The sequence below is a fragment of the Nicotiana tabacum genome, chromosome 15 (assembly GCF_000715075.1).
Source record: "Nicotiana tabacum cultivar K326 chromosome 15, ASM71507v2, whole genome shotgun sequence".
In the NCBI taxonomy this organism is placed as follows: domain Eukaryota; kingdom Viridiplantae; phylum Streptophyta; class Magnoliopsida; order Solanales; family Solanaceae; genus Nicotiana; species Nicotiana tabacum.
In genome coordinates, this window is record NC_134094.1 from 128,870,448 (window position 1) to 128,942,536 (window position 72,089).

Genomic DNA, 72,089 nt, shown 5'->3' on the forward strand with positions numbered 1-72,089 from the left:
GTGGTGTAATAACTGCAATGGGGCACGTAGCCTGAGTGATTTAATGAAATAAGTCTCTCCCAAGTTTGGGAAAATTTTCTCATGATGTTCCAGTATCACCGTATTCATAATAACCCCTTTGCGGGTTAGGCTGCTCATATTGAGTCTGTGCCAGATAACTGGAATAACCATTGTAGGGACTCGTGTCGGTGGTACATTAAAAGAACTTACTAGAGCACCCCGAGTAATCCGATGTGTGGACTGGGCAGGACGACTGCCTGAGCCCCCGCCATAATGATTTATACTTGCAGAGTAGAATCCACTGAATCCCACAGAACCTTGAGACGTCTTGGTCTCCTTAGTTTCCTTTTTCTTTTCTTTTTTTTCTTTTTTTTTCTTTTTTTTTTTCCGAACACGTTATAATATCTTGGCAATTTGTACAACTAGCAGAAATGAAGTATCAGCTTGTAGCTCTCGAGTCGTACAAAATTTCACGATCATAATTGAGTCCTTTAATGAGTTTGTGGACTCGCCCTCTGGCTATAGGAAGCAAAGTAGGAGTATGACGGGCTAACTTATTGAACTTGATGGCATATTCTGACACCATCAATGGTGACCTGACGCAACCGTTCAAACCCTATGCGCCACGCATTATGGAGAGTCCGGGAAACAAACTCTTTCAAAAGCATTTCTGAGAACTAAGCCAAGTTGGCGATGTTGCATTGGCTGGTCTGCCCTCTTCATAGGCTTTCCACGAACACCGGTGGAAAATTATCTATCCCAAGGCAAATTTCTTCTTTTGTTATGCTGACCCAACAGTGTTGAGCTGACTCATTTCTTAACATACTCTTTGATTCTTCTTTGGGGTAACCCTTACCCCTATTTATACACAACGATCACAAAAGTAAAGCTCCATACAGACAAATCTTGGCACGAATCACATAGTCCAGAATCTAGTGAACAACTATACTTCCTCCAAAGCACCCCAAAATCCGCAACCGTGACGTCCACGTTGAGTAGACCTTCTACAAATTTAGAGTTGTTTCTATAACTCCTTTGGTACTTAAGTATAGGATTATTAAAAAGGCGTACATACCACAAGTCCCAACCTTATCCTCTACAGAATCTCAGGTCTTAAACATGTGTAAATTTTAGGGAACCTTTCAGTACCACATATATACGTTTCAGGCCAAAACTGATATAATACATGACCCCGCAATAAACCCATTGGTAGTGGACTCCCCCCACTCGGCGCGAAGTCATAGGTCACAACGTCCGATGATCCACAATAATAACCTTCACAGCTTGTATAAATCAACCAGATGCCAACGTCCGTTGCACCCCCACATGATTCACTAGGTGATCTCTCAATACGCCCACATCTTCAGTCGGAACCACACGTTGAGGTAATGTTTGAGCATCTCTGGCTCCCTCATAGTCGATCTGCGGTATAACGAATCATCGACGCATAATTGATACCGAGTGCGCAATGTTATACACGAGTGGATACAAAGGAATATAAGATATATGTTTCAAGCTAAATCAATGCCGCACGATAAGGAATCAAAGAAGTGAATATTTCCTAACAGTTCCATAGCCTCTCAAAGATAAGTACAGACGTCTCCGTACCGATCCACAAGGCTCTACTAAACCTGCTTGTGACTCATGACACCTATGAACCTAGAGCTCTGATACCAACTTGTCACGACCCCAAATTCCCTCCGTAGGATGTCGTGATGGCACCTAGTCTCTAAGACTGGTAAGCCTATCAATGCTGAATAATAATAAATATCTGAAATAAATAAACTACAATTCAAACAATTTCAACTCCCAAAACCCGGTAGAAATAAGTCACAAGCTTCTAAGAATTTATTCTTTAAGTCTCTATACATCAGAGTCTAAAGCAAATAAGGAAGACAACATAGTAAGATAGAAGGAAACTCCGGAGTCTACGGACGGTGGCAGATATACCTCGAAGTCTCCTCGTACAGCTAGTTTACTGATGCGTGGTCTGATAAGATATACCTGGATCTGCACAAAAAGATGTAAAGAAGTGTAGTATGAGTACACCACGCGTACCCAGTAAGTATCAAGCCTAATCTCGAAGTGGTAGAGACGAGATGGATGACTTTAACACTCACTATGGGTCAATAATAATTGAAATAAAATTAGGATATTCAAATCGGCATGATTTACAGAATTTACAAATAATTTATTTAATCAGCGAAAATAATCAAATTCCTTCAAATGTAACAATTCTCAATATATTAATTAAATTCCTTCAATTCCTTCAATTCAAATAAATTCCAATTTATCAATTGAATCTCATTTACAGGAGTAACAATTAATCCCTAAACAAGCAAGAATAATAATTTATTAAATTCCAAGGATTTTTCCAATTTATTACTTAGCTTCACAAGCTGAAATAAATTATTAAAGTATTGTGTAATTATTTTTATTAAGCACGATTTCTGCCGAGGACGTACGGCCCGATCCAGAGTGTCGTGTACACTGCTGAGGGACGTGCGGCGCGATCCATAGATGCATCTATCCTGCCGAGGCGTTCGGCCTGCTCCACAAGAAAGGAGGACATTTTCTTATGTGCCTCCGGAAGGAGAGTATATTCATTATAAGATGAATTTGGGAGGAGAACAAATTCTTTTAACAATTAATTGATTTAAACAGACAATCAAGCCTATGAGATTTCCATCCTTTAATATCTTTATCCAACAATTCACAATATATTCATATAGATGTCAATTAATATAAATAAATCAAAGAATACAATTTACACAAGTAAGGCATGCTTTGAGTCCTAAACTACCCGGACATTTAGCATTAATAGTAGCTACGCATGAACTCTCGTCACCTCGTACGTACGTAGCCCCCACAATTAGCAACAATTATTAAATCTTAATCACCTATGAGGTAATTTCCCCCACACAAGATTAGACAAGAGACTTACCTCGTCTTGCTCCAATTTAATCCAATCTATGGCCTTTTTCACGATTATCCAACTCTGTCTGGCTCGAATCTAGCCAAAATAATTCGATACAATCATTAAAAATTATAGAAAATAAATTCTATAAGGAAATACTACATTTTTAATAAAAATCCCGAAAATAATTAAAAATTCGTTCGTGGGGCCCACATCTCGGAATCCGGCAAAACTTACAAAATCCGATAACCCATTCAATTACGAGTCCACCCATACCAATTTTACCAAAATCCGATAACAACTCGACCTCCAAATCTTAAATTTTCGTTTTTGGAAGATTTTGCAAAAATCTTGATTTTTCCTCCATAAATTCACGGATTCATGATGTAAATGAGTATGGAATCATAAAATATAATCAATATAGGATAAGGATAACTTACCCCAATATTTTCCCGTGAAAATCGTCTAAAAATCGCCCAAGAACCGTGCTCCAAAAATCCAAAACGAAATAAATGAAATGACCATTTTTGGTCCTTAAGTTTCTGCCAATCCGTCACTAAAAGTCCATTTTTCGTCACTAAAAATCCACCAGAAACAGCTCTTCCAACCTTCTTTCAATTGATCATAACTTTATGTATAAATGTCCAAATGATAAATGGTTTAACTTTCTGGAAACTAGAATCAACCGACTACAACTTTCATGTTTTGCAACCTTTCTGATTCCTTATGAATTGCAAGATATAAGCTCCTAAAGTCGGCTCCATGTATCAGAATTTCTGGCAAAATTTTTGGCGAAACTGCTCTACCAGCATTCATTCAATCCGTCATAACTTTCTGTACAAATGTCCAAATAATAAATGGTTTAACTTTGAAACTATAATCAAACGACTACAACTTTTATGTTTTGAAACCTTTCTGATTCCTTATGAATTGCGATATATAAGCTTCCAAAGTTGGCTCCACGCACGAAATTTCTGCAACAAAAATTTCTGCAACAGAAATTTTCAGCACTCTTTGTCCGAAATCCATTCCGTTTACCTTCCGAAATCTACCCGAGACCCTCGGGACCTTAAACAATTATTCCAACATGTCCCAAAATACCATACGAACTTAGTCGAGGCTTCAAACTACATCAAACAATATCAAAACGACGAATCGCACCTCAAATCAAAATCTATGAACTTTGAACTTTCAAATTCTATATCTTGTGACGGATTTCGACCCCGATATCAAAAAGTCAACCTCTCGGTCAAACTTCCCAAAAATTCAACTTTCGCATTTCTAGCCTAATTCCATTACGGACTTCCAAATAAAATTTCGATCACGCTCCTATGTTCAAAATCACCATACGGGGCTGTTGGAATCATCAAAATTCTATTCCGGGGTCATTTGCACAAAATTCGACATCCAGTCACTATTTGAACTTAAACTTTAAATTTTTTATCAAAATTTCACATCTCGGGCTAGGGACCTCGGAATTTGATTCCGGACATACGCCTAAGTCCCAAATAATGATACGGACCTACCGAAACTGTCAAAATACTTATCCGAGTCCGTTTGCTCAAAATATTGACCAAAGTCAACTCAGTTGAGTTTTAAAGCTCTAATTCACATTTTAATTCATTTTTTCACCTCAAAACTTTCTGAAAAATTTTATGGACGGCGCACACAAGTCAAGGAATGATAAATAGTACTTTTTGAGGTCTTAAAATACAGAATTAATTATTTAATTTAAAGATGACATTTTTGGGTCACTACAGTACCGCTGTGGTGTACTCATAATACGCTTCTGCACATCTTTTTGTGCAGATCCAGGTACATCTTATCAGATCACGCATTAGTAAACTAGCTATACGAGGAGATTTCGAGGTATATCTGCCACCGTCCGCAGACTCTGAAGTTTCCTTCTATCTTACTATGTTGTCTTCCTTATTTGCTTTAGACTCTGATGTATAGAGACATAAAGAATAAATTCTTAGAAGCTTGTGACTTATTTCTACCGGGTTTTGGGAGTTGAAATTGTTTGAATTGTAGTTTATTTATTTCAGATATTTATTATTATTCCGCATTGATAGGCTTACCAGTCTTAGAGACTAGGTGCCATCACGACATCCTACGGAGGGAATTTGGGGTCGTGACAATGTCAAAGTTAAATTAAAATTTCAGGAATAATACAAAAATATATTCATCGTATTATACTAAAAGGGGAGCAATAGGTAAGGACACTAAGAAAGTGATAAACTAATAAAAAGTCATATGGCAATATAACAATACTAAGTAATGAATAATACAATAACAATAAGCAAGGAAACAAAAAAAAAAAAAAAAGAACAAAACGTTTAGAAAAAAAATTATATATGTAAGTATTATAATTTGAATCAAGACAAGAAAATTGATATAATATATCACATAACTGAAATCTTAGCAAAATAAAAGTCAAGAAACATATTTTTTAAAAAAAAAAAAAGAATTCCATGCAACAGAGATTAAAATGAAATAATTTATCATATAAAAAATTCAATTATTAAATAGAAGTCATAATTTTATATAGAAAATAAAATAAAGGAATTTATTGAAGATAATCCAAAAATAGATACATTATTAAAACTATCGGTAAATGTTTCAATATGGTAATAGAAAGCTTCTCATTTTACGATTTAATTATAAATATAAATAATAAATTTGAAGAAAAAAATCACCGTAAAAAATGTACGAGAAGAGAGGAGACAAAGATAATGCTAGGGTATTTATAAGTTATATAACACTCAAAAATAATATTGAATTTACAAAATAAAGGAAATTTATTGATTTTATAATACAAAATATATACATTACTAAGAATATCAGTAGATCTTTTAACACGGTAATAAAAAGTTTTAAACTTTAAGATTATTACATTATTTTAATTATAAATAAATAATAAATATGAAAACTAATAAAACATCAGAGTAAAAGTATTTCACTTGATAATTTCATAACGAAAAAACAAGGAACAAATAAGTTATTCGATGACTACGACTCATATTCTTTATTTCATAGAGATTATTTCGCACAGTGCATTAAAACTTAACATAGCAATTCAAATTTGGTTAAACAATACGATCTAATGTAGTGGAGGATGTAGCGTAGTATCAATGGGTTCAACTGAACCCATAACTTTTGACGCGGAGTAAATTTTTATATGTAAAAATTCACTAAAATTACAAAAATAATAGATATGAACCTATAACTTTAAAAATATAATGGGTTCAATGCTAAAAACTTTAAAAGTTGAACCATAGAATTTAAATCCTAGATCCGCCTCTAATCTAATGTGCTCTAAGATCATAATATATTTTTTAATATTATTCGTGCATCGCGCGGGTTCTAATACTAGTATCTATATTAAAAAAATAAAGTTTGTATTGTGGTTAAGCCAAGTGACAAGCTAATATAAAGCCACTTGGCAATTTAGGACAATATTTGTTATAATATTTAATTTAAATTGAAAGAAGATATGTTTTTTAATTTAAATAGAAAGATAGTAAGTACGATTCAAAGAAAGTTAAATTTGAATTGATTGATTAATTAATTAGGGAAGCTAATCAACACATAAATGTTTCAATTCAAATGAGAAGCCCAATGAGTGAAGCGAATTGTTCTAAATAATGAGAAAGACTCTTTTGAAATTTGAGTTCAAAATAAAAAAAACAACTGAAAAAAGAAAAAGTATTTGTAACGAGAAATAAGATTAAAAATTCTAGGTTTGAACTAATATCATAATCACCGAGATATTGGATTTTCGTAACTAACTTAGATGATCAATAGTGTTCACTCCTCCGTGTACCCCTAAAACGTTAATTCAATAGATTTAGGTTTAACAAATATGAAATTAAGATTTATTTTATATTAGTAGTGATAGTAGAAGAGTGAAATATAAATCGAAGCATCAACTTGTATGGTGATTAATAAGTTTATTTTGGTGATAGAGCAGTAAACTCAATGATCAAATCAATATATATCTATATCTATATATATTATATATATTAAAAAAATAAAATTTATATTGTGGCTAATTTGAGTGGGCGGTGACACGCTACTATAAAGTCATTTCGCAATTTATGATAGTATATATAATAATATTTAATTTAATTTAAAAATTAGAAGATAATTTTCTTAAAACCAAATGGAACGATAGTAAATAAAATTCTTTTTAATTTGAATGGAAAGAAAGATAATATTTTATAATGATATAGCCAACTACCCTATCTTAACTAATAAGCTTTCGACAAAAACAATTAATTGAAAAATAAAAACAACACCCCTATATTAGCTAATTATAAAGATAAAGATGGAGTACCACTACTCCATTCAGCTAAAATATAAAATAAAGATAATAAATAAATAGTACTCAAAAATATTATTGATAAATTTAAATATTAATTTGAGCAGTAGAATTAAAAATAGTGAATAATAATTTTTATTATAAGAAAAAGAAAAACTAAAATCATCTATTAATGGGAGTTGTGGACATTAATATGAAAAACTCTAAGTTATGGGTAATGCAATAATTTGAACAAAAACAAATGTACAAAACTAATTTCAAAGATATAGATATATAGAAGGATAAGACTTATTTGATCTTTGAGAAGAGAATTTTTTTAAATAATAATGAGATAAGTCGTATTATGGATAAGATACGCGCATTTAAAACCAAAAGAATATAGACAATTGATGTAATTCCATAAACTAAAAATATAATTTAAAATCTTATATAATTAATTTAGATGGAAATTAAAACTCAAACTTTCATATAAATAAAATAACTATATAAAATTTTATAGTAGAGAAAACAATATAGAAAGAGGGAGGTATAGAGATAGTGTGAGTAAATTGATACTTTGAATAATTTAAAAATAAATCTATATCTTTGGCTTAATTAGCATTTCAGTCTTGAGAATCAAAATGTGTGATGTATGTAGTTTGGATTCGAATAATTTTAAAGGGATTATCAAAAAGAAAATGATCAGAGAAATCCAGTTTGATTCGATCAATTTTAGAGCAACTCCGATAATATTGGAAGGGAGTTAATCAATTATAAATTTACACAATAATATAGGAACTGGCATACATTTTTGAGGGGATAATATTTTAAAATATGAAGTTGCTCAAACATCAACTAAATTAAATGTCAATTATGTTATCTTAAGTAACGACCCAACTTGTCGAATTGAGTTATTACTCTCCTTTCTACTATTTGAAGTCTTGAATAGCTTCATATGATGTATTATGACTTGTGTGCAAAATTTGAGGTCAATCGGACTTGATTTGCTATATTTCGACATCGATTTTTCAAGAATATGCGGTATCACATTAAGAAAATGAGCTCCAAATTCAGTTTTGATTGAAGCATTAGATCCGTATTGAAATTTTTGAGTTATAGCAAAAAGAATCGTTGAATTCGGACATCGTATGAGAAAGTTATGCCCATTTCCTTGTCATGAATAATTTTTCATCGCCGTTAGCGCCCAGGTTAGCGTGGGGCGCTAGCCCTGGTACTGGGATGTTAAAGGTACTGTAAATAGCGCAACAGGCAATGCCCCACGCTACCTGTGGCGCCCGAAACAGGTAAGGCCCTATAAACGGGGGTTTTTTACCATTTTTGACAAAAATAGAGTTGTGGAGCTCGGTTTGGGCGATTTTTGGATAATTTTTATGGGTAAACATTGGGGTAAGTATTCCTTATCCTATAATGATTATATTTCATGATTCCATACTCATTTACATCATGAATCCGTGAATTTATGGAAGAAAACAATTAGATTTTTGTAAAATCTTTCAAAAATATAAAATGAAGATTTGAAGATCAATCCGATATCGGAATTTGATAAAATTGGTATGGGTGAACTCGTAATTGAATGGGTTATCGGATTTTGTAAGTTTCGTCGGATTCTGAGATATGGGTCCCACATACAATTTTTGAGTTAAATTTCGGATTTTTATTGGAAATTTTGTATTTTCATATGGAATTAATTCCTACGATTCGTGTTGAGTATATTGAATTATTTGTGACTAGATTTGGAGCTTTCGGACATGAATTCGCGAGACAAAGGTTTATTGAAATCTTGCATTTGGTTGTGAAACGAGGTAAGTATCTTGCCTAACCTCGAGCGGGGGAATTACCCCTTAGGTATTGAGTCTTATATGGAAATTGTGTAATTGAAAATCATGTACGCGAGGTGATGAGTACGTACTTGATTTATATGTGTAAATTATATCGGTTAAAATTGCTAGACACCCTTATGGATTAAATTGGAAAATTATTGTCACTTATTAGATCCCTTATTTGTTATGCCTCATTCCTTGTTTGCCGAGGTTGTTTTATATGATAATTTGGTATTATTGCCACTCGACTTTTATATGAACTCTGTGTTTGTTTGAGTTGACATTTTTATGAAAAATACTTTCATTATTGATTTTACTTACAGATAATTTAAATGGAAAATTTAGTTAATAAGATGAATAAATTTATTTATTTCCTGAAGTTACGATTTAAAAGAGGTTTTGTTCCTGGATGAATTACTTGTCAGTTCATGTTGTTGAAAATTTGGTATTGAATTATAAAGGCCGTGAATCATATTGAGGCAAAGTGCCAAATTGTGAAATATTATTCGGTTGAGTTGTTCACTCCCGAATATTTTGTTAAGATGTTGTGCATATTATGATCGAGTCGTGGCTCCTTATTGTGGAAAAATAATGTGTTGTAAGAATTGAGCACTTGATGTGCAATTTGTGATATGTTGTAAGAATTGAGCACTTGATGTGCAATTTGTGATATGTTGTAAGATTTGAGCACTTGATGTGCAATTTATGATATGTTGTAAGATTTGAGCACTTGATGTGCAATTTGTGATATGTTGTAAGATTTAAGCACTTGATGTGCAATTTGTGATATGTGGTAAGATTTGAGCACTTGATGTGCAATTTGTGATATGTTGTGATATGTGAGCACTTGAGGTGCAAGTTGTATTATGCTGTGATATTTGGACACTTGAGGTACGATTTGTGAAATATTATGATATTGATACGCATGCGGTGAGATAAGCGTGGCTTGAAATGCTTGGCTAGTAGGGGAACTACTAGAAGTCATGCGGTGATATAAGGTCAGGGTGTTGAAACGCATGCGGTGAAATAAGAGTGGCTTGAAACGCGTGGTTAGTAGGGGAACTACTAGAAGTCATGCGGTGAGATAAGGGTGGCTTGAAATGCGTGGCTCGTAGGGGAACTACTAGAAGTCATGCGGTATGATAAGGGTGGCTAAAACGCGAGATGTTATTTCGGGAAAAATAATTTTTAAAGAATAATATGCGAAGGCTCCCGCGGTGATATAACGAAAGATTATGAATTTATTTATGATTTGGGACTACGAGGCGGTACCTCGGGAGTGCCCTTTTGTTGATATCTCTCTATGGCTGCACTTGCCTTTGGTTATCTTGTTTTTCCGTAATTTATAAATTCTTGTATTTTCCTTGATGTATTGTGCTGACCTTGACTTTTTTGTACGAGACTTTGAGGATTTGTATTTTTGGGTTGTACATGTTTTTTATGATTGAGTTGTTTTAAATAAAAGAAAAAAAATTCTGGTATGTTTAAATTAATAAATTCTATATTCAAATCAGTAGTTTATCTGATACTTTATTTTAATAAAAACATCATTTTTCCTCACTCAAACGATTTCTAAAATAAACTTATCTTTTTGTTGATTTCTTACTTGATTTAAAGATTTTAACCTTACTTTATTGAAAATAAATTGATCATGCGGATCTTATATACATTGATATTTTGGTACGTGAGTTGTCCGTGCGGTTATGAAAATAATATGGGCATGAGGTACCGAGGAAAAATATGATGATTTTATTATTGACACGTGAGTTGTCGGTATGATGGTGAGAGAAATATGGGCATGAGGTGCCGTGGAAAATATGAAAGTGGGCCGAGACCCGTAATTTTTATGATTGTGAAATGAGGTATCACATGGTGAATTTTACTTGAAAATATATTTATTGGAAAGAAGTATATTCGAAATATATTTATCTTAAAGAATAATATGTGAAGAAACTATATTTGAAGGACTTGACTTATTGATTGTACGTGTGTTCCTTATTCGTCTGAGTAATAATTATGATATTCTTGTTGCCTTGTTGTTATATCACTGGTTAATTTTATTGTTATCATTGCTAGTTATTTTCCAGTACTATTGTATACTGCTATATTGCACAGGTTATTTGACTAGTGAGTGTCTTGACTGTACCTCGTCTCTACTCCACTGAGGTTAATCTTGATACTTATTAGGTACCGACCGTGGTATACTCATATTACACTTCTGCATATTTTTGTGCACAGCCAAGTATTGGAGGTATCAGACCCGGACAGAGTTAGAGTATAATCGCAAGGATTCGAGGTAGAGCTGCTTGGTCATCGCAGTCCCTTGGAGTCTGTTCATTTCATTGTACTATTAATTTTTAATCAAACAGTATTGTATGTTTGGTCCTCGTGATCATTCTATATATTCAGTTAGAGTTCATGACTCTGTATTACCAGTCTTGGGAAGGTGTTATAATTATTTTCGATGTTGGTTTCGTTTAAAAATAAATGGCTTGAATTGTAATTAAAATCGACTTACTTAGTCTTAGAGACTAAGTGCCATCATGATGCCTGTGGTGAAATTTTGGGTATGACACCTTACGGTAACACTACTAGAAATTCGGCAAAAATCGACCAAGGTCGACCGACCAACTTTGGTCGGTCAAAAAACGAACCAAAAAACCGACCAAAGTTGGTCGGTTTTTCAAAATATTTTTTTTTTAATTTTTTTTACGAAACCGACCAACTTTGGTCGGTTTTCTTTGGCGCAAAAATGCGGAAAACTATTATTGAGTCCCGCGAAATTTATGTTTCGAGAAATCGACCAACTTTAGTCGGTTTTTTAATTAAAATAAATAAAAATTAATATTTAAAAAACCGACCAAAATTGGTCGGTTAATTCGGCCGGTCATTTAAAAAAACCGACCAACTTTGGTAGGTAATTTTACTTTTTAATAAAACCGACCAACTTTGGTCGGTTATTTTCGTGCGAATATACAATTAAAGAGTATAAATCAAATAAAAGATAGTCTTAAAACAAAATGTACCAATGATCTAGTGGTAGAATAATATCCTGCCACAGTACAGACCCCGATTCGATTCCCAGATAGTGAATCTTTTTATTACACAATTAAAATACCGACCAACTTTGGATCGGTTTTTTTTGCAATATTTTTTTTAATTTAATTGACCGACCAAAGTTGGTCGGTAATTTCCGACCAACTTTGGTCGGTATGCCTTTCCGATCACAAAAAATACCGTCCATACGTAAATGGTCGCGTTTTGGTAAGTTTTTGGCCATTACCGACCAACGTTGGTCGGTTTTTTTGTCGATTTTTACCGAATTTCTAGTAGTGTAAAAATAGTTATCCAACATTTTATAATTTATTTTATATCTCAATTGTTTGAAAGAAATACATGCACTTTTTTACTTTTATTATTTTATTTTTACATTAATGCTAGCAGTTGATATGCTAAAATAAATAGGAAGGGAAGGATGGATTCTCCTCTAATAGCTCAGGTATGGACTATGACTTCTTAGCCTGTTGTTGATACTTATGTTTTCTCAATTTGTATCAAGCAATCGATCGAGCAACCGTTGGGGTCGGTATATATATGTGTCAACTAGAATGAAATAGATTTAAACACGATAAACATATAGAGGAATATAATAGCATTATTTGGGTGACTATTTACACAAAATACAGTATATTACAAAAATCATAAGTTAAGATTCATTTAATTAAGAATTACCTGTAAGAATTCATCTTCTTTTATGTATGTGCATAGTAGAAAAAAAAATATTTAAGTAGGTTAAAATTTATTTAATAATAAAAATATATTTTTTTACAAAGTGAATTGCTAAATATAATTGAAATCCATAATGTCGATTAGTTTTATCATATATTCTTACTCTTACTTACAAACATGATCTTAATAATCCACCATGTCCCAAAAGGTATCATTTAAATTGTTAAAAGTAACATGCTTTAATGGTGTGATTAAAATTAAAGTCACATTAAAATTGTTGAGCAAATTACGATCCAACTATTCTATATATTGGTAAATCCCAAAAATTCAAATATGTTGGTTGTCAATAGATCATCGTGTATGTAACAACCCGACTTGTCGTTTTAAGAATTAACGCCCCGTTCAGTGACTTAAGGTCTCGAGCAGCTTCACAATATGTATTATGACCCGCGGGTGTGGTCGAGTTTGAATTACTGAAGATTTGGAATTAAATTAAAAGAACAATCCTTATTTAGAAGTTTAAATGGAAAAAGTTGACTTTTAAACAAGCGACTCCGGAATGGAATTTCGATGATGTCAATAGCTCCGTATGGTGATTATGGACTTAAGGGCGTGTCCGGAAATTTATATGGAGGTCTGTAGAGGAATTAGGCTTGAAATGGTGAAAGATGAATTTTTAAAAAGTTTGACCGGGGGGTTGACTTTTTGATATCGGGGTCAGAATCCAGTTCTAAAACTTTTCATCGCTCTTTTATGTTATTTATGACTTGTGTGCAAAATTTGAGGTCAATCGGAATTGATTTGATACGTTTCGGCACAAAATATAGAAGTTGGAAGATTTGAAAACTCATAATTCGATTCGATGCGCGATTCGTAATTTCGGCGTTGTTTGGCGTGGTTTGAAGCCTCAACTAAGTTCGTATTATATTTGAGACATGTTGGTATATTTGTTTAAGGTCCCAAGGGCCTCGAGTGGATTTCGGAAGGTAAACGGAATGGATTTCGGACAAAGAGGGTTGCTGGAAATTTCTGTTGAAGAAATTTCGCTAGAAATTTCTGGTGCGTGGAGCCAACTATGGAAGCTTATATCTTACAATTCATAAGGAATTGGAACATTTTCAAATATGAAAGTTGTAGTCGTTTGATTCTAGTTTCCATAAAGTTAAACCATTCATTATTTGGACATTTGTACAAAACATTATGATGGATTGAATGAAGGCTGGTAGAGCAGTTTCGCCAGAAATTTCTGATGCATGGAGCCAATTTTGGAAGCTTATATCTCGCAATTCATAAGGAATCGGAAAACTTTACATGAAAGTTGTAGTCGTTTGATTCTAGTTTTCAGAAAGTTAGACCATTCATCATTTGAACATTTGTACATAAAGTTATGATCGATTAAAGGAAGGCTGGTACAAGCAAGTTCTGGTGGACTTTTAGTGACGGAAAATGGACCTTTAGTGACGGATGAGCAGAAACTTAAGGACCAAAAATGGTCATTTCCTTCATTTCGTTCTGGATTTTTGGAGCACGGTTCTCGGACGATTTTCACGGAAAAATATTGGGGTAAGTGTTCCTTATCCTATATTGATTATATTTCATGATTCCATACTCATTTACATCATGAATTCATGAATTTATGGAAGAAAAATCTTCCGAAAACGAAAATTTAAGATTTGGAGGTCGAGTTGTTATCGGAATTTGATAAAATTGATAGGGGTGGACTCGTAATTGAATGGGTTGTCGGATTTTATAACTTCACCGGATTCCGAGATGTGGGCCCCACGAGCGAATTTTTGAGTTAATTTCGAATTTTTATTGAAAAATATAGTATTTTTTTATGGAATTGATTCTATAATTTTTGTTGGCTGTATCGAATAATTATGACTAGATTCAAGCGGTCCGGAGGTCAATTCAAGCAAGAAAGCAATTTTGGAATATCGATATAACTTTAAAAAGGTAAGTGTCATGCCTAACCTCGAGTGGGGGAATTACCCCTTAGGCATCGAGTCTTATGTGCCATTTGTGAAATGTGAAAAGCCATGTACGCGAGGTGACGAGTACGTACTCGGGCTTATATGTGCAAATTTTATTGGATTAAAGTCTTAGACATTATTGTGTAGTAAATTGGATAATTGCTGACATTTATTAAATCATCTAATTGACATACCTAAATCCTTGTTGTTGAATTTATTTTTATATGACAATTTGATGTGATTGTTACTTGAAAATGTATGTAATTTCGTGAGTATTGCTGGCTTGATATTTCTTGAAATTTAATTTCATTATGAATTTTCCCTATGCAAATATTTAATTAAACAAGTTTAAAAAGAAGTGTTAATATAATTATCTAAATTTGGCCTAATGAAGGTGTTGCCCTATGCTGATTATTTTCTATCTCTGTTGATTATTTTTGAGGTTTTATATACATTGTGTGGAGCCTTGGGCTATTTGTTTTGAAATTAATTGATTTGGTTGTATCTTTGGACTTGTTTGTGGCCATTGGGCAAATTGTGATATGAATTGATTTTGTTATGTTGCCGTGATAATTTCTCGTGTAAATTGTTGTGTTGTGTGAGCTATTATTTTGAGGATATAAGGGTGGCATTTTACCGTTGATATTATGTGGGTAAAAGGGTGGCATTTCACTATTGTTGTGTTTGTTGGAATATTGTCTGGGCAGAGCGATAAGGGTGGTTATAGGAGGGATAAGGGTGGCAATAGGAGCGATAATGGTGGGTATTGATATTGTCAGGGCGAAGGGATAAGGGAGGCTATTATAGGAGTGATAAGGGTGGCTATAGGAGAGATAAGGGTGGCTATTGTCAGGGACGATATGTGATGATGTGTTGTTGTGGTGTTGATAATTTTCATGTGATATTCTTGTGTTTATTTTTATACCTTGTGCAATTTGTCCTGTTGTTGGTAAATTGATAACAATCTGGTTTATGTTGAAATTGGGAGCCTGTGGCTATTGCCAAGCGGATTATAAAATGAAATGTGGGCACGAGGTGCCGTGAGTAAATAATGAGGATATTGGCACGCAAATTGTCCGTACAGTTGTGGTATGAAATGAGGGCACAAGGTGTTGTGATTAAATGATAATGATACTTGGCACGTGAATTGTCCGTGCAGTTGTGATATGAAATGAGGGCACGAGGTGCCGGGGAAATATGATAATTTAATTATGGGCACGAAGTGCCGTGGAGATATGAAAAATGGGCTGAGACCCGTATTTACGAAAAATATGAAAATGGGCTGAGACCCTATTTTTATGATTATGAAATGAGGTGTCACATGGTGACTTTTTAATTGAAGAATTATATTCAAAATATTTATTTGGAAGAATTTTTATTTAAAAAGTATTGTATGAAAGAATTATATTTGAAAGATATTTATTTGAGGAAATTATATTTGAAGAGATTTATTGAAAGAATTATATTTGAAAGATAATTATTTGAGAAAATTATATTTGAAAGAGAGTTATTTGGAAGAATTATATGTGAAAGACATTTACTTGAAGAATTTGATTTAATTGGGTGTACTTGTATTTATTATTTATTGAGCGATATTAATGGTATTTTGTTGTCTTGTTGTGCATATCAATGGTTGTTTTATGTTGCCCTTATTATTATTTATTCCTATTAATGGTATTGGTAAATCCCAAAAATTCAAATATGTTGGTTGTCAATAGATCATCGTGTATGTATATATTTATTTGTCATTGAATAATTTTAGGCTAGTAAAAGTTGATATTGATGTGAGAAGTCATTATGTTGAAATAATAATATAATATATTTTTTATAATTTAAATTAAGATTTTACTAAACTTATTTTTATTAGTTATTACTTTATATAGTATTACTTCACACTGTTTCATTTAGATGTGGTAGTTTGAATTGGCATGGAGTTTAAGAACGAAAAAAAAAAAGACTTTTAAAACTTGTGGTCCTAAAAGTTTTGTGTAGCCATGATATTTATGTGGCTATAAGAGTTTCTCATTATGGATAAAATTGATAAAATAAAAAATTTAAAGTTAATTATTTTCAAATATAGAAATATGTTTTGGAATGTACTAATAAGAAAAACACTTCATGTAAATTGAAAGGGAAGGAGTATTTATTTTTGAATCATATTATACTTTTATTTATTTGTGTTACCGACTATATGTGGGGTTATAATATTTAAATTTATGCCAATATTTATTCATACTATTTTTTTTAATTTGTAACATTTAGCAGGATCATAATAGTACCCGCATATTTTTGAATCATATTATACTTTTATTTATTTGTATTACCGACTATATGTGGGGTTATAATATTTAAATTTATGCCAATATTTATTCATACTATTTATTTTTAATTTGTAACATTTAGCAGGATCATAATATTATCTGCATATCATGCGGGTACTAATATTAGTCTAGCTTTAAGAGAGTGAGTTGGAGTTGAGATCCCATCAAAACATCTATGATTTCTTTCATTCCACAAGCACCAAAAAAAACTGCTTCACCAACATGCTGTGGCAAGACTCAGTAATTCCAACACGCTATCTATCTCCCAATCCTGAACGTACCTTCTGAATAATACATTCCAGTTGTTCGAACCCACATCAGTTTTTGAGCAATAGAGGTATTCTTATCTTGGGCAATATGGAATAAATTGGGTTATACCTCCATGAGTGGAATATTGTTTAATCATTTATCCTTACAGAAGCTAATGTTCAAACCATTTCTGTCACGTCCCATACTACTCTCTAGACGTAACTGACACCCAGCTAACATCATTTGCTAGGCGAACCATACTTTCATACCTTAGCCATTAATGTGCAATATTTGATTAATTAAATGAGCATCCAAATAATCTAATAATTTATTTACTAACAATTAATATCTCAAAGTACTAAATTGAAACTCTAGGCCAAATCACACACTAGACCATGGAGCATCTAAGAGAATTACAAAAGACATCATATGAATAAATGATAAAGAGTCTTTTGGCAGCCTCCACGAACAATGTGGCGGCTCACCTCAATAACTGAATCAACTCTAGCGAACTCGCCTTCGTCTTCACCAACAGTATCTGGATAGACATGCAGGTAAGGAGTGAGTTACGTAATCCAGTAAGATCCTCGACTCGCTACTCTGAATACTTCTGGAATAAGTGTTAGAAAATATAAACATACAACGAGCACAAAAATTCTTTCACCATATAATAACTCTATAAGGTCCAAACAATTATTTAACAACATTATATATTTCAGCACAATCTACACTAAGGACTTGTTATAAACGACAGTGTAGAAAATTAACCAAACACCCCAACAAGTCCACGACAGCATACATAACACCCCAAATCTACAACGGCGACATATACAATGCCCCAAATATATCAAGAAGCATACACAATGCTCGAGTGATGTACAAAGGCATACACAATGCCCCAATATCATGGCTCACAGCCGTATCAAACTATCAAACTCAACACCATGGCTCACAACCGTATCAAACTATCAAACTTAACATCATGGCTCACAGCCGTATTACGCCATTAAACAACTTATAAATTTTTATTTTTTTTGTATTTTTCATAAAATAATATATTTGCGGCTAGTCTAAGACCACCGATTCTACCAAGCGCACGCTTGTCCCAACACATGGACTAGGCAGAGAAAACACATTTTCAAAACGAATTTTAGAAAAGCAAGCACCAAAGCTTAAAGTCTCACTTACCTCGCTAACGGCAAGTCTCTCAATATTGTGATGTCCAAAACACCAACCAAACGGCATTCAATAGCCTCAATCTATAAAAAAAAAAAAATATTAATTAACAATGTCAATGCCTAAGTCCAAACCTCGAAGCAAATTGTAAAATTGGTTTAACTCATTCCTCCATGGGTCAGAGATATATATAATTATTTTCTCATTATAAGTCAACATAGTTATTCAATTAAAACTAGTCTTTAAGACTGAAACTTCTTAATTCTAATGTCCAAGTAAATTCTTCCCGTATCCTTGGCATTCAGAATATCATCTAACTTAAATTGCTTGAGTTAGTTCAATAACTATCCCTCCATTCCATCAATATCACCATTCAAAATCCTAATTTCTCTTTAAAGCTTCAAACTTACTTATGATAGCTTCTCATAATTTCACCACTAAATAACAAAATAAGTTATCAACTCTATCTAAATCATAGTTTAATCTCATCATACCAACCAAAACACTTCATCTTAAATCATAAAGTCGAAACTGATAACTAAACAACATAAGAAATAAATTTAATACCTTATCCTTAATTCCCTCCGGCAATGATTCACTTAGCAAAAAAAAAAAATATATATATATATATATAGCAAAAATCCTTATCACCGACGCTTCAAATTCTATAGCTCCTTTGTAGCCTTTTCTAGTTAGGATTCTAAAACCAAAAGTTCGCCCATTTGATCTCCTTAAGGAACGTAGTAGTAACAGAAGGTGGGCTTGGCCCACTTTTTTTATTTTTTATTTTATAAAATCAACCAAAGTCACTTTCCAATGATCCCATTCCAACATTTGCACACTGCTTCAGCACATCTTCACTTAGTAAAGAGAATTGCAACGATTAAACATCAAACACAGAAAATACAACCATATCATGTAAACCAGCAGCAAGAAAGTACACTAGTATTTCAGAAAAGAAGCGAATTCATTAGTTACCTGAAGTTGTTCAAGCTTTTTTTTTTCTTTTTTAACTTAGATTTGAAGGTTAAAATTCATTTCCAAATTACAATAATAACAACAACTACGCCTCTGTCCCAAACAAGTTGGGTAGGAGGTATAAATCCTGATTTCTTTCTTTAAGCTCAACTCATATCATCATCATTACCAATATAAAATAAACGTGAAAGTAAAAGAATAAGATATATATTAGTAAAAATATTTCAGATGATCAAGTATGCTCAGAGATACGTTGCAGCGACCTAAAGCCAAAAGCATATATTTGTCTAAAATAGTATAGTCTATGTACGAATGGCAGAATTATTTTCAAATCATTTAAATTATTTCCAGTTACGCCTACTACGACAAGAGTGGGTTGCTATGGTTGTGAGCACCCTCCACTTCCAACCAAGAGGTTGTGAGTTCGAGTTACCCCAAGAGTAAGGTGGAGAGTTCTTGGAGGAAGGGAGCCGAGGATCTATCGGAAACAGCCTCTCTACCCCAGGGTAGGGGTAAGGTCTACGTACACACTACCCTCCCCAGACCCTACTAGTGGGATTATACTGGGTTGTTGTTGTTTTACCCCTACAACGATAAAATTTTAGGGAAAAATTAAAAACAAACCTGAGGATGATATCACCAGCTACCTTGCTCTTAGCTTTACTGAGAGAGACATAGAAGCAGAGGCCTAAAGCATCAAAGGAAAGAATAAAGTGGTAGGAGCAATATCCGGTACCTTTCTCGACAAAATGGTAACAAGCAACTACTTGCATAGTTTCAAGCATATGGCGTTGATATTGAGTAATTGCTGCACTATTACACACCTTCTTTGTGTTTAAAATCCAATTGGATAGATGCTTCCTACATCCAAGAAACATGAAATTAAGTGTAAATATACACATGAACACGAGAATTCTCAAGATTTCGAGGCTAACCTTGATTTTCTCCTTTCGGGTACCCAATATTTGCTAAAAATCTAAGAGGATTCTCCTGATCCAATCAAAATCATGCAAGCTAGTTGGGGCTATGAGAGATGCTGGTCTCATTTTCCCATGCCATCTTTCTCTTTTTCTTTCTATTTCTCTTTCTCTTTCTTGAAGCATCGTCCATCTTCTTTGATAGGCTATCACAAACTCTAATCAGCTCAACATTCTGAGATTCATGTTCCTTCTGAACTACCATTGTTACTTGATCCATCTCTAGAGCTTTATTCTCATACCCCAAATGTAGTCCCCTCTCTGTTGTGATGTTATTCTCAACAAATGCCAGCGAACCAGAACTGCATGATGGCTCTAGTTGTTCAATTACCATAGAACAACCAATTTCAGTTGTCACTGCATTATCGTTTTGCGGAACTGGATGGAGTTTGGGACTTTGTCTCACACGTTGCTTCCTTCTCCATTTCCTAACTTTATTCTCATACTCCAGGCGAATTCCCCAACATGCTTCCGCTTCTGAGGATACCTCAAATAGGCAATAATCATTTAGGATCTTCCCTTCTTTATCGTCAGAAGTGCGCCACAATGCTTTAAATGGTATGTAGTACCACAAGACAGAAGGAAAGTTAAGGCAACTTTGGTGGATGTGAAAATTCAAGGAATGTTTTCTTTCAGGCTCAGATTTGCAGACCAATGTAGCTATTAGATCAACTCTACATCTATCAGAATAGAAACATATCGAAAAACCCAGGAATTTATGGGTATACCAGGATGGATTCAGACAAATTGAGATCTTTGATTGATTTATAAACTGATAATCGAACGACTCTGGTATTCTGACTTCAGGGAAAGTAATGCAAAAGTAGCTCCTCTGGTGAAAGTCACACTGCAACAGAAGATCATTATTAGTATAGATCAATTAATTGACATTCATAGGTGAGGGAGAGGCAAAAACCTGGATATATGTCCTGAGAAAATGCTGTAGGAACTTCAACACATTAACTTGGTTAGTTGTGACAATTCCGCATTCGGTTCTTTCATGACCATACCATGATATACAGATGTCATGCAGCCTAACACACTTAAATACTATATCTCTGATGCTCTTCGTGGCTAAATGATAATCTGCATATAACTCCTTTAAATTTGGGGGTAGTTCAAGTTCATTAAGATTCTGACAGAATCGCACATCCAGGGATTTCAGGCTTACGAGTTTGTTGATGCTTTTGGGTAAACAAGAAATACTGCTTCCTCTTAAATTCAACTCTTCCAGAGAGTGCAAAGATCCAAGATCCTCAGGAAGTCCACCCAATATGTTGAAATTACCAAGATGAAGTTGTGTCAAGGAGGAAAAAGCTAATAGTTGATGTGAAACAAAACCTGACGAATGCTGCACTTGTCGTACAGCATTCGAGAATTGTAACATCTCCAGATTGTGAAGCTTGGTGATGGAGGGAGGTGGTTGGGAGATTGCAGTATCACTTGCATCAAGTTCTTTTAACCGTTGAAGATCACCAAATTTTTCTGGAAGCTTCTCTAACTTTTTGCAGCCTTTGAGAACAAGTTCTTCAAGCTTCTTCAAATTACAGAGGCTGTTGGGCAGACTTACAAGATCTTCACATCCTTTCAGATTGAGATATTCGAGGTTGCTCAGATTCCCAATGGATGAAGGCAGTTCTCTTATCCCGGTAGAATCCAGATTGAGAAATTCGAGGTTGCTCAGATCCCCAATGGATGAAGGCAGTTCTCTTGTCCCTGTAATTTTTATGGTCAGTTCTTTCAAGGAATGCATATCTCCATTGATTTCTGGAAATGTATCTAATTTTGGGCAATTAGATATCTTGAGTCGTCTAAGGGACTTCATCTGAATAGAGTTTGGAAGCTTCTTTAAATTCTCACAGTCTTCTAAAACTAACTCAATAAGCTTCTTTTGAACTATAACAGATAGGGAGAGCTCTACCAATCTAGAACAATGGTATATATAAAGTTCCTCCAATTGCTCTGATTCAAAAAGGCTGTTTGGCATTGCTAGTTTCCTGCCATCTGAAATCTTCAGAAATCTAAGAATTTGAATGCTAGTGTCTGGAATACTTTCAAGATCTTCACAATCTCTCAAATGTAATTTGCTTAGACCACTGAGAGAAGGGGGTAAGCTTCTTATCCATGGGGATTCCACATAGAGTTCTGATAAGTGCTGCATATTTCCACAGAATTTTGGAAATTTTCTTAAACTTGTGCATTCACGAAGGTTGAGAGTCTCAAGAGATTCCATGGAAACAAATTTTGGAAGCTTCTTAAGTTTTTTACAACCCCGCAAATCCAATTCTTTAAGCATTCTGCAATGTCCAAGAGATGGATGGACCTCTTCCAAATTCATACACTCACGCAAACTTAGTGTCTCCAAGTTTGGCATATCACCAAAATTAGGGCTCTTTGTTAACCTGAGGCTCTTGGTTAGATCCAAATGCTTCAACTTGTTCAATCTCTGGAATATAAAACATAATGTTTCTGTGAGCTTAAGTAGTAATAATAGAAATATTGCGATTGTATTTTGTGGAGGGAAAACAAAAGGAGAGAGGGAGAAGAGAAGGTTGTTACAGAATTGACCGAAAATGCAAGCTAATTAAAACGGAAAAGTTTCGTTTTCAGAATGGTCATTAAAGTAAGTAGACTGGACGAGAAAAACAAATTAAACAGTAGCTAATGCGGAAAATGGAAATCAGTTTTCAGTTTTGTTTTTGAGATACGTAATTGTCTTAACATCTAAATAAATATTTCTTCTCTTTTAATTTAAGAATGAAAATAAAACCTTTTTTAATATCATAGATCCTTTTTAGATTTTGCTTTTTAAAATATTGAAAATCAAATATTTATAGGGCTTACGTCGTGAAGGAGTACCCCGGCGCTAACACTTCAACCCCGGGGCATACATGTCATCTTTAGAGAAGTGATAAATTAAATTATACAAGGGAAAAACTAAAGTTTTTAAACCATTGGCTCTGATACCAGTTGTTAGATTAAAACGGCCCAAAGATACTCTTAAGTCTCAACATGGCATGATATTGTCCGCTTTGGGTCAAGCCCGTATGATTTTACCAAAAGACCTCACACCATTAAGAGTATCTAACTACTTATAAGTAGCTTATTTTTCTTTTCTACTTTCCATGTAAGACTTTGTTCATACTCCCAACAAGTTTATATTCAAGATGTTGTACAATTATAAAAATTTGTTCATAATTATTTGAAATTGTGAAATCCAAATATTAAAGAAACTTCAAATGAAAATAGTTTTTGTACTATTTTTTGTGATAAAGTACTTCATTTTAAGTTATTTATAACCTCGTTCCCACAGAAAGCAAATATAGCTATATTTGTGCGGTTTTTAACGGTTCCATCCTTTAGTCATATTATGGTGTCTATATTCTTTTTTGCTTTTTTATTTTATGACGCCCAACAATTATTGTTTGATCATATTCAGAAGGAATTCAACATCTGTTCTTCCCGTTGACTTAATATTTCTCTTCAACCATTGAAAGAATGCAATATTCAGTATTATTATAAGAAAGCGAAAGAGGAAGGCGGTAAAGGGTGGGGAGCTCTTCTTAAGAAGATGCACAATTTAGGACGCTGTTATTTTGCCAAAACTCAGTTTTAATCAATATTCAGTTTGATGTTTCACTCACCAGCTTTTGACCTCTCCTTTGGTGTCAATGTTTGTTATGTTATTGGAATGTTTTGTGAGAATACAACTACGGACTACAAGAAAATTTGAGAAAGGAGTACAAATTTGGGATTGGGTTTGCTGGAGTTCAATTGGGGAGCAAAATGGGAGATAAATGGAGAGGGAATTTAAGGATTTGGATTAAAAACCCAAAAGTCCATACATTTAATGTGGTGGCATGTCTTGCCATATGTATTTTGGAGAAGTCAAATGTAGGTATTTTGGAAAAAGATTTACATGCAGTGGCGCCATGTGTACTCAAGGGGAATCAATCGACAATCCTTCGATAGAAAATATCACTTTGTAGCTAAGTAAAGCTTTCATTTTTATGTATATACACTATATATTGACGGCTTATATTATTTTTCTGATTTTTGTTGTTGTCACAGATTCTATTGTCTATTTTCGTCTTCTTGAGCTGAGGGTCTCTCGGAAACAGTGTCTCCATCCCTCCGGGAAAGAGAGAAGGTCTGTGTACATTCTACCCTCCCCAGACCCTACTTGTGTGATTTTACTAGGTTGTTGTTATTGTTACACTATATATTGACAGAAGAGAAGTCTTGGAGCAACAGTAAAGTTGTCTCTGTGTGACCTATAGGTCACTGATTCGAGCTGTGGAAGCAGCCACTAATGCTTGCATTAGAGTATGCTATCTATATCACACCACTTGGAGTGTGACCATTCCCCGGACCCTGCATGAACGCGGAATGTCTTGTGCACCGGGCTGCCCTTTTACACTATATATTGACACCCTTTGGCTTCTTCGCGAGTTTACTTCTTTATATTTTGACCCTCCCCCTCCCCCCCCCCAATTAAAAATCTTGACTCCGCCACTAACTACATGGTTGTAGTAGGTTAGCAAAACTCATATATATATATATATATATATATATATAATATTTCTTCACTTTTGAAGGTTCATAAATATGATTGTTTAGTGAATATGAATTATAGAAACAAGTATATAGCATGTTTAGGTCCTTTTGATTACAACAAACCTAATATAGTCCCACAAGTTGGGTCTGAGGTGGGTATTGTGTACGCAAACCTTACCCCTACCTTGAAAATAGAGAGGTTGTTTCCAACATACTGTCGGCTCAAGGAAAGATGAAAAGAAAGCAGTAGTAACAAGCAGTAACAAGAACAAGATAATAGGAAAATGAAGCAAAAGGAACAACATGTAGTAATAGAAATCTAACAATAATAGAATACAAAACTAATACCACTACTACTGGCATTGGAAAGAAACATTCTCGACTACCTACTAGCGCTCTACCTTAATTCTCGACATCCATATCTTCATGACAAGGGTCATGTACTCGGTAAGCTAAAGCAACGCTATATCCTGCCTAATCACCTCTCCCCAATACTCTTTTGGCATACCTCTAACTCTTCTCAGACCCACCAAGACCAACCTCTCACACTTCCTTAGTGGGGCATCTGTACTTCTCCTTTTCACATGCTTAAACCATCTAAGCCTCACTTCCTGCATCTTGTCCTCCATCGGGACCACTCCAACCTTGGCCTGAATATCTTCATTCCTAATCTTATCAATCCTGATATACACGCACATCCATCTCTGCAACTTTTATCTTTTGCACATGGAAGTTCTTGACTGCATTCTGCCCCATACAACATAGTCGGTCTAACAACCACGTTGTAGAATATATTTTTAAGTTTAGGTGGCACATTCTTATCTACTCACATAAAACACCGGATGCGAGCCTCCATTCACCTATCCCGTTCCAATACGGTGTGTAACATCCTCGTCAATCTCTAAATTTTCTTGGATAATAGACCCAAGGTGCTTGAAACTATCTCTCTTACGGATGACTTGTTTATCAAGCCTCACGACCACGTCCACTTCATTGGTTTTGTTACTAAACTTGCACTCCAAGTATTCTGTCTTGGTCCTACTCAACTTGAAACCTTTAAACTCCAGGGTCTGTCTTCAAACCACCAGCCTCGCATTAATACCGCTTCACGTCTTGCCAATCAGTACAATATCATCCGCAAATAACATACACCATGGCATCTCCCCTTGAATTTGGCGTGTTAGTGTGTCCATCACCAAGGCAAATAAAAATGGGTTAAGAGCTGACCCCTGGTGCAACCCCATCACAACTAGAAAGTGGTCTGAGGCCCGCACGCGTCTTCACCCGGGTTTTAGCTCCCTCATACATGTCCTTAATCACCTTAATATAAGCAACATGCATACATACCTCTAGCCTCCAAACATCTCCGTAAAATCTCCCTCGGAACTTTATCGTATGCTTTCTCTAGGTCAATGCACACCATATGCAATTTCTGCTTCCTCTCCCTATATTGCTCAACCAACCTCCTTACAAGGTGAATAGCTTCCGTGGTCGAACGTCCTAACATGCATGATTCACGGTAGATTTAATTATTATATTTGCTCCTACAAAAAAAGTTTCTTCAACCATCTTTGATATACAATTTATTTAACTCAAAACAGGACATACATCGATTTGTTAAAGTTTAGATTGTGATTCGTGAATGTCACCATAGTTCGATTCCACCTAAATATTTAGAAGATTTAATTGGGGGGAAAAGATGGAAATATGAGTTGTTGGAGTGAAAGGGAAAGATAATAGGTGTGATTTTGGATGAATTTTGTACACTGGACCTGTAAGTTTAAGTTTCCACTTTTCAAGTGAGTGATTACCAAACATATTGATGTTAATTGTGTATATCAAAACATTTATCGCATTTGCATTTAAATCGTGGAGTGATCAATTTATGTGCATTAAACCTAGCAAACAAAAAAATGGAATTTTGTTGTATTGGAGAGAGAGAGAGAGAGGCGCAAGTATACCTTTGATATTGGCCAAAGTTCGACAAGCCGACTGTTATATAATCTAAGCCCCACGAGGTGTGATGGTTCAAACTGCTGCGGCAATGAACTTGAAGGATAGAACGGCCATTGAATCCACCGCAGGCTAGAAGGAAGACAAGTGACAGTGCTTTCCGAGCAAAAAATTTTATTATCAACTATTAATACCTGTAAGCTTTGCATCCTCTTGAATACCTTGTTATGATTTATATTTTCATCTTCAAAATTGTAACCTTTTGGGATCTTTAGGCTTTCCACCTTTTTAGTTTTCTGTAAAGAAAGAAACATATATCTATTTGTCAAGGAATCATTAAAAAAAAAAAGCAGAAAAAACTCAACAGAACAAAGTCACAATATTATCAGATTACAAAACTATCAATTTTGTTCAAATATCCCTTACCAACTTTCCAGCAAAAAGGTCATGAACCTCCTCATGAAGCCATATTCTGCTGTTTGTGTGCTCTTCCTTGAGGACATTTTCACCCATTCCTCTAATCAAACTATGCATATTAAATATGTAGCTGTAGCCATCTCTACTGATGGATAAGAGAGATTTTTCAATGAGACGGCTTATTCCTATCAAGTGATGAATACCACAACTTTTAAGTATTCGTTCCACATAATATCTTTGTTCATGATTGTACAAGCATGCGATATCCAAAAATATTCTCATCTCATCTTTATTTAATCCATCAAGACCAATCTTAAGTTTTCCTAAAATGTCATCATTAGGGATTTTCTTCAGTCTATCAATTATATCTCTCCATTGCTCTTTGTTTCGTCCACAAAAAGAAGGACCCAAAACTTCAAGAGCTAAAGGGAGCCCATCAGCATACTTCACCACTTCCCTTGAAAGCTCTTCAAAATCTCTCTCTGGAGATTTTCTCTTGAAAGCATGCAGGCAAAACAGTTCAAGAGCATCATTCTCAGATAATAGTAGGACTTCATACACTTTATTCTCCCCTACATGAGCGATTATCAGGTGCTTGTCTCTCGTGGTAATCAAAACTCTACTACCCCTGCCAAACCACTCTGTCTCTCCAACTAAAACTTTTAGTTGATTTAGATGGTTTACATCATCAAGAATGACCAAAACTTTCTTCCAGCGAAGCTGATTCCTTATAATTATGGCACCTTCGCGTTCACTAGTTATAGGTATCTTTTTCCCCAATAGCTTACGGATGAGAGCTTGTTGTATCCATGTAAGACCCTTTTTCTGGTACATTTCTCCAACATCACCAAGAAAACAATCAGCATCAAATAGATGACGATATCTCTCATATATGATACTTACAATTTCTGTCTTGCCAATACCGCTCATCCCCCATATTCCAATGGAACGAACATCATTTGATTCCATATCCCATAATGAAATTATTTTCTCAATTTGAGGTTCCACACCCACTAAGCTTCCGGATGACGGTGGGATAGCTTGAAGTGACTTTGGTAATATGTAATCAACTACCTTATTGATGCAATCAACCTCATCCCTACACATTACGATGCAAAGAGACACTACGTAAATTAAACAGAAGTTAACATAGTGTTTTAATAGACTGTTCTCTAAAATAAATGACCACAATAATGCTACAGGATAGCTTATATCAACTACTCTTGTTAATTATAATGTTATATCTCTAAAAATCTACTCTAGAAATAATTGTAAGCCTTATCTAGATAAATCAGAAAAATATCTTCCATCAATTATATATTCCTGATTGCATAATTTTACTGTTTTACCTATCTAAGTCCAATAATCAACTAAACATTTTCAAAATATTGCAGAACAAAATGACGATATTATAAGACAAATCTGGAGAATCTTAAGAAAATCATGACATCTTCCAATGATGCCGATATACCATACCGTCGGTACATTATTAAAAAAGCACATGCTCAACGTCTGTTCATTAAATTTGTTTTTTAATTATAAATACAAGTAAACCGACTACATGTCTCTGCTTCCTGGATCGGATCTTCTTTTCTTTTTAGGCAAAATACACAGATGATACTTGTTTGGAAATGTAACTTAACTTATAGTTTGGTCCTATTTCCTCATGTAAAACAAGAAAGCAGAACAGAAAAAGAAAAAGAAAGCATACTTATAATTTTTTAGATCATGTCCTTATAATTTTCCAGCCTCCGCAAATGCATCCCTCCATCTTTGAACCTTCTCCATATCATCTTTGTATTTTCCCTCATGTTGGGAAAATGACTCAGCAAATGGTGGATTTTGATGGCGTACATCAGACGGACTCACATCATAAAAGATTGGAATCACAGTCTGCTCCAATTCATTTTGACACTTTATGATGTGTGCAAGTTCCTCTAAGCACCATCTTGAGGATGCATAGCTTTTTGAAAATATCACGACCGCAAATCTGGAGTCTTCTATGGCTTTCAAAAGTTCATCAGAAATTGGTTTTCCCGTTTCCAGACGCTCATCATCTTTAAAAACATCAATTCCTCTTTGTTTCAAAGCATTATAGAGATGACTCACAAAGTTTTTACGTGTATCTTCACCTCTAAAGCTCAAAAAGACATCATACTTCCAATCTTTGGAAGGAGAAGCATAAGACATTGTTGAAGAATATTGCTAAAGATCAACTAACAGTAAATTATCAGCTTTTGGTATATGGTGAGAAAACTGACACAATTGGGTTGTTGAGGTGCTTAATAATTAAGGAGAAATAGTTGAAGCCTAAGAGGCAAATCAGTTCTCATCTATGTGAATGCAGAATTTGGTCTTCCAATCTGTCATAAAATTGAACCCTGCCTTTATTTCATTATTGTGAGAAGTTAAAGAGTGAAATATGGAAGACGACCTGACTTGGCCAAAAATGAAAAAAGCCAAAGTACGAAGAAAACATATGAAAAGTCAATCAAGACAAATTCCCTATTAGAATTAATTTTACTTTTAATTGCAATTAAAATATAAAATTTGAGACTGAGATAGTACAAGTTTTACATAAACCACAGTAGTTACAAAGTTGTCGTAAAGAAAATGAATAACATCCGGAGGTTAGGTGGTAATACATGTTAGCACCTAATATGTCTAAGTAGAGAGTATGTGGGCACTAGCTTGTAAATAGAGCGCTGTATAAATATAATATCTAAGTACTACTGTATATTTTAGGCATTGATACATTTTTAAGAATTCATCTTGTTTTAAGCCGTTAGACTTGTCATTAAGCTTCTTGATAGTATTGTTAATGTTAATGATATCTGAGTTGTTGTCACATTTTAAGTCAATTTCTGGTATGAAGTCTTCTTATCATTCCATATTTGTACTTATATACATTTTTTCCACACGTTAATTTACACTGCTTTATAAAATTAGGCCGAGGTAGTATGTTCCATCACTGTCTCTGTGACATTATTGTGAAGGGGTCCAACTCCTAAGAAGGTCCCAGGCAACTATTTGTTGTCCACTTTCTTTTGTTTTTTACTTGATTGAACCTCAAATGGCATGGACCAAACTTACGCGGAATCAGGATTTGAAGTTTATGGTTTCAGTATTCTAGTCTTCTTAAATTACTGGGTTCTAAACTACTACTTTGAATATATTAAATAAATTTTTTAAGACAAATACAGAGTTTGGACGAAAGTTATTGGGTTCAATCGAACTCGTAACTTAATCTCCGGCTCTGCCCCTGGACCAAGGCCGACCTCACAGTTCTTATCTTTGTGCTTTAAACATGGTCTTTCTTTGTTTGTGGCAAATTGAACACATCATTACTACGTAAAAACTATCTTATGAGTGTCAAATTTACATTTATTGATAGCTCACACAATTGGTCACTCGGTGCTTAATAATTGTAATAGGTTTATTTTGAAAATTATTTTTGTCAAAAGTGTTTTTCAAAAAAAAAAAAAAAATTGTGTTTGGCTAATTAATTTGAAAAGTATTTTTGAGCGGTAATTAGTGTTTTGACCAAACTTCTAAAAACTAAAAAATGTTTTAAATGTATTTTTTTCAAAATTACTTTTCGAAGAAGTGCTTTTGCGAGAAGCTACTTTTTTGAAAAAGAAATGTTTCTGCTTCTAACAAAAAAGAATTGTTTTTCCTTTTAAATTTAACTTTACAGTAGAAAAAAAAAACGGCTATAAGACTTTTATACCTTTTTCACTATTCATAATCTTTATGGGAAACTTCTTATGACCTTCCTATTTCATGTCATAAAATAGTAGTCCAACTTTTTCACTGATGTAGTGAGAAATTAAAGAGTGAAACAAAGAAGAACGCCTGCAAAAGGAGCAGTGGTGAAAAGGAGGGAAAAAAAGTAAAGTTGAAAAGAGAAAACAAAAGGCAAAAAATTACTAAAAGGGAAGCAAAAGTAAAGAAAATGATGCTCAAATCTCGCTACCCAGATGTTTACACGCAGAAAACTCAACAAAATTGGTGCTTAGATCAATTAAAGAGTGATAAAAAGTTAAAACTTCACCTTTTTCACCATAGTTAATAGGTGGTAAAAACTGAAAGCAAGTTGTGGGGTTGGAGCTGCATTTGGTCAAGGATCAAGGAGCAAAAGAGGTGGCACCGTCGCCGGCGCCGGCGGAGGAAGCTATCCCAAAATCTTCTCTGATCTCCATTCACTCCTATCATATCGCCGGACTTCACCTTCTCCGATGGAAAATACAACAATTTCTCAGAGGTTAAGAGGTGAGCAAGAGAAAGGGCAAGGGTATAAGTGTTTTGGTTAAATTTTGTTAACGTGGCTATCACTGGTACTAACCAGATTAATTAATTTTTAATAGTATTCCGTTAGTGAATAAAGGCATTTGTCTGCCCCTTTAAGGACGAATGATCTCAATATTAACAGATGACAAAAGTGGAGAATTTTTTTATTTTTTATTTTATTTTATTTTTTTTTATATATGTGATGTTCCGCCGGCTTGCACGTAGCTAAATTATTTATAGACAAATTTGGATATTTTCAATGTGATTTTTAAATTCTTCAAAAAAAATTAATAAAATACGTACTTATAAACTACTAATATAAAAGGTACGTCTTACTATTTTACATTTAAATTTGCTTATGTGATGGAGGGGCATATATGTTTTGATTAGTATTTAGTAGGTTAGCAAACTACTTATTGAGATTTATCGAAAGCTTGAGTTATGATAATATCTAATAATTTCTTGTATTTTGTGAGTGAAGTTTCAAATTCCCAATCTAATTTTAACTGTCTGTTAAATTTTCAGGGCTCAGCAAACGTGATATGCATCAGCGCTCTTTATTATCTTATAATTAATAAATATATAATAATTATATATCATAAATTATTTTAATATGGATTCAGGTTGATCTAAATTTAATATTCATTTTCCACCAACACATGGTGGATCAACTCTCATTCCTACATTGTAATTTTTATGCATTATGACTAGATCGTGTGACCAGTACATAATTCGAGAACTTGTTGCTATATCTCTGCTAGGAAAATATAGCATTTCCATCAATAAAACTTATAGAAGATTACAGTATGTAGTTCTCACGATCATTTTATCACATTCATATCCTTACAATTTGTTTATCTAAATTTTGAGTTTATCATTATGTTCTTGTCTCAAAGGCAAATTACATAATAAATCTATCAGTAAACACAATTTATATAATAATATTTAATGATCTTCCTCATCTCATGCTTCATTTATTATAGTTTAATGGAATTCATAGTATTATCAAGCTTCTTATTCAAATAATCCGTTTCGAAATGACATGAGAAAGTAATTAGAAATAAATAAAAAAGACCATATGATTATACTTACTAATTATTATAGTAAGAAGAGAACAAAGCAAAGAGCTAGTAAATCTTATCGTTGAGTTGCTTTCAAGACAGCTGTTTAAGCACTAAATCTAATTCCAAATATAAAATAATAGCTGCATTCTAAATGTGCTTTTTCCCTTGTTATTTTACTATTGTTGAATAAATTATAGAATTCATCAGTGGAACCCTAATTAGTAACCGCGGAAACGTGTGGGGGCCGATTAATCTTCAGTCCTTCGCTTTTCTCTGTTTTTTCTTCTAAGTGAGAAAGATTATGTTTTGTGTTCACAACAAGCCATTATTTCAAAATACAATATCATTCTATAGTCCTATCATTACCTAATAAAGGCAAATATTCCTCCATACTTAATTATAACACGCGAAAATAAACACACTTAACTCTTAAGTAATATATATATTCTTACTTTAATTTCTAACCGATAAAATTGAATTGATTGATTTGGTCTACTTTCTGTTTTATATATTTGTGATTCACAAGAAATTAATCTCTTCAATCTCCACATGATCTCCTAAAATGTGTATCTGTATATGGTAAAATATGATATGTTAAATGGCTGCATAAGAGAGTGGCACGTGGAGCCGAAGGCAGAGAATATGTTAAAACCAAAGACAATCGTTCCATTTACCACCAGAAGGAATGACGTTCATAAAGACGCAATAGATGTCTGCCACCCGGTAGCATTTAATAGAGAATATTCCATAGCATTTAGTACACATCCCGTTACAAAGGATTTTTCATTTATGTTCATCGTTACACACTCTTCAATGGCATTTTCACTCATAATTGACATTAAAGAAGGTCATGATCCTAGGACCTTATTCCCTATATGCAGCTATAAATAGTGAGCTCAGTTTGGCAAACTTACGCTATAATCTACTCAAAGCTCTATACAATTTTATCTTCTTGTTTTTCGATTTCATTACTATTGTGCCCGGAAACTCTGCTCCCGGATTTACTGTTTCAGCTATTTCATCTTCATATCAAGGCTAAGTATTACATATTGCTTCAATTCTTGTATTATTTCAGAATCGAATTATTTCACTTATCTAAAAATCACGTATAAATTTAATTGTACCTTTTTACGGGTAAAAAATATCGTTTTCCTCATTCACCTTTGTGCGAAAAATCAAATTCTGCATTAACTTTAATTTGGACTATGTATATACTTATCTTCTTATATCAATGTAACGACTCGGCCGATTGTTTTGAGAGTAATAGCCTCGATCCCCTATTTACTGCTTCTCCCATATCTATTTATATTATTGTGACTTGCCGGGAGGTTTTGTTTTGGTTTCGGAGTATTTTGGGACACTTAGTCCCTAAATTGAGGTTTAAGCCTTAGGATTTGGACCATAGTCGGAACTGTGTGAAGACGACTCCAGAATGGAACTCCGTCAGTTTTGTTAGCTCCGTTAGGTGATTTTGGATTTAGGAGCGTATCCGGATTGTATTTTGGAGGTCCGTAGCTCATTTAGGCTTGAAATGGCGAAAGTCGCATTTTTGGAGTTTTGGGCCGGTAGTGGAATTTTTGAGATCGAGGTCGGATTTCGATTCCGGAAGTTGGAGTAGGTCCGTAATATTGAATATGACTTGTGTGCAAAATTTGGGGTCAATCGGACGTGGTTTAGTTGGTTTCGGCATCGGTTGTCGAATTTAGAAGTTTCAAGTTCTTTAAGTTTGAATCAGAGGATGATTTGTGATTTTAGCATTGTTTGATGTGGTTTGAGGGCTCGACTAAGTTCGTATGGTATTTTAGGACTTGTTGGTATGTTTGGTTGAGGTCCCGGGGGCCTAGGGTGTGTTTCGGATGCTCAACGGGTCATTTTTGGACTTAGGGAGTTGGCAGATTTTCTGGTGTTATTGCAGACATTTTTCTTTATCGCGATCGCGTAGGTCATCTGAGAGGTCCGCTAAAATTTCTCTTCGCGTTCGCGAAGATGAAGACGCGATCGCGTAAGGTTATCAGGCAGTGCACCACAAACACGTGGGCCAGGCCGCGTTCGCGAAGAAGAAGTGAGGCAGCAGTGGAGTTTGAGTGTTACTCTTCGCGGTTGCATGAGGATAATTACGATCGGGTAGGTGTGAGCAGCTAGTGCATCGCGTTCGCATGAGGTGTTACGCATTCGCGTGAAGTAAATTTCTGAGGAAGCGAAGTTGTTCTTCGCGATCGTAAGTATTTTTTCGCGATCGCGATTAAGGAATCACTGGGCAGTGCTTAAACATTCCAAAAATTGGGGTTTTGCCATTTTATCAAAAACTTGAGTTGGGAGCTCGGATTTGGACGAGATTTTGAGGGAGTTTCAGAGATATCGATTGGGTAATGATTATACACTCCATTTTGGTTATGTTCCGCTAATCTATCATTAATATCCTTTTTAATTTCGGATTTTGGGGTTGAAATTGGGAGAAAAATGGAAGAACTTCTTCAATAAAGATTTCGAGTTTTGAAAGAGGATTTGTGGTCGGATTTGAGTAATTTTTATAATTTTTATAAGTTAAACTCGTGAGTGAGTGGGTCTTCATATTTTATGACTTTATCCGATTCTGAGACGTGGGCCCCACGGACAATTTTTGAGTTAATTTCAAAATTTTTGTTAAAATGATTATTTCATTAATTAGACGAGTCTATTGTGGTTGTATTTATGATATGTAATTACTTTTTGCTAGATTTGGGCCATTCGGAGCCGGATATTCGTGGGAAAGGTATTGTGATCGATTGATTGAACTTGGTTCGAGGTAAGTGGCTTGCCTAACTTTATGTATGGGAAATCGCCTTAAGATTTGGAACTATTGTGATATGTGAGCGTCATGTACGTAAGGTGACGAGTACGTACACGGACTAGTTGTGGAAAATCCCGATTTTCTTACTAAGCAGCAACATGTTTTTCTTTTATCTTAAGTTATACCATTTTAATGAGTATTAATCTATTTTCATTCTTAACTGAGTTATTCCAATATGTGTAGCTATCCTGTTTAGTTTAATACAACATGTTTACGTGTCTTAATTGCTTATGTGAACTCTGTACAACATGCTTAATGAATTTCCTGCTTCTTCCTTGACTGGTACTTAGTCTAAATCGTGAGACTTCGTGATGTAGTTGTATTTCTATTGTTGCGCTGCATATTTACTTTGGGACTACGGAACGGTATTCCGGGAGATCCCCTTGTACTGCATATTTACTTTGGGACTACGGAACGGTATTCCGGGAGATCCCCTGTAATGCATATTTACTTTGGGACTACGTAACGGTATTCTGGGAGATCCCTCTGTCTTGCATATTTACTTTGGGACTACGGAACGATATTTCAGGAGATCCCCCTGCACATATACATTTGGGACTATGAGACGGTATCTCAGGAGATCCCCTGTTGTATTTTCTGTGTATTGAGCTGTTATCTTCTATAAATTCATTCTTGTTAAATTTCAGTCTTTATTTTACTGCGATATTTCATTTTTACCTTGCTGTATTATCATATTCCAGTAGGGCCCAGACCTGACCTCGTCACTACTCTACCGAGGTTAGGCTTGGCACTTACTGGGTACCGATTGTGGTGTACTCATGCTACTCTTCTGCACATATTTTGTGTGCAGATCCAGGTACTTCTTATCAGCCCCGCTACTAGCTGAGAGTGCTTGCTGCTGTACGGAGACTTCAAGGTATATCGTCCGCGTCCGCAGACCTCGGAGTCCCCCTCTATTCCCTCCCATGTCATTTACCTTCCTTACTTCTATTATTAAACTCTGGCGTATAGAGATACAAGTTTTCTTCTGTAGCTCGTGACTTACGATATTTCGGGTTTTGGTTTTACTATGTATTTTGAACAGTTAGTTGTTTAATTCATGTTTTCATTTTATTATTCCGCAAATGTTAGGCTTACCTAGTCATAGAGACTAGGTGCCATCACGACGTCATACAGAGGGAAAATTGGGTCATGACAAGTTGGTATTAGAGCTCTAGGTTCATAGGTGTTGTGAGTCACAAACCGGTTTAGTAGAGTCTCGCGGATGGTAACGGAAACGTCTATACTTATCTTCAGGAGGCTATGGAACTGTTAGGAAAATTTCACTACTTTGATTCCTTGTCGTGCGAAAATTATTGACTTCAAAAATTCTAAACTTCTGTATTTTATTCTCTCACAGATGGTGAGGAGACATATAAGTGGATCTGATGACCAGGCACCCGCGCCCCCTGCTAGAGCCGCGAGAGGCCGGGGCCGGGGTAGAGGCCGAAGACGTCCACGTGGTGCAGCCAGAGCACCCGCACGAGCTACTACAGAGGAGCCCCCAGTAGCTCCAGCTGGAGGGCAGACACCTGAGGCACATGTTCCTGTACCAGCCTTCCAGGAGACTCTAACCCAGTTTCTGAGCATGTTAAGCACCTTAGCTCAGGCTGGTTTGATTTCACTTGCTCCTGCCACATCTCAGGCCGGGGGAGGAGCATAGACTCCCGTCGCCGGTGCTCCAAAGCAACGGGCTCAGGTCGACCAGGTTCCAGAGATTGTACCAATGCAGCCGATAGCTCCAGCTCAGCCCGAGGTTAGGGCAGCAGCTTCTGAGGTGGAGCAGCTCAGACTTGAGAGGTACAAGAAGTACCACCCACCTACCTTCAGCGAATTGGCTACAGATGATGCTTAGGGTTTTCTAGAGGAGTGTCATCGTATCCTCTGTACTATGGGCGTAGCATAGACGAGCGGGGTTTCTTTTACTACATTCCAGCTTAGAGGAGCAGCCTATCAGTGGTGGCGTGCTTATGAGTTGAATAGTCTGGCTGAGGCAGCTTCACTTACATGGACTCAGTTCTCGGACATGTTTTTGAGAGAGTATGTCCCTCAGAGCCTCAGGGACTCATGGCGCGCGGAGTTTGAGCAGCTGCGCCAGGGTGCTATGACTGTGTCAGAGTATGCAGTTCGCTTCGGTGATTTGGCTCGACATGCACTGACCTTGGTTGCCACAGTTCGAGAGAGGGTTCGACGGTTTATTGAGGGACTCCACCCCAGCATCCGGATTAGTATGGCCAGGGAGTTGGAGATGGATATTTCTTAACAGCAAGTTGTGAGTATCGCCAGGAGATTGGAGGGTATGCTTGCCCGGGATAGAGAAGAGAGGGAGGCCAAGAGGTCTCGAGAGACTGGTTCTTATTCTGGTGCTCGTGCCCGAACAACCCTCCATGGTAGGGGTTATGTGAGTCGCCCTGTCCATTCAGCTCTTCCAGCCTCCAGTGGTATTCTGGTCCCTTCTAGGCCCTAAGAGCCTTATTATGCACTGCCCGTATCTAGTGTGCCTCCTGCACGGGGTGTTCCTAGCGGCCAGTCCAGCAGATCTGGCCAGAGCCAGTCACAACAGCCACACCCTCCCAGAGCTTGTTTTGAGTGTGGCGACACTCGCCATATGGTGAGGGATTGCCCCAGATTTAGGAGGGGTGCATCTCCACAGACTTTTCAGCCATAACGTTCCCCCACCGGGTCCTCAGGCCATGATTACAGCACCAGCTGCCACCCCACCTACTCAGCCAGCTCGAGGTGGAGGTCGGTGAGGTAGAGGTCTCCACAGAGGGGGAGGCCAGGCCAGATATTATGCCCTTCTTGCTCGTACAGAGGCAGTTGCTTCTGATTCTGTCATTACAAGTATTGTTCCAGTCTGTCATAGAGATGCGTCGGTATTATTTGACCCAGGCTCTACATATTCCTATGTGTCCTCTTATTTTGCCCCGTATTTGGGCGCATCGAGGGATTCTTTGAGTTCCCATGTTTATGTGTCTACTTATATGGGAGATTCTCTTTTTGTGGGCCGCGTGTATCGGTCGTGTTTGCTTGATTTTAGTGGTTTTGAGACCAGAGCTGACTTATTATTGCTCAAAATGGTAGATTTTGATGTTATCTTGGGCATGGACTGGTTGTCGCCCTATTATGCTATTCTTGATTATCATACCAAAACCGTGATGCTGGCTATGCCAGGATTACCACGGTTAGAATGGAGAGGCACCTTATAGTATACTCCCAGTAGAGTTATTTAATTTTTAAAGCTCAACGAATGGTTAAGAAGGGGTGTGACGCGTATCTAGCTTATATGGGAGATGTCAGTATTGATACCCCTACAGTTGAGTCAGTTCCAATAGTGAGGGACTTTCCAGATGTGTTTCCAGCTGATCTTCCGGGCATGCCTCCCGACAGAGATATTGATTTTGGCATTGATTTGTTGCCGAGCACTCAGTCTATCTCTATTCCTCCATATCGTATGGCTCCTCCTGAATTGAAGGAGTTGAAGGAGCAGTTACAGGAATTGCTTGATAAGGGCTTCATTCGGCCCAGTGTGTCACTTTGGGGTGCTCCTGTCTTATTTGTGAAGAAGAAGGATGGTTCTATGCGGATGTGTGTTGATTAACGCCAGTTGAACAAAGTCACAGTGAAGAACGGGTATCCATTGCTTCGTATTGATGACTTATTTGATCAGTTACAGGGTGCCAGAGTGTTTTCCAAGATTGATTTACGTTCTGGCTATCACCAGTTGAAGATTCGGGTGCCAGATATCTCGAAGACTACCTCCGGACTCGGTATGGTCACTATGAGTTCCTTGTGATGTCTTTTGGGCTGACCAATGCCCCAACAACATTCATGCATTTGATGCACAGTGTGTTCCGGCCTTATCATGACTCATTCATCATTGTGTTTATTGACGACATTCTGGTATACTCCCGGAGTCGGGAGGATCATGAGCAGCACCTGAGGACTGTGCTTCCGACCTTAAGAGAAAAGAAGTTATATGCAAATTTTTCAAAGTGTGAGATTTGGCTAGACTCAGTGGCATTCTTGGGTCATATAGTATCGAGTAAGGGGATCCAGGTGGATCTGAAGAAGATTGAAGCAGTGCAGAGTTGGCCCAAATGTCCTCAGCTACGGAGATTTAGAGTTTTCTTAGTTTGGCGGGATATTACCGTCGGTTCGTTGAGAGATTCTTATTTATTGCAGAACCTATGACTAGGCTGACCCAGAAGGGTGCTCCGTTCAGGTGGACAGAGGAATGTGAGGAGAGCTTTCAGAAGCTCAAGACAGCTTTGACTACAACCCCAGTATTAGTATTGCCTACAGGTTTAGGGTCTTATTCTGTATATTGTGATGCCTCGCGGATTGATCTCGGCGCGATATTGATGCAGGACGGTAGGGTAATTGCCTACGCGTCCAGAGAGCTGAAGGTGCATGAAAAGAACTATCATGTCCATAATCTTGAGTTAGCAGCTATTGTTCATGCCTTGAAGATTTGGCGGCATTATTTGTACGGTATTCCTTATGAGATTTACACTGGTCACCGGAGTTGGCAGCATTTATTCAAGCAGAAGGATCTTAATTTGCGTCAGAAGAGGTGGTTGGAGCTGCTTAAGGATTATAATATCACCATTTTGTATCACCCTGGGAAGGCCAATGTGGTGGCTGATGCTTTGAGTGGGCGGGCAAAGAGTTTGAAGAGCTTAGCATATCTGCCAGCATCAGAGAGGCCCATGGCGTTGGATGTTCAGGCCTTAGCCAGCCAGTTTGTAAGATTGGATATTTTTTAGCCGAGTCGAGTATTGGCTTGTGTGATCTCTCGGTCTTCCCTTTATGATTGTATCAGGGAGCGACAGTATGATGACCCCCATCTGTTTGTCCTTGAGGACACGGTCCATCACGGTGATGCTAAGGAAGTCACTATTGGAGATGATGGTGCATTAAGGATGCAGGGCAGGCTATGTGTGCCCAATGTAGATGGTTTGCATGATTTGATTCTCCAGGAGGCTCACAGTTCGCGGTACTCTATTCAATACGGGTACCGCAAAGATGTATCAGACTTAAAACTACATTTCTGGTGGAGGAGGATGAAGAAGGACATAGTAGAGTATGTGGGCCGATGTCTAAATTGCCAGCAGGTAAAATATGAGCATCAGCGGCCAGGTGGATTGCTTCAAAAGTTAGAGATTCTGGAATGGAAATAGGAGCGGATCACTATGGATTTCGTTGTTGGACTCCCATGGACTCAGCGGAAGTTTGATGCAGTTTGGGTGATTGTAGATAGACTGACCAAGCCAGCTCATTTCATTCTTGTGATGACTACCTATTCTTCCGAGCAACTAGCTCGAATCTACATCCGTGAGATCGTCACAATTCATGGCGTACCGATATCTATTATCTCTGACCGGGGTACGCAGTTTACATCACAGTTCTGGAGAGCTGTACAACATGAGTTGGGTACTCGGGTTGAGTTGAGCAGAGCATTCCACCCTCAGACGGATGGACAGTCCGAGCGCACTATTCAGATACTGGAGGATATGCTCCGCGCTTGTGTGATAGATTTTGGGGGTGCTTGGGACGAGTTTTTGCCACTTTCAAAGTTTGCTTACAACAACAGTTATCAATCCAACATTTAGATGACACCATATGAGGCTCTGTATGGTAGGCAGTGTCGCTCCCCAGTGGGTTGTTTCGAGCCGGGCGAGGCCACATTATTGGGTACGGACTTGGTTCAGGATGCCTTGGAAAAGGTTAAGGTGATTCAGGATAGACTTCTCACAGCCCAGTCCAGAAAAAAGAGTTATGCGGACCGAAATGTTCGCGATGTTGCATTCATAGTTGGAGAGCGGGTCTTTCTCCGGGTTTCGCCTATGAAGGGCATTATGAGATTTGGAAAGAAGGACAAGCTGAGCCCAAGGTTCATTGATCTTTTTGAGGTGTTGCGGCGTGTTGGGGAGGTTGCTTATGAGCTTACCTTACCTCCCAACCTAGCAGGAGTTCATCCTGTATTTCATGTTTCGATGCTCCGGAAGTATCATGGTGATCCAACTCACGTATTGGATTTCAGCTCAGTCCAATTGGACAAGGATCTATCTTATGTTGAAGAGCCAGTGGCTATTTTAGACAGGTAGGTCAGAAAGCTAAGGTCAAAGAACATTGCTTTCGTGAAGGTTCAGTGGAGGGGACAACCGATCGAGGAGGCGACTTGGGAGACCGAGTAGGATATGCGCAGCCATTATCTTTATCTTTTCACCACTTCAGGTTTGTCTCTATGCTCGTTCGAGGACGAACGATTGTTTTAAGAAGGGGAAGATGTAATGATCCGGCCGGTCGTTTTGAGAGTAATAGCCTCGATCCCCTATTTACTGCTTCTCCCATATCTATTTCTGCTATTGTTACTTGTCGGAAGGTTTTGTTTTGATTTCGGAGTGTTTTGGGACACTTAGTCCCTAAACGGAGGTTTAAGCCTTAGGATTTGAACCGTAGTTGGAACTGTATGAAGACGACTCCAGAATGGAATTTTGTCGGTTCCGTTAGCTCCGTTAGGTAATTTTGGGTTTAGGGGCGTGTCCGGATTATGTTTTAGAGGTCCGTAGCTCATTTAGGCTTGAAATGGCGAAAGTCGAATTTTTGAAGTTTTGGGCCGGTAATGAAATTTTTGATATCGGGGTTGGATTCCGATTCTGAAAGTTGGAGTAGGTCCGTAATGTTGAATATAACTTGTGTGCAAAATTTGGGGTCAATAGGATGTGGTTTGGCTGGTTTTGGCATCGATTGTCGAATTTAGAAGTTTCAAGTTCTTTAAGTTTGAATGAGAGGATGATTTGTGATTTTAGCGTTGTTTGATGTGGTTTAATGGCTTGACTAAGTTCGTATGGTATTTTAGGACTTGTTGGTATGTTTGGTTGAGGTCCCGAGGGCCTAGGGTGTATTTTGGATGCTCAACGGGTCATTTTTGGACTTAGGGAGTTGGCAGATTTTCTGGTGTTATTGCAGATATTTTTCTTCATCGCGTTCGCGAGGGAGATCTCGCGATCGCGTAGGTCATCTGAGAGGTCAGCTAAGATTTCTCTTCGCATTTACGAAGATGAAGACGCGATCGCGTAAGGTTATCAGGCAGTGCACCGCGAACGCGTGGGCTAGGCCGCGTTCGCAAAGAAGAAGTGAGGCAGCAGTGGAGTTTGAGTGTTACTCTTCGTGGTTGCGTGAGAACAATTGCGATCGGGTAGGTGTTAGCAGCTAATGCATCGCGTTCGCGTGAGGTGTTACGCGTTCGCGTGGAGTAAATTTCTGAGATAGCGAAGTTGTTCTTCGCGATCGCGATTAAGGAATCACTGGGCAGTGCTTAAACATTTCAAAAAAGGGGGTTTTGCCATTTTATCAAAAACTTGAGTTGGGAGCTCGGATTTTGACGAGATTTTGAGGGAGTTTCAGAGATATCGATTGGGTAATGATTCTACACTCTATTTTAGTTATATTCCACTAATCTATCGTTAATTTCTTTTTTAATTTCGGATTTTGGGGTTGAAATTGGGAGAAAAATGGAAGAACTTATTCAACAAAGATTTCGAGTTTTGAAAGGGGATTTGTGGTCGGATTTGAGTAATTTTTATATGGTTAGACTCGTGAGTGAATGGGTGTTCGTATTTTATGACTTTATCCGATTCTGAGACGTGGGTCCCACGGGCGATTTTTGAGTTAATTTCGGAATTTTTGGTAAAGTGATCATTTCATTAATTAGACGAGTCTATTATGGTTGTATTTATGATATGTAATTGTTGTTGGTTAGATTTGGGCCATTCAGAGCCGGACATTCGTGGGAAAGGCATTGTGACCGATTGATTGAGCTTTGTTCGAGGTAAGTGGCTTGCCTAACTTTGTGTGGGGAAAATCCCCTTAAGATTTGGAACTATTATGATATGTGAGCGCCGTGTACGTGAGGTGACGAGTACGTACACGAGCTAGTTGTGGAAAATCCCGATTTTCTTACTGAGCAACAACCTGTTTTCCTTTTATCTTGAGTTATACCATTTTAATGAGTATTAATCTATTTTCATTCTTAACTGAGTTATTCCAATATGTGTAGCTATCATATTTCGTCTAATACAACATGTCTACATGTCTTAATTGCTTATGTGAACTCTGTGCAACATGCTTAGTGAATTTCCTGCTTCTTCCTTGACTGTTACTTAGTCTAAATCGTGAGACTTTGTGATGTAGTTGTATTTCTATTGTTGCGCTGCATATTTACTCTGGAACTACGGAACGGTATTTCGGGAGATCCCCCTCTACTGGCGGTATTTCGGGAGATCCCCATGTACTGCATATTTACTTTGGGACTACGGAACGGTATTCCGGGAGATCCCCATGTACTGCATATTTACTTTGGGACTACAGAACGGTATTCTGGGAGATCCCCTTTCTTGCATATTTACTTTGGGACTACGGAACGGTGTTTCGGAAGATCTCCCTGCACATTTACGTTTGGGACTACGAGACTGTATCTCGGGAGATCCCTTGTTATATTTTCTGTGTATTGAGTTGTTACCTTCTATAAATTCTTTCTTGTTAAATTTCAGTCTTTATTTTACTGCGATATTTTATTTTTGCCTTGCTTTATTATCATATTCCAGTAGGGCCCGGACCTGACCTCGTCACTACTCTACCGAGGTTAGGCTTGGCACTTATTGGGTACCGATTGTGGTGTACTCATGTTACTATTCTGCACATGTTTTGTGTGCAGATCCAGGTACTTCTTATCAGTCTCGCTACTAGCTGAGAGTGCTTGCTGTTGTACGGAGACTTCAAGGTATATCTGTCGCGTCCGTAGACCTCAGAGTCCCCCTCTACTCCCTCCTATGTCATTTACCTTCCTTACTTATGTTATTAGACTATGGTGTATAGAGATACTAGTTTCCTTCTGTAGCTTGTGACTTACGATGTTCCGGTTTTTGGGATTACTGTGTATTTTGAACAGTTAATTGTTTAATTCATGTTTTCATTTCATTATTCCGAAAATGTTAGGCTTAGCTAGTCATAGAGACTAGGTGCCGTCACGATGTCATACAGTGGGAAAATTGGGTCGTGACAATCAACCTCCTCTATAGGCTAAAGTGGAGGAGGAATCAGTTGGTATTTACACAAAATTGGGGGTTAAAATGGATACGTAACTACTTGACTCCAACTTTTATTATTTCACGTAGTTTTCGTCCATATATTTCACAAAGAGCAGAACCTTTCATATTTGAAATTTATTTAGTTTTAAAATTTCACTTTATTCTTAAACGACATTCACTTATAGGTGATGTGTTTTTGGTATGTTACATATACTTTTGTATCAAAAGTTCTCTCTCTTTCTTTAAAAAAATTGTACTATTTTTATTTATCTCAGGATATTATTATTTGGAGAGTGAAGTAATTTTTTCTTTAGCAATAATTTTAAAATATCTTAAATCATTAATTATGTTGAATTGTAGTATTTTTTAATGTAATCTGTAAATACTTAAATTTTATCTTAAAAAATATAAAAAATGTGTCCTTGTATTCTCAATGAAAATCAATTATTGGCCTCTCACTACTACGAGCCACCTCACATAAATTGGAACAAAAAGAAGTATATCTAATTAAATATCTTCTTATATAATGACAAAAAACAAGGAATCTAACAAAAAGTATATAGATCAAGGATCTAACAAATGTTTTCAGATTGCCCATTGCTGACGTCGTTTTGAAGACAAAGCATGCTTACCCCATTAGTTTTTAATTAAAAAACATGATGTTTTCAGATTGCCTCAATACCCAAAATGGCATCCAGCAAATTGTTATTGTTAATCATAGTTAATAAACACGTAATGATGATTCCCGTGCACCTTTAGCCTTAATTAAGTAACCAAATCCAACACCTGGTTCTTTCTTATTGGAACTTTAGATTAAACAATTAGCCACCCACTTACGCTATGTTTGGATAATTGTTACACATCGTTTTATAATATATCGTATCGTATTGTATTGTATTGTATGATATCGTATCGTTTTATGAATATAATGTTTGGATAAACTGTATTGTTTATTGTTGTTAAATAAAATTTTGTTGTTTGGTTTGACTGTATCGCACTGTACAGTAACTGATAAGTTTACTAAAATACCCTCAATTGTTTTAAATATTTAATTTATCAAGAATTACACATAAAAATTATTTAAGAAAACTACTTTCTACTAATTTATCACCAATTATATCTTATATTATGTTAAGCAATTAAATTCTTACAAATTCTATCAAAATTAGTGGAATAAGTTAATAATATTAAAAATAATAATAAGTATACTATGTTCATAATTAGATCATAAGTAATATTTGATAACAACCAATATCATAAAGCTAATTGGAGATAAAGTAATTAGAATTGGAATTACAAATCAAAGTAGAAGAAAGAATAAAACAAAAGTTAGGGAAAACCTATACATGAAGAGTTTGGAAGCGACAGAAGCAACGAGATTTTCACGTTATTAGACTTTACGTATATAGCTTATATTTGGGATACTGTCTTTGAGAATTTATATAAGTTATTTGACTTCACGTAGAATTCTATTATAAAATTATATGAGAAAGAAACTTTGCTATTATTTAAAATAAAAAAAGGTAAAGGCTAAAATAGAATTATAAAGTAATAAGTTAGGGTATAATTAGAAAGAAAAATAGGAAACGATCCTACCACACCAGATCGGTTGTTTCAAAAAATGACTTTTCATTGTTCCGGAACAATGGATTTAACAATACAATACAACCAATTTTAACTAAACAATCAAAACAAACATTGTTTTGGAAAAATAATACAATACGATACAATGGGTAACAACGATCCAAACAAGCTGTTAATTTATTACTTAAGTTCTTAATTTCCATAAAGATTAGTGAGAGTTCTTTCTAGAGGCTTTTTTTTAAAGTTGTTATTGTCTAGATGCAAGAACCCTAGTTATATACGTCGCTTTTATCCATGAAATTTACTGTTCCTATTTTGGATGGGCTCACTTGGTAATCATTTTTGTTCCTAAAAATATCCATCGAGTATATATTCTTAACCCTTTATTTTATTTTCACCAAAGTTAATAATGGTTGAAAAACATTCACACAATTATTTAACTTTAAGGAAACAAAGTATATAAAATACATAAGGGACATTTCGGGTATTTCACTAGTCAATTGCTCACGTTTAGATTTGTAGTAATATGAAAGGACATAAAAGTTTTGACTGATGGAATGAAGTGAGAGGGGGCATGGGGTGCAAATATAAATAAGCAACAAAGACTTTGAAGATTGTGTCACAAACACTTATCAGATTAGTGAGATTATATTACACTTTAAGCTCATCTTTAGTTAGGTTTTCAAAAGAATTTAAGATGAGTAAAGAAATATGCAGTTGGGGAATGACAAAAGAAGGATGGAGAAAGGGACCTTGGACTGCTGAAGAAAACAGATTGCTCTTTGAATATGTTAAGTTGCATGGTGAAGGCAGATGGAGTTCTGTTGCTACTGTTGCAGGTAAAAAAATAAATACTACACACAATATTATGTTTTAGAATTTTTTTATTCATATTTAGATTTCGAACTCGAAATCTCTGGCTAACGGCGGAGGAATCCTATATTCTATTATGTTACTAGTATAAATTTCAACTATTTTTTCATCACTTCAATGAACAAAAACTAATTTTAGGGTCTTTTTTTCTTTCTAATTTTAGGTTCAAGTGTTGCACTGATAAAGGATATCCCGCATTTACGTAGGGTCCGGGGTAGGGCCGCATCTCCATATAGACAGCCTACCCTAATGCAAGTATTAGATGGTACTTCCACGGTTTGAACTCGTAACCTATGTCACACGGAAGACAACTTTAACGTTACCTAAACGGCTTTAAATATAGCAACATGATCGATCAGTACGAATTTGTATTGCTGAACTAACTCAGTACGAACGCCAACTTAATTGCTTAGAATTGAGATGTAATTGTTGTATGCTGATATTTATATTTGGGTATTTGGTACTTGCAGGGTTGAAAAGGAATGCAAAGAGTTGTAGGTTGAGATGGGTGAATTACTTAAGGCCAGACCTTAAAAAGGGACAAATTACTTCTCATGAAGAAAAACTCATTCTAGAGCTCCATGCTAGATGGGGGAACAGGTGATTTTTCTTAAAGTTATTGGATATTTTTGAAAGTTAATTTTTTTTTAATGTTTCTTAACCATAATCTTCAGTAATAACTTGATAAAAAATAAATACAGGTGGGCAACTATTGCGAAAAACTTGCCAGGGAGAACTGATAATGAGATCAAGAACTATTGGAGGACTCATTTCAAGAAAAAGACCAAAACTTCGAACAACAAATCTGAAATATCAAAGGCGCGTCTTCTGAAAAGACAACAATTACAAGAACAACAACAACAGCAATGTAACACAGACAATGATACGAATAAGGTCGTATCATACAACAACAACAACAAGAACTATTACGCCTCAATCCTAAATAAGTTAGGAAACAGGATCGTGTCATTACTTAATGAAAATGTGAATAAAGTACCTACTTTGCCTCAAGGGAACCAAGAAATGGAAATTTCGTATCCAAACACAGCTGATCAAGAGCAAGATGATGACTTCTTTTATTCCATTCTCAATGACTATACTCCTGTGCCTGTGCTAGAATCCTCATCAAATGAAGACATCATTTGGGATGTCTTGTGGAATTTGGATGATTTTCAGTGCAATTTCAGCACTCCAACTTATGATACAAATATGGCTATTCCTTTCAATTGATTTCTTAGTAAGTGTTTGTATAATATTCGGTTGAAGTTACAAATAGAGTATTTGAAGTTGAAATTAAAAAAGAGTTTTTGGCTGGTGAAATTGTATTCGGCTTGAAATTTACTTGGGAAAAATTTGTTAAATTTGAAGATTTAATCGGAAATCATTGTTTCACTTGAAATACTCCTCAAAATAAATTTCAGAATTTTACTGAATTTCAATAACTGAAGTTCAATATTTGTATATACTGGTAGCCGAACCAGTATCTGCAAATACTTAAATAATATTTGATGCCGAAAAGGTTGTTAAATATGTATTAAAAATTTTCTCCATTTAAGCAATTCTTAATGCTTCTTTACATTTGACTACTGCTACTACTTTCTTGCAGTTGGGAACAAAAGGTCATCAACCAAGAGAGAATAAATTTTGGGTTATGGAAACTTTATGATATAACTCCAATGATTTTTCGGTGGCGGACCTTGAGGGTTGTATTTGACTGTGTACCTAGTTATTATTGTAGTATTAATTTGAGATCGATGATCTATAAATTTCGAATCATGAATCCGCCTCTAATAATGTTCACTGGTTAGCTAGTATTTATGGCATCTTATATTGTAGTATATATATAGCTACGTACTTTGTGCTGCCTGAGTTTAAGCTGTAAAAACAAATGCAGTTTAGGAATATATTTCGACATGGATATTGCAACTTGGAAAATTGTATCATAATTGTCATAAGAAATTAGATAATTAGTTGATCTTCTATTTTATAGCATTAATTGACGTTGAGCATGATAATATAGATCAATATAGAGAATAGTATTTGAAATACGTTATGTTATCTTAATAGATGGTTGTGGTGTCCCATGATTGAAACATGCGCGCTCAAATGTGGCGACATGAACAATGAAAATCCAATTTTTTTTTAAAACTATTTTGAGTGCTAGTATTGTCATTTGGCTCTTTAATTTAATCCATGTATTACTAATATTCGCATTCTTAATCCACCTTCTATCCCAACATAAAATAACACATAGCTAGATGGCATAAGAACTTATGCATGTATTAATTAGACAGAATAGCCTAAGAGACTGTAATGACCCGACTTGTCGTTTTAAGAATTTACTCCTCGTTTAGTGACTTAAGGTCTCGAGCAGCTTCGCAATATGTATTATAACCCGCGGGTGTGGTCGAGTTTGATTTACTAAAGATTCGGAATTAAATTAAAAGAATAATCCTTAATTTGAAGCTTAAATGGAAAGAGTTGACCGGAGAGTTGACTTCTGAGAAAACGACTCCGGAATGGAATTTTGATGATGTCAATAGCTCCGTATGGTGATTTTGGACTTAGGAGCGTGTCTGAAAAATTATTTGGAGGTTCGTAGTGGAATTAAGCGTGAAATGCCGAAAGTTAAATTTTTGAGAAGTTTCACCGGGGGGTTGACTTTTTGATATCGAGGTCGAAATCCGATTCTGGAAATTTGAATAGGTCTGTTATGTCATTTATGACTTGTGTGCAAAATTTGAAGTCATTCCGGATTTATTTGATGTATTTCGGCACAAATTATAGAATTTGAAAGTTTAAAGTTCATAGATTTTGATTTGGTGTGCGATTGGTCGTTTCGATGTTGTTTAATGTGATTTGAGGTTTCGAGCAGGTTCGTATGATGTTTTGAAATTTAATGGTATATTTGGTTGAGGTCCCGGGGGGCTCGGGTGAGTTCCGGGATGGTTTCAGATCATTTCTCCTTGTTTTGCAACTGCTAGAACTGATATCTCGTATTGTTCTTCGCGAACGCGAAGGGTCTCACGCGTTCACGAAGAAGAATTTTGGACGGCTGGGATTTGCCCATCGCGAACGCGATGAAAAAGCCGCGAACGCGAAGAAGGAGATGAGGAAAGCCTACGCGAATGCAAGTGGGCAGACGCGAACGCGAAGAGGAAAGGGAGTTGGGAGCCTGCTTGGCGTTAAGCCTTCGCGAACGCGACTCGTGTCTCGCGAACACAAAGGGCAGAGGTTGGAAGGAAACGCGAACGCGATGAGGATATCACGAACGCGAAGAAGGAATCTAGGCAGCACATTTTTTGTGCTTCGCGAACGCAAAGCTATGGTCGCGAACGCGAAGAAGGCCTATCTGGGCAGAATTAAAAATCTCAAAAATGAGGGTTTGAGTTCATAACTCAAAATCAAATTTGGAGCTCGGTAGAAGGCGATTTTTGGAGAGATTCTTGCGTGGGTGTTTGGGGTAAGCGATTCTTATCCAGTTTTGATTAATTTTCATGATTATGTCTTTGAATCTATCATTTTATTCAGATTTAATGGAGGAAAAATCAAGATTTTTGTAAAATCTTCCATAAACGAAAATTTAAGATTTGGAAGTCGAGTTGTTGTTGGAATTCGATAAAATTGGTATGGTTGAACTCGTATCGGAATGGGTGTTCGGATTTCATGAAAATTATGTCGGGTTCCAAGAGGCGAGCCCCGCGTTAACTTTTGTTGACTTTTTGGAATAAAATTTTAAGTCGACGTATTATTATCCGAAATTATTTTTGACGAATTTTAATGGAGTTATACAATTAATTTGGATAGATTTGAGTGGTCCGGAGGTCAATTCAAGCAAGAAGGCGATTTTGAAATATCGGCATAACTTCAAAGAGGTAAGTGTCTTGCTTAACCTCGAGTGGAAAAATTTTTCTTTAGGCATTGAGTCTTATGTACAATTTGTGTAATTGAAAACCATGTACGCGAGGGTGACGAGTACGTACTTGGTTTATATGTGCAACTTTTATTGAGTTAAAGTCTAAAGTATATTGTGTAGTAAATTGGATAATTGTTGGCATATATTTAATCATCTACTTGTCGTGCCTAAATCCTTGTTGTTGACTCTGTTGTTATATGACAATGTGATGCGATTGTTATTTGATTATTTATGAAATTTCGTGAATTTGCTGGTTGATAATTATTGGAATTTAATTTCATTTTGGATTTTTCCTTCTGCAAACAATTAATTAAATGAGCTTAAGAAGAAGTGTTTATATAATTATTGAAAATTTAATTTTTATGAAGACTTTGGTTTATGTTGAGTAATTTCTATCTCTATTGATTGTTTTTGGATGTTGTACGCATTGTGTGAAGCTTTTGGCTATTTGTTGTGAAATTAATTGACTTGGTTGTAGCTTTGGAATTTGGTTGTGGCCATTGGGCAAATTGTGATATGAAATAATTTTTGTTATATTGCTGTGATAATTTTTCATGTAAATTGTTGTGTTGTGCGAGTTGTTATTTTGGGGGGATAAGGGTGGCATTTTACCGTTGATATTATGTGAGTATAAGGGTGGCATTTCACTGTTGTTGTGTTTGTTGGAATATTATCTGGGCGGAGCTATAAGGGTGGCTATAGGAGCAATAAGGGTGACAATATGAGCGATAAGGGTGGCTATTGATATTGTCTGGGCGGAGCGATAAGGGTGGCTATTATCAGGGACGATATATGATGATGTGGGTTTATGGTGTTGATGATTTTTATGTAATGTTGTGATTTTTCTTGTGTTTATTTTATACATTGTGCAATTTGTCTTGTTGTTGGTAAATTGATAACAATCTGATTTATGTTGAAATTGAGAGTCTGTGGCTATGGCCACGTGAATTATAAAATAAAATGTGGGCACGAGGTGCCGTGAGTAAATAATGAGGATATTTGGCACGTGAATTGTCCGTGCAATTGGGATATGAAATGAGGGCACGAGGTGCCGGAAAAATATGATGATTTAATTATGGGCACGAGGTGCCGTGAAAATATAAAAATGGGCCGAGACCCGTATTTTTATGATTATGAAATGAGGTGTCACATGGTGACTTTTTAATTGAAAGAATTATATTCAAAATATTTATTTGGAAGGATTTTTACTTAGAAAGTATTATATGAAAGAATTGTATTTGAAAGATATTTATTTGAGGAAATTATACTTGAAAAGATTTATTGAAAGAATTATATTTGAAAAATAATTATTTGAGAAAATTATATTTAAAAGAGAGTTATCTGGAAGAATTATATGTGAAAGACATTTATTTGAAGGACTTGATTTAATTGGGTGTTATTGTGTTTATTAATTGTTGAGTGATATTAATGGTATTTGTTGTTTGTTGTGCATATAACTGGTTATTTTATCCTGTTATTATTATTATTATTATTATTATTATTATTATTATTATTATTATTATTATTATTATTATTATTATTATTATTATTATTATTATTATTATTATTATTTATTTTCTATTATTTTGTATATTATATTGCACAGGTTATTAGACTAGTGAGTGTCTTGACTGCACCTCGTCTCTACTCCATTGAGGTTAGTTTTGATACGTACTGGGTACCGACCGTGGTGTACTCATACTACACTTCTGCATATTTTTGTGCAGAGCCAGGTATTGAAAATATCGGACTTGAGCAGAGTTAAAGCGGAATCGTAAGGATTCAAGGTAGAGTTGCTTGGTCGTCGCAGTCCCTTGGAGTCTTTTTATTTCATTGTACTGTTAACTTGTAATCAAATAGTATTGTATATTCGGTCCTCGTGATCATTCTATGTATTCAGTTAGAGTTCGTGACTCAGTACTACCAGTCTTGGAAAGTTGCATATTTATATTTGTTCCGCTGTTAGTTTTGATTACTTTAAAAAATGGCTTTAAAAATGTAATTGAAATCGGCTTACCTAGTCTTAGAGACTAGGTGCCATCACGACGCCTGTAGTGGGATTTTGGGTCGTGACAGAGACACTCGTACTTGTATCGTTTTGATATCCCGGTCCTAGCTCAGACTTTATGGATTTTTATTCAGACTCCTCTACTTATTCAAAACTAATCTTCCAAATTCATCTAACCATTGACCGAGCTTATGTGCCATTGACATAGATGAGGTATACAAATAATGTGTACTAGACGCGTGTAAAGAGAGTGATACTTGTGATTTTGATTTAAAATGAATTAAACTAAAAAAACGGTAAAGTTAATAAGTTAATCGAAATTACCCCCTCTCCCCCCCAATTTTCTTCTCTTTCTCAGTTTCTCCCGCCTTTCTTCTAGCCCCCAATCCCTCTTTTCCCCTCCCTCTTTTCTCCTCCACACTACTGTAAATAATGGACGAGCCTTTAAAATCACAAAATCAAGCAGAAGTATAATATTATTCTCTATTTCTTTAACAAAATAATCTTTTATATTTCTTATTTATTTTTCTATTTAATCAAAACTCAATTTATTTCTCCCAACTGAACTTCTAAAAAGCACCTTTTTGCTGTTAACTCAAAACCAATTATCTAGTTCTTCACTAGAAAAAATGGTGGAGGCAACAAATTTTAATTAGTCAACTCTTCAGGTAATTTCGAGATAATGGGTTCCATTTTTTTTTTAAAAATGAAATGAGGACAAGATGGGTATTTAATGGAGCTTTTGGGTGGTGGATTTTAGAGGAAGGTGGTGACTTCCGGTTGTTTGGTTACATTGAAGAAGATTTTGGGGCGATTGAATTTCTCTTTTTTCTGTTTTGTATGGCTACCAGTAATTGTAGAACAATGGTGAGAAGTCAATGTGCGAGGATGGTCTTACGGATGAAAAAGGGTTCTGTTGGGTGAGTTTTTGAAAGGACGATCTTTGCTGGTGGTTAGGGAATGGTTCATGGTGGTCAAATACAGAAAGATATTGTAATGGTGGCTATGAGGTGGTTTATTGAGGCATTTTGGATTTTTTTTTATCATTTTTAAAAAAAATACTTTCTGAGAAAATAAATAATGACGTGGAATAATCGATAAAGTGTAAAATGACATAAAATATTAGGTTTAGGTGGTCAGTCCTATTTTTCAATAGTTTATTTTCCTATGTGGCACTAGTAATGACGTGGCGTCCTACGTGTAGGAGATTGTATTACACGTACTGGCAGCCTCATGTCATAAGAGTTTATTATACACGGTTTGAACGAGTGTAAATATTTAATTGACAAAATAATAAGTTTGGGAACCGGCATGACAAAGTTGCACAAGTATAAGGGCCATTTAAGCTATTCTTCCTATTAATTATAAAGAAAGCAAAAAGGAGCAATCAAATATTTTAATAATTAACGCCAATTTTTATGTGAAAATAATTCTCCTCAAATTCCAACTTGTTAAGAAATGAGAGCAAAATAGAACAATATAGTAATGGAGACAACATATATAGGAGGGGAATGTAAAAGTTATCTTATATTGTGTTTCTTGTGTGAACTTCCATGGACAAAGAATATCCTATTTATAGTATACAAGATAACACCTAAAGTTCACCAGATACATCCTAGGAATACAAAGAATGTCCTATTTATAGTATACAAGATACACCTAAAGTTCATTAGATACATCTTAGGAATTAATAGGTACATCTATCTAAGTAGTACATTGAATAATATGTATGTATGGATTAAATGAACATCCATATACATTCATTTTATTTTATAACACTCCCCCATGGATGTTCATTCGAAAGATAATGTACATCGTTAAAACCTTACTAGGAAAAACTCAGTGGAAAAAAGCCTAGTCAAGAAAAAGGAGTACACATATCTTGTAATACGCATTGAGTGCTGCCTTATTAAAAACCTTACCAGAAAAATCCAATTGGGACAAAACCTTGGTTAAGGGAAAAAGAGTACATTGCATATTATACTCCCCCTTCTGAAAACTTTATTTGATATTTCAAAGATGGTGCATTCCAATCTTATGTCCCAGCTTCCCAAATGTTAATGCTGGCAATGCCTTAGTAAATAAATCTGCCGGATTATCACTTGAACGGATTTGTTGAGTATCTATCTCACCATTTTGTTGAAGATCATGCGTGAAAAATAACTTTGGTGAAATGCTCTTTGTTCCGTGTCCTTTGGTATACCCTACTTTTAGTTGAGCTATGCAAGTAGTATTATCTTCATACAATATTGTTGGAATCTTCGTCTTTAAAGAAAGACCACACAGTTGTTGAATGTGTTGAGTCACTGATCTCAACCATACACATTCTCGACTAGCTTCATGAATAGTTATAATCTCTAAATGATTGGAAGATGTAGCAGCTAAAGTTTGTTTTGTTGAACGTCATGATATAGTTGTACGTCCACAAGTAAATAGATAGCATGTTTGAGACCAGGCTTTATTTGGGTCAAACAAATAACATGCATCTGCATAACCAATCATTTATGAATCGGATTCATAAAAATAAAATAATCTCATATCAATAGTCCCTCTGAGGTATCTGAAAATATGCTTAACACAATTCCAGTGTCTTGTTGTTGGAAAAGAACTAAATCTTGCTAATAAACTTACTGCAAAAGTTATATCTGGTCGAGTATTATTTGCAAGATACATTAGTGCCCCAATTGCACTAAGATATGGAGTTTCATCACCAAGAAGCTCTTTATCATTTCCATGAGGTTGGAATAGATCTTTATTTATATCAAGTGATCTCATAACTATCGGGGTACTCAATGGATGTGCTTTATCCATATAAAAATGCTTTAAGATCTTTTCGGTATAAGTTGACTGATGGACAAAAATTCCATCTTTCATATGCTCAATTTATAAACCAAGACAAAATTTTATCTTTCAAAGATCTTACATTTCAAACTATTTCTTCAAACAGTCTAGTACTTTGGGAAGCTCCCCAAGAGTTCCAATGATATTTAGATCATCAACATGCACAACGATTATAACAAATTCAGATCCAGACCTTTTTATAAAGACACAAGGACAAATTGGATCATTCTTATAGCTTGTTTCATCAAGTATTCACTCATGCGATTATATCACATTCGCCCAAATTGTTTCAATTCGTATAAGGATTTTTGAAGCTTTATTGAACAAGTTTCCCGAAAATTTTTATAAGTTTCAGGAACTTTAAACTCTTCAGGGATTTTCATATAAATTTCATTGTCTAATGTGCCATACACATAGGCTGTGACAACATCCATTAGACGCATATCAAGTTTTTCATGGACTGCCAAATTTATAAGATACCTGAAAGTGATTGCATCCATCACAGGAGAATATGTCTCCATATAATCAATGCCAGGTCTTTACAAAAATCCTTGTGCCATAAGTCGTGCTTTATATCTAACGACTTCATTTTTATCATATAGTTTTCACATAAAACCCCATTTGTACCCCACTGGTTTTATTCCTTCAGGTGTTCGGACTATACGTCCGAATACTTCACGTTTTTCAAGTGAAGCTAATTCTGCCTAGATAACATCTTTCTATTTTGGGCAATCATTTATTTGCTTACATTCATCGACAAATCTTGGTCCAAGATCCTCATCTTGTTGCATTATTTCAACAGAAATATTATAAGCAAAAATATTGTCGACAATAATATTATTTCGGTTCTACCTTTTTTTCGTAGAGACATAACTTATTGAGATCTCTTCATTCTTATTTTTTTCATGTACCTGGACCTCCTCTGTGGTCTTATCCTTTGTTATGTCACAGGGCTCTTTTTAAGTAATTGCCTCCATATTATGACCCCTGGATCATTTGCTCCTTTCTCTTTTGGGGATTTTTATCTTTGGAACCGATTGATCTACCACGTTTCAAGTGTGGCTTAGACTCATTTGCATTTATAGATTGTCCAACTGGGACATCAATTCGAATAGGAGCATTAGCAGTTGGAATATGTGACTTAATCACCCTTGGTGGTCAGTGAATGCATCTGGCAGTTGATTTGCAATATTTTACAAATAAATTATCTTTTAAACCTCGTGTTCATATTGATTTGTTCGAGGATCTAAATGACATAGTGATAATGCATTTTAATTTATCTTTTTCCAACTGCTTATTTTCTGCCCCTAATGTTGGGTATACTGATTCATCAAAATGGCAATCAACAAATATTGTCGTAAATAAATCTCCAGTCATAGGTTCCAAATATTTTATAAAAGAAGAAGATTCATACCCAACAAATATCCCCAATCTTCTTTGGGGACCCATCTTTGTGCGTATTGGAACATATACCGCACATTCAAATATTCTAAGATGGGAAATATTTGGCTCCTGGCCAAAAGCTATTTGTAATGGGTAGACTTTATGATAACTTATGGGCATGATCCACACAAGAGTTGTTATATGCAAAATAGCATGACCCCATGTCGAAATAGAAAGTTTTATTCTCATAAGCATTGGTCTAGTAACTAATTGGAGGCCTTTGATTAATGATTCCGCTAGACCATTTTGAGTATAAACATGAGCAATTGGATGCTCAATTTCTATCCCAGTTGATATACAATAATTATTAAAAGCATGTGACGTAAATTCACCAGCATTATCGAGATGTAGTGTCTTAATTGCATAATCTGGAAAATTGAGCTAGTAACCCCGCAAAGGCCAAATTGCGGGTTGATAACAAGCACACATGTATCCATCTTGTAGATGCATATATCAAAATCATATAATACATGAATGATCCACATGGAGGGTGTATGTGCCCACATATATTACCATGTATACGTTCCAAAAATGCAGGAGATTCAACTCCAACTTTAATTAATGATGGTCTGATAATCAGTTTGCCTTGAGAACATGCAGCACAAGAGAATTCTTTAGTTTGAAGAATCTTCTGGTTCTTCAATGAATGACTATGTGAATTTTTAATTATTTTGTGCATCATATTATAATCGGGATGGCCCAACCGGTCATGCCAAATAATAAAATCATTAGCAAACCCTTTGTTTACTATTGTGATTCGATTATACTAATACTAGTGTAGTATAATCCGGAGGAAAATGCGGGAAGCTTTTCAAGCACATACTTCTTTTTCTCTTTTATTGTAGTAATATAAAGGTATTCAACCTTTCCTTCATTGGTGGTCTCAATATGATAGCCATTTTGGCGAATATCTTTGAACTCAACAAATTTCTTTGAGACCTACTACAATATAATGCATCATTAACAGTCAATATAGTTCCCCCTAATAGTAATATAGTTGCTCTTCCAGAGCCCTCAATTAATTTTATACTACCAGATATTGTTATGATATTGGCTTCTTTCATAATTAAATAAGAGAAATATCTCTTATCTTTTAATATGGTGTGCGTTGTAGCACTATCAAGAAGGCATATTTCTTCTTTATTATTCATGCGGCCAAATGAAGACTGGAAAGTTTTCATATTCTTCATAAAGAAAAAAAATACATCATAAGTAATATTGAAAATTTTAAGAACAAACGAAACTATATTTAGGGAGGTAAGTACTAACAATATAAAAAGTTGTATTCAAAATATGAACTTCATAAAATCAAAAGAACAATTATTCTTATAATTTTTTCGAGTAATAAGTCTTCAGTTATGATGCTCAAAGAAGTCTCCAACTTCTAAATGAGTAATATCTACAAGGCCTTAAAACATATCCTCTTTATAGGCAAGGTTTGCTACAACTTTATCATGATTATTCATACGGTCCGCCTCAACATTATTCTGAAAGGCCAAGTGAGTTTCAATTTTATTTTGTTTTCCCTTTTATAGAGGCTTGATAAAGTTGGATAAATGTTGAGGCGCACAATAAATTCGTGCCCAATAATTTTTCATACCACATTGTGTCACAACCCAAAATCTTACATGTCGTGATGGCGCCTATCTCACTACTAGGCAAGCCGACATTCTCAATAAACCACCATATATTTTAGGTTTGAAAACAAATATTTAAATTCAACAGAAGAATTCTCACAATATAGATAAAAATCACTTCCCAAAATCCGGTGTCATTGAGTACATGAGCATCTAAATGAATACAAAGTCTGACTGATAAAAAATATGGATGTCTCTAAAATGAAATAGCACAATAACTAAATAGGAAGAGAATCAAGTATGCGGACGTCAAGCAGCTACCTTGATAGTCTCCAACAGAAGTAACTCCGAAATCTAGCAGTCGTCGTATCCGGAAGCACCTGGATCTGCACACGAGGTGTAGAGTATAGTATGAGTACAACCAACTCAATAAGTAACAAGACTAACCTCTGGGCTGAAAGTAATGACGAGCTCCGCAAGTACAATCCAGTATAAATAATGGTACAAAAATATAGACATGCTTTCAAGTTTAACAGTTAAACTCAGTACAAGTAAAATGGATCAATACTGCATGATATGAGGAATATGACATCTCAGTAGAAAGACCTCATGTAAATACTGGTCACAAATTATTTGGTAACTCGGTACTGTTTATAGCCAATCCAGCCCAGGGGTGTTCCAACCCGTATGTAAATACACATCGACTGACAGACAGTCACTCAGTACTGTATAAGGTCAATCCAACCCTGGGGTAATTTATCCCCAAATATAAACGATACGGACAAGATCCATGTCCAGGTAAATTCATTACAATATAAATAAGTAAGGCAAGTCCATGCCCTGGGAAATTCATCCCGAATATATATAGTCATCTACACTCACTGGGGGTGTGTACAGACTACGGAGGGGCTCCTTCATCCCAAGTATGATATAAAGCCTTTATGGCCTACTGTAGGCGAGCAGTCCCGATCCGTATAGTAATAAAGACTATAAGGCCTGCTACAGGCGGGTAGCCCCGATCCATAAAATAGTAAAGCCTGTAATGCCTGCTGCGGCAGCCCCGATCCATATAATAATAATGTATAAAGCCATTATTGTCTGCTGCAGGCGGGCAACCCCGATTCATTTAATGATAACATTTATAAACCCAATATGGCTTGCTACGACGCATAACTCGATCCTATAAATATCCTCACAATGGACGAATATGACTGAGTGTGAAATATATATTTTTGAAACAACTAATTCAACAGCAACATGACCCCATGGGTCCCAAAAATATTGGCACTTAGCCCAAACATGATATTTAATAAGAGCCTCAGCTCAATTTCTCTAACACGTGGAACATGTTCAGATAATAACATGATTCACTAATTTTACAACTGTACAGGATTTATTCAAGACACAATTTCTGTGGTGCACATCTACATGCTTGTCACCTACCGTGTGTGTCACCTCCAAACAATTCATATCATACCAAATTTCGGGGATTCATACCCTCAGAACCAAGTTTAGAAGTGTTACTTACCTCAAACCGTGTAATTCTTTACTCCGCTATGCCTTTGCCTCGTGAATTGGCCTCCAAACGCCTAGAATCTAGCCACAATTAATTTGATTTAGTCAATAAAATTTATTGGAAATAATCCCATAAGAAAATACTAATTTTCCAACAAAAAGCTGAAATTTAGCTCAAATATTGCCTGTGGGGACAATGTCTCGGAACTCAACAAATGTTACAAAATCCGAAAGTACATTCAACTACGAGTCTAACCATACTAATTTTACCAAAATCCGACCTCAACTCGACCTCCAAACCCTCAAATCTTATTTTCAAATCCCTAGGTTCAAATCCCCGATTTACACCTCAAAAACACGTAATCTAGTCGGATTATTCGATGATAATTCAATATTATGGAGTAAAAATGATAACAAGTGACTTACCTCAAGTTTCTCTTGAATTCTCTCTGAAAATTGCCCCAAAAAACTGTGCTTGAAGGTCCAAAAATGGCAAAACTCAGAACCCCTTCGAAATGTATACTGTCCAGGGGGTTCCGCACCTGTGACTCACTTAGCTGCTTCTGCGGTATCACTGGTGCGAGAATTCAACCGCTTCTGCGATTTCGCCAAGCCTCCACTGGAGTCGCTTCTGTGAGCTAGGAGCCGCTTCTGCAGGCTCGCATTTGCGAGGCTCGCTCCGTTTCTGTGGAAAGCTCGCTTCTGCGATGGCTGGTGCGCACACGCAACTTCGCACCAGCGATCAAACCTTCGCAGGTGCAAAAATACCAGAAGCAAAAATTCCAGCAGTGGTTTTAAGTCTGAATTTGATCCATTAACCATCCGAAACTCACCCAAGGCCCTCGGGACCTCAACCAAATATAACAACAAGTCCTAAAACATCATATGAATTTAGTCGTGTCTTCAAATCATATCCAATAACACAAAAAATACGAATCACACATAGATTCAAGCCTAATGACTTTTGAAACTTCCAATTTCTACAAACGACGTCGGAACCTATCAAAATCACATCTGATTCGCCTCAAATTTTTCACACTAGTCATAAATGAAATAACGGAGCTATAAAAATTTTCAGAACTGGATTCCGACCCCTATAACAAAAAAGTCAACTCCCCAGTCAAACTTCTCGAAAATTCAATTTTTGTCATTTCAAACAAAATTCTACTACAGACTTCCAAAACATATTCTGGACACGCTCCTAAATCCAAAATCACCATACGGATCTATTGGAATCATCAAAACTCCATTCCAGGGTCGTTTACACATGCCGACATCCGGTCACTATTTTAACTTAAGCTTTAAATCTTAGAACTAAGTGTTCTAATTCATTCCAAAACCTCACCGGACCAGAACCAATTAATCTGGTAAGTCATAAAATAACTATAAAGCATAAATTGAGCAGTAAATAGGGAAACGAGGTTGTAATACTCAAAACGATCGGTCGGGTCATTACATTCTCCCCCACTTAAACATACGTTCGTCCTCGAACGTGCCAAGAGTTGTTTCCAAGCCATCACATCACTATTCTATCTACCACACACATACCAGGGGGTGATCCCACATCTACCTATTCTAGGTAAATTGTATAGGCCTCACAACACAACATAATTAAAAATCATTACTTCAACCTTAGCCCATAAACCTTGGAATTCAATTTCCAACGTTCATAATTTATTTTCAAGACCTAAATCTCATATTAACACGTTGTATGAGTCTGAACAAGATGTATCAAGCAATAACCATAGCCCCAGATATAATCACTTAATATACTACACAACTCGCATGCTCGCAGTACCATTTCTGATCACATTAACTACTCCAAAGTATCCCGATCATAGTATTAAACCCCATATCAAACAAAACCTCGTTCTAAAATTTTCGCACACTGCTGATAATAAAAGAAACACGCGAAATCTCATAACATTTTATCAGATCGACAAGTCATGGAGCTCTCCCACCCCAACTAGAACCATACTCACTTTCTAAGCTGACTTTCAATATTATCCTCCCAATATACCGTAATCAAACCTGATAGTACCCATTCTAGGTATAATGACCTTATTTTATTAAACAAAACTATCCCATTGACATGCCACACCAATACAACTCAATTCACAACTGCGCAACCTTGTACCCAAAATGGAAGATGTCTCAAAGTATAGAACCGTATTGTAAGTTCAACAAGCACCACCACAACTGTAATGCTATAAGCTCATTACATATAGTAGAACCAAGATACACAAATTTAATAACAGTAACCAGCTCTTCTAGAGCTCACATTAACATCACTCGCACGGACAACTCACGTGCTGTAGTATTAATATTTCGACCCGTACGGACAACTCACGTGCTAATAATATAAATATCTGGACCCGCACGGACAACTCACGTGCCCATAATATAATCCGCCTGGCATGGTCAAAGGCCTCTAATTCAAGCATATCATACAGGAGCAATCAAATAAGTACACATGAACCACCGTAACTGATCACAACTCCAACACTCGCATAGCTATCACATCCTTCATGCACAATCATCCCACTAGGAATATTTACATAATTCCTCAGTGCCACATATCAATAACTCATATATCAGTAGTCTATTAACTAGGTGAGTATCGCAATACCGATGACATCCGAAAGTCAGAACACAATGCGCCTTTTAAAATGCGCACCCTTCTCAGGGATTACCAAGCAGTTATAATATTCATCTAAATATCTGAAACTGACCATGTTGTCTATAATTCATGACCTTCTCTTCAAGAATGAACTGCCACCTTGTACATGTAAATCTTAATCCTGCACAATACACCACATCTATCATGCCATCATGTGACAAGCACAAGAATCTCATTATAAACTCTGAGTCACCAACAAATTTCATACTCGGTTGCCCTATTTTCTCCAATTTTTCTTCTAAATTACCCTCCAGTTGTCACTTACCCTTGTCAGAAAACTACGATCCTTGCCCTAAACTCACTACAAGACACCCTGACATAAAATCGCATCGCATCGCCCATAAGGTACTGTATTCTTCTTAAGCACCCCAATAAGTACCAAAACCGAAATGCCCACTCTGAAAAATACCCTATGTGAATTTAAAATTATTATTTTAGCCTTCTTATACTGGAATATGGAATCCATAGTCATACAGAATTACCGCAAGCCCCCATTAGCACAACATCCCCCAAAGAAGTAACTTTGCCTTAACACCACCAATCAAATTCGTACTCCGTGCGCACTACATCCTTCAAAATAACAATTTAATCATCTCATGATTTTTTTTCATAAAGTGCAATATAACCCGCATTCAAGAATTATTTTTTACTCAAGTCATCCCCGATCTCAACCTCTACAAGTCATAACTAATCCACAAGTGTACCTCGAAACGAAACCAATACCGCACATAATCGTGCAATCAAATCGTAGATAGCAGCCTCCCCCACTTGGCCCAAATCCATATAACAAAACATTTGATATCTCACCATACCCAGATAATATCTAAATTGACTATACTAAGCAATAAAAGATCAACTCTGGTCTCGTCCCCCAATAATTTCCATACACGACCGATACACACGGTACACAATTATAGTATCGCCCACCGCGGTGATACATGAACAAATGAAACTAAGGACTCACGGGGCATATCCAAAAAATGAACAAAATATGATGAAACATATGAATATGTGGAGTCGGGGTCAAATAATATAGATGCCTCCCTATGGCACACTGAGACAATACTTGTGATCACTGCATCTGAAGCAACAACATCTGGTCTGGCAGAAAAAGCATAGAATCGGCCATGACAGCCACCGGATCAGCCTCCCCCTCTTGGGGGACCCCTAGCTGATTGAGCTCCATCCCGAGCTGGATGGGCAGGTGGTGGAGCAACTGGTGCAGAAGTAGTAGCATGACTCCTCTGCTGAATTGGACCTCACGTATGGCGGGGACAATATTTCCTCACATGACCTAGCTCTCCACACTCATAGCACTCCATCTCGAAGAATGGTGGCGAGTTCTGAGGCGGACCTCGGGAACCAGAATAACTACCAGAAGGACCTAGTACATATGATCCCTGAATTGATGGTGCACGGGGCATACTCGGGGCTGGAAGTGCACTGAGAGATAACTGACTCTGATGAGAATTGTATGAACCATGGCTGGATGATACACCATGTTGAACTGGACGACCCCTGTTGTGGTAGAACTGCCCTCCAGAAGGTACCCTACCAAAACCGCCCGAACCTCGAGTCCTCTTAGCCTCCCTGTCACCACGCTCCTACCTACGGACCACCTTTATCTATTGAGCAATGTCAACCATGTCGTCAAAAGTGGCACCAGATACCCTTTCCCTAGTCATAAGCAACCGCAACTGAGGCCATTAATGAACCTTCTGATCCTCTCCCTATCAATGGGAACCAACCAAACTGCGTGATGAGCCAACTCAAAAAATCTCATCTCGTACTGCATCACAGACATGCCATACTGACGTAACTGCTCAAACTATTTGCGCAGCTCCTCTCTGCGAGACTGCAGCATGAACTTATCCAAAAAGAGAACGGAGAATTCCTGCCATGTAAGTGGTACTGCACCAACTGGTCTGCGCCTCTTATAAGCCTCCCACCATCTGAAGGCAGCCCCAGAAAACTGAAAAGTAGTGAACGAGACCCTAGTGGTCTCCAGAATACCTACTGTCTAAAGCATCCGCTGGCAATTCTCCAGAAAACCCTGAGCATCTGACTCAGCACCACTAAATGATGGAGTTCGAAGACTCCCAAATCTCTCAAGCCTTATCTGCTCATCATCTGCCATAACAGGGACTACCGGGGCTTGGGCGGCTGCAACTGGCTGGGCTAGTAGTGCCCCCGGTATCTGAAGTCTCTGTACTACCTGATCTGGAGTACGGGCAACATGGGTATGAGTACCTCCCCCGACCTGAGAAGTGGCAGGTGCGGCCTAAGCCAAAACCACCTGAGCAAGACCAGTGCAAACTGTCAATATCTGGGCCAGAGCCTCCTGAAGGCCTGAAATCACAATAGGTGCAGTTGGTGCCTGAGTTGGTCCCGCCGTCTCAACCATACTCGGAATCTACTCGTGAGCTGGAGCAATTAATGGTGCTACAGATGCCGCTCCAACTGCTATACGAGCTACACCTTGACCTCTACCTCGGCCTCTACCATGACCCCGGCCTCTCGCGACCCTAACTGGTGGAACTGTTGGTTGACTGTCCAATCCAGCAGTACGTGTCCTTACCATGTGTGAGAGAATAGGATAATATAATTTTAGTTTCTGGTATCAACAAATTCACACGACAGAATACAAGAAAGTGAAATTTTCCTAAGGGTTTGGTCGCTTCTCGAAGATAAGTACAGATGTCTTTGTACCGATCCGCAAGACTCTATTAAACCTGCTCATGACTCGTGAGACCTATGTAACCTAGGCTATGATACCAACTTGTCACGACCCAAGATCTCATATGTCGTGATGTCACCTATCTCACTACTAGGCAAGCAGACAATCTCAATAAACCACCATATCTTTTAGGTTTGAAAACAAATATTTAAATTCAACGGAAGAATTCTCACAATACAGATAAAAATCACTCCCCAAAATTCAGTGTCACTGAGTACATGGGCATCTAAATGAATACAAAGTCTAACTGATAAAAAAATATCGATGAATGAAATATAGAACAGTACAATAACTAAATAGGAAGGGAATCAAGTCTGCGGATATCAAGCAGCTACATTGATAGTCTCCACCAGAAGTAACTCCGAAATCTAGCAGTCGTCATATCCGGAAGCACCTGGATTTGCACACGAGGTGCAGAGTGTAGTATAAGTACAACCAACTCAATAAGTAACAAGACTAACCTCTAGGCTAAAAGTAGTGACGAGATCCGTAAGTACAATCCAGTATAAATAATAGTACAAAAATATAGACATGTTTTCAAGTTCAACAATTAAACTCAGTACAAGTTAAATGGATCAATACTGCATGATATGAGAAATATGACATCTCAGTAGAAATACTTCATGTAAATACTGGTCAAAAATTATTCGGTCACTCGGTACTGTTTATGGTCAATCCATCCCAGGGGTGTTCCAACCCGTATGTATACACACATCGACTGATAGTCAGTCACCCAGTGTCGTATAAGGTCAATCCAGCCCTAGGGTAATTTATCCCCTAATGTAAATGATACGAACAAGATCCATGTCCAGGTAAATTCATTATAATATAAATAAGTAAGGCAAGTCCATGCCCTGGAAAATCCATTCTCAATATATATAATTATCTACGCTCACTATGGGTGTGTACAGACTCCGGAGGGGCTACTTCAGCTCAAGTGTGATATAAAGCCTTTATGGCCTACTGTAGGCGGGCAATCCGTATAATAATAATGCCTATACGGCCTGCTGTAGGCGGGCAGCTCCGATCCATAAAATAGTAAAGCCTGTAAGGCCTGCTGCAGGCATGCAGCCCCGATCCATATAATAATAATGTATAAATCCACTATGGTTTGCTGCAGGCGGGCAACCCCGATCCATTTAATGATAACATATATAAAGCCAATATGGCTTGTTGCGGCGTGCAATTCGATCCCATAAATATCCTCACAATGGACGAATATGACTGAGTGTAAAATGTATATTTTTGAAATAATTAATTCAACAACAACACGACCCCATGAGTCCCAAAAATATTGGCATGTATCCCAAACATGATATTTAATAAGAGCCTCAACTCAATTTCTCTAACACGTGGAACATGGTCACATAATAACATGATTCACCAATTTTACAACTGCACGGGATTCATTCAAGACGCAATTTCTGTGGTGTACGTCTACATGCTCATCACCTATCGTGTGTATCACCTCCAAACAATTCATATCATACTAAATTTCGGGGATCCTTACCCTCATAACCAACTTTAGAAGTGTTACTTACCTCAAACCGTATAATTCTTTACTCCGCTATGCCTTTGCCTCGTGAATTGGCCTCCAAACGTCTCGAATTTAGCCACAATTAATTCGATTCAGTCAATAAAATTTATTGAAATTAATCCCATAAGAAAATACTAATTTTCCAACAAAAATATGAAATTTAGCTCAAAAATCGTCAGTGGGGCCCACGTTTCGGAACCCAACAAAAGTTACAAAATCTAAAAGCACATTCAACCATGAATCTAATCATACAAATTTTATCAAAATCCGACTTCAACTCGACCTCCAAACCCTCAAATCTTATTTTCAAATTCCTAGGTTCAAATCCCTGAGTTACACTTCAAAAACACGTAATCTAGTTGGATTATTCGATGATATATCAATATTATGGAGTAGAAATGATCATTAGTGACTTACCTCAAGTTTTCCTTGAATTCTCTTTCAAAATCTCCCCAAAACCCGTGCTTGAAGGTCCAAAAATGGCAAAACTCGGAACCCCTTCGAAACGTATACTGTCCAGGGGTTCCGCACCTGCGACTCACTTAGCCGCTTCTGCGGTCTCGCAGGTGTGAGAATTCAACCGCTTTTGTGGTTTCTCCAAGCCTCTACTGGAGCCGCTACTGCGAGCTAGGAGCCGCTTCTACGGGCTCGCATTTGCGAGGCTCGCTCGGCTTCTGCGGAAAGCTCGTTTCTGCGATGGCTGGTGTGCACATGCGGCTTCGCACCTGCGATCAAACCTTCGTAGATGCGAAAATAACAAAAGCAAAAATTCCAGCATTGGTTTTAAGTCCGAATTTGATCCGTTAACCATCCTAAACTCACCCTAGGCCCTCGGGACCTCAACCAAATATACAAACAAATCCTAAAATATCATACGAACTTAGTCGTGTCTTCAAATCACATCCAACAACACTAAAAATACTAATCACACATAGATTCAAGCCTAATGAATTTTGGAACTTTCAATTTCTACAAATGACGCCGGAACCTATCAAATCACGTCCGATTGACCTCAAATTTTGCACACAAGTCATAAATAACATAACGGAGCTATGAAAATTTTTAGAACTGGATTCTGACCCCGATAACAAAAAGTCAACTCCCGGTCAAACTTCTCGAAAATTTAATTTTTGTCATTTCAAACCAAATTCCATTACGGACTTTCAAAAAAAATTCTGGATACGCTCCTAAGTCCAAAATCACCATACGGATCTATTCCAATCATTGAAAACTTCATTCCGGGGTCGTTTACACATAAGTCGACATCTGGTCTCTATTTTAACTTAAGCTTTAAACTTTGAAACTAAGTGTTCCAATTCATTCCAAAACCTCACCGGACCCAAACCAATTAACCCGGTAAGTCATAAAATAACTATAAAGCATAAATTGAGTAGTAAATGGGGAAACATGGTTATAATACTCAAAACGACCGGCCGAGTCATTACATATTGGTGGCAAATATTACCTTTACCTTTTGAAGGATTATTCTGAGAACCCTTATTTTTCTCTTGTGTATAACGACCACCACTATGGAGATTATTATTTCACCCCTTGCCACGCCCATATATATTTATACGGCCGCGATAATTATTTTGTCTTCTTTCAAACTTTTGATCTATCGCTATCACATTCGCTTCAGGGAATGGAGCTAATCCAGTGGGGCGGGCTTCATGATTTTTCATTAATAGAACATTATATTTGCCTTAGCCATCATTATGCCATCAATATCATATATTGGGATTCAAACACAATGTATTAGCATCATGGTGCACCAGGACTTAAACCTGGTGTTTTACCCTCATGGAGCGCTGGAATTTGAACCCACCGTCTTACCCTCACATAATATATATCGCAAGTTGTTTCATTCATTTTAAGGAATGTAACATAATTTTGTGTACCATAAATTTAATTTTTGATCAATTCGACATAGTTAAAACTATCATAAATAACCGAATTAATTTACATGATAATTTATTTTACAAGTGATAAAGGCATGTAAACAATTATGAATGACTAAAACATAAAGAGATATTCTAACCGTTCGAGACAAATACATCAATTAGTTTAGATAGACATTTAAGTCAATATTAAAGAGGTACTACATCTTTACGTTAGCATACTATAACTAAAAAAGAATCTATAAGTATTAATCTAGTGATTGATCAAAGTAAGATGTAATCGTTTTTTATTTTATTTTAGCAGATGTAAGCATGCACATCAAAGTTACTAATTTGAAAATTCAAATAATTCTAAAACTAAAAGTTACCCCTAATGCAAACAGGAAGCAGAACATGAGAAGGCAACATATTCTATATAATTATCTATTATATCTTTATTAATATATTTCTATTATATAGAAAGAGCAAAGATGATCGACCACTGGCATCATTGCAAATCTATCTTTGTTTAAGGACAAAATGATAATTATGTCATAACAATTAAAATGGGACTCTAGAAGGATCTCTTTTTCTTTCTCAGCTCTAAAAAACAAAGAGCATCAGCGGCTCTTTGCCTCATCTTCTCATCCAGGCAAGCTTTCCTTTTAAATTTTGCTGAAGTTTCTCTTTGTTGTCTTCGATTTTTTTAATTTTTGGTCTACCCATGTTATATTTGTATTATTTTGCCCGTTTCTTTGTAGAACTCCAGTCTTTTTTACTTCATTGTTGTTTCTTTAACATAGTCTTTTTACTTTTCTAATTTTATTAGGTCGTCCTCTCTGTATTTCCAACAGCAGCTTCTTGTTTCTCTCCCTCTCCCTCTCCCTCTCCTCTCGTGTAATTCTTGAGGCTAGCATATACTTTCTTTTTGTTTTTTGTGTTGCTTTCAAATATGTGAAGAAGATTTTCGTTTTCTCATAAATAAGAACTCTGTAATTGAACTATGATCAGATTTTAAAGAAGTGTAGCTATACTGCAACAACAATTAATTTTTCTTTTCATATTACTATATATAATTTGCTATTAACTGGTATGATAATTTTTTTGGTCCGGCGCTAGAGAAAATATGCTTCTGCTTTCTCTTTAATTTTTTTTATAGGAGATTGTCTTTACTAAAAACTTAATCTTGATATAATACTCCAATCAAAAGTTGTAGTATATTAGCATAATGAAAAATAGCAGAAAGTGACAGCACTCTGAAAACCGACCAAACCTAAAAGTACGGACTTAAAGCCAATGCGGAACTAATAATTAAATTTAGTTACTTTAAGAATTGGGGTTTTTGTAAGACTTTGAGAAAATAATCTTGATGGTTTAGAACTTCCTTCTAAATCAAGGAAATAAAGTCATATCCAATGGACTGTGCACAAACTAAAGGACTAAGCGCCTGAGAACTTCAAGGTTTGAGGATTCCATGTTGAACTGCTCAATGGGTATAAATGTAGCTATATTGAAGTTACTCATTTGTCAACAACGAGTATTGTTGCTATAACTACAAAAAAATCATTTTCTTTTTTATCATATATTTGGTTCTAGAGGCAACAACCAAGTGTCGGCATTCCTTTGTACACCTATCTTCTTTCTCCCCCCACCCCCCACCCCCCAAACTTTAGTATTTATCATACTTCAGATCTTTAATTACTACTTTTTAAGATTTATTTTTTTGAATTTAACAGTGGTTCATTTTGAATAGAATGAAGTCGCAAGCTATGATAGTTCATACGATCCGATGTTTTGGCCAAATTACAAATATTTGATGGTTTGCATCACAGAATTGAACGCTTTTTACCAAAATGTGAGAGATTAGATTTTCATTAATCTTTTTAGTATTAATTATTCTTCATTTATTATTTGAAATTGAGGAGTAGTTCTTGTTATTGTAATCTTTTATGATAGATAAAAATATATCGATGGTAATCCTTAACTTAATAATTTTGAGAAATAATGGAAACTTTCTTTCAATTTCCCACTAAGAAGCTAGATGGTCTTTAATACCTTGACGAAAAAAATAAAGTTCTAAGCTTTACAAGGTTTATCAACGATTCATACATACCATTCTTATTTTTGTATAAGATGGCTTCTCAGTGATCTATATCTACTTAGAAAATTTAAAATATTTACAGATTTGGAGAACCTATTAGGGCTTTCATGAGCCATGAACCAACTTCGGTGGAAGAGGCTTCTTCAAGGACAAAACTTAAGCTATAGAGTTAGTATCGGTATAGTTCAGTGCTTCTTATAACTGATAAGGCGTTATTGACTAACCACATAGGTTTCTTCTTTATTAATTTTCACATGTGTTTAGATACCAAGTCACAAAAGTTATAAGCAGCAACTTGCTTCTCTGCTTTAGCCACTTTCTTATTATCAACAAGTAGACACGCTTAAGCATTATTAGCCTCCGTTTCCATTTGAACATAAAGCTCGCCATATTACCACTCATAATTTTTATTTAAATCATATATGAATCTTTTACAAGTTAGTTTTTGAAGCTTCCATAATAAGCCTCCCACACCATTAGATGTCATATACCAAATTCCACAGCATGACTTATGGTGCTTGATTTGTAATTCTTAGCTATCTATTTGGTTATTTCTGCTTTTATCACTTGTTCATTTATGTAGAGTAACTAATAAATCAAGTACCATATTCTTTCTGGGACATGTATCTCTTGAAATATATGCTCTTGAAGTCAAGCGTTCAGAAGAAGTCAAGCATTCTTTTTGAATGTTTCTATGCTCGAGATCATCTTTAACGTATTAATTTTTTAA

General features: G+C 36.1%; 3 protein-coding genes across 5 annotated transcripts; 1 reads left to right on the plus strand and 2 right to left on the minus strand.

The window, feature by feature from the left end:
• Positions 1–17,603: 17,603 nt before the first annotated feature.
• Positions 17,604–31,742, minus strand: LOC107766360 (disease resistance protein Roq1). 3 transcript variants are annotated; one of them, XM_075231272.1, is made up of 9 exons: positions 31,446–31,742; positions 29,103–29,754; positions 27,401–28,490; positions 26,983–27,270; positions 21,381–22,910; positions 20,423–21,311; positions 20,224–20,348; positions 18,522–18,592; positions 17,604–17,871 (listed from the first exon to the last, which is right to left on the minus strand). In XM_075231272.1, the coding sequence occupies exons 3-6, from the start codon at positions 28,358–28,360 to the stop codon at positions 20,502–20,504; spliced, it is 3,588 nt and encodes a 1,195-aa protein (XP_075087373.1). In that variant the 5' UTR covers positions 28,361–28,490; positions 29,103–29,754; positions 31,446–31,742; the 3' UTR covers positions 17,604–17,871; positions 18,522–18,592; positions 20,224–20,348; positions 20,423–20,501. The 3 variants fall into 3 exon arrangements, with proteins under 3 accessions (XP_075087373.1, XP_075087374.1, XP_075087375.1); XM_075231273.1 differs by lacking the exon at positions 31,446–31,742 and having other exon boundaries at positions 20,112–20,348; positions 29,103–29,836; XM_075231274.1 differs by lacking the exons at positions 18,522–18,592; positions 31,446–31,742 and having other exon boundaries at positions 17,632–17,871; positions 29,103–29,836.
• LOC142169856 (TMV resistance protein N-like) lies at positions 29,126–29,581 on the minus strand. The gene has a single exon (XM_075231790.1). It carries the CDS (start codon positions 29,579–29,581, stop codon positions 29,126–29,128), a length of 456 nt encoding a protein of 151 aa, XP_075087891.1.
• A 15,136-nt stretch (positions 31,743–46,878) lies between the features above and the next one.
• Positions 46,879–49,048, plus strand: LOC107766376 (uncharacterized). Its single transcript, XM_016585154.2, has 4 exons — positions 46,879–47,093; positions 47,598–47,727; positions 47,829–48,364; positions 48,734–49,048. Exons 1-3 carry the CDS (start codon positions 46,952–46,954, stop codon positions 48,355–48,357), a joined length of 801 nt encoding a protein of 266 aa, XP_016440640.1. The 5' UTR covers positions 46,879–46,951; the 3' UTR covers positions 48,358–48,364; positions 48,734–49,048.
• The last annotated feature ends 23,041 nt before the right edge of the window (positions 49,049–72,089 follow it).

Bases quoted from the DNA above. Each gene is read 5' to 3' on its own strand.
- LOC107766360 (XM_075231272.1), bottom strand. From the start codon at position 28,360: ATGGAATCAAATGATGTTCGTTCCATTGGAATATGGGGGATGAGCGGT. The intron at 27,271-27,400 runs GTAAGGGATATT...CTTTCTTTACAG, and splicing joins ACCTTTTTGCTGGAAAGTTG to AAAACTAAAAAGGTGGAAAG. The intron at 21,312-21,380 runs GTTTTTGCCTCT...CTTCTGTTGCAG, and splicing joins TTCTCAGGACATATATCCAG to TGTGACTTTCACCAGAGGAG.
- LOC107766376 (XM_016585154.2), top strand. From the start codon at position 46,952: ATGAGTAAAGAAATATGCAGTTGGGGAATGACAAAAGAAGGATGGAGA. The intron at 47,094-47,597 runs GTAAAAAAATAA...TGGTACTTGCAG, and splicing joins TTCTGTTGCTACTGTTGCAG to GGTTGAAAAGGAATGCAAAG. The intron at 47,728-47,828 runs GTGATTTTTCTT...AAATAAATACAG, and splicing joins CATGCTAGATGGGGGAACAG to GTGGGCAACTATTGCGAAAA.
- LOC142169856 (XM_075231790.1), bottom strand. From the start codon at position 29,581: ATGTCTTATGCTTCTCCTTCCAAAGATTGGAAGTATGATGTCTTTTTG.